The following is a 72,089-nucleotide window of genomic DNA, read 5'->3' on the forward strand; positions in this document are numbered from 1 at the left end:
TGTCAGATAGGATCAGAGAGTGTCACAGTATGTTTAACAAAGTGCCAGAGTATCGCAGTGTGTTCGAGAAAGTGCCAGAGATTTTCACAGTGTGTCTCAGCGTATGTCAGAGAGTGTCACAGAGAGTTTCAGAGAGTCAGAAAGTGTGACATTGTGTCTCAACCTGTGTCAGAGAGTGCCACAGAGAGTTTCTGAGAGGGTCAGAGAGTGTCACAGTGTGTCTCAGGGATTCAAGGAGAGCCAGAAAGTGTCACAATCTGTCAGTGAGTTTCACAGTGTGTCTGAGAGAGTGTCAGATAGGATCAGAGCGTGTCACAGTGCGTCTCAGAGAGTGTCTCAGTGTGTCTAAGAGAGTCTCAGATAGGATCAGAGCGTGTCACAGTGCGTCTCAAAGTATCAGAGAAAATCAGAGAGTGTCACAGTGTGTCTCAGTCTAACATGAGAGAGTCACAGTGTGTCACAGAGTGACAGAGAGTCAGAGAGTGTTTCAGTGTGTCACAGTGTGTCAGAGAGTGTCACAGTGTGGCTCAGAGAGAGTCATAGAGTGTCACAGTGTGTCTCAGTGAATGTCACAGTATGTTTCTGAGAGTCAGAGTGAGTCAGAAAGTCTCATAATCTGTCTCAGAGTGTGTCAGATAGGATCAGAGAGTTTCACAGTATGTTTGACAAAGTGCCAGAGTGTCCCAGTGTGTTCGAGAAAGTGCCAAAGATTTTCACAGTGTGTCTCAGCGTATGCCAGAGAGTGTCACAGAGAGTTTCAGAGAGTCAGAAAGTGTGACAGTGTGTCTCAACGTGTGTCAGAGAGTGCCACATCGAGTTTCAGAGAGGGTTAGAGAGTGTCAGATTGTGTCTCAGTGAGTGTCACAATATGTCTCAGAGAGGCAGAGAGAGAGTCAGAAAGTGTCACACTCTGTCTTTGAGAGTGTCTTAGTGTGGCACAGTCTGTCAGAGGGTGTCAGAGAGTGTCACATTGTGTCAAAGAGAGGATCACATTTTTCTCTCAGAGAGTCAGAAAGTGTCACAGATTGTCTCAGAAAGTGTAACATTGTGACTGTCTGTCAGAGAATGTTACATTGTATTTCAGAGAGTGTCAGAGAGAGTCAGAAAGTGTCACAGTGTGTCATGCTGTGTTTCAGAGAGTGTCAGACAGTGTCAGCAATTAGCTCAGAGAGGGTCACAGTCTGTGAGCGAGTGTCACACTGTGTCACAGAGAGTGTCAGAGCGAGGCAGAGAGTGTCACCGTATGTCACACTGTGCGTCAGAGAGCGTCAGAGAGAGTCAGACTGCATCACAGTGTGTCTCAGAGAGTGTCAGAGATTGTCACAGTGTGGAACCGAGAGAGTCAGAGAATGTCAGTGAGTGTCACAGTCTGTCTCAGAGTGTGTCAGGACGGGTTAGAGAGTGTCACAGTGTGTCTCAGGGAGTCAGAGAGAGACGGGAAGTGTCACAGTGTGTATCAGAGAGTGTCGCAGTGTCGCAGAAAATGTCACCGTGTGTCAGAGAGTGTCACAGTAGGTCAGAGAGTGCCATCATGTGTAACCAAAATTGTCACTGTCTGTCACAGTCTGTCAGAGAGTGTCACAGTGTTTCTCAGAGAGTGTCACAGAGCATCACAGTGTATCTCAGTGTGTCAGAGTGAGTCACATTGTATCTCAGAGAGATTCAGAGAGTGACAGTGTGTCTCAGAGAGTGTGAGAAAGAGACAAAAAATGTCACAGTGTGTCTCAGAGATTGACCGAGTGTCTCAGAGAGACGGCGAGCGACAGCGAGTGTCATATTGTGACTCAGAGAGTGTCACAGTGTTTCAGAAAACGTCACCGTCTATCAGAGTGTGTCACAGTGTGTCTCAAAGAGGGACAGAGAGGGACCGAGAGTGTCATAGTGTGTTCCAGTGTGGCGGATAGAGTCACAGAGTAACTTAGTGTGTCACAGTCTGTTTCAGAGAGTGTCAGAGAGTGTCACAGTGTGTCTAAGGAAGGATGACAGTGTGTCTCAGAGAGTCAGAGAGAGTCAGAAAGTGTCACAGATTGTCTCAGAGAGTGTTGCATGGTGACAGTCTGTCAGAGAATGTTACATTGTATTTCAGAGTGTGTCAGAGAGAGTCAGAAAGTGTCACAGTGTGTCATATTGTGTCTGAGAGAGAGTCAGAGAGTTTCAGCATTTGGCTCAGAGAGGGTCACAGTCTGTAAGAGAATGTTACGTTGTATTTCAGAGTGTGTCAGAGAGAGTCAGGAAGTGTCACAGTGTGTCATACTGTGCCTCGGTGAGCGTCAGAGAGTGTCAGATATTGGCTCAAAGAGGGTCTCAGTATGTGAGAGAGTCTCACGGTGTGTCTCAGAGAATGTCTTAGTGAGGCAGAGAGTGTCACAGTATGTCATACTGTGCCTCAGAGAGTGCCAGAGAGAGTCAGACTGTATCATAGTGTGTCTCAGAGAGTGTCAGAGATTGTCACAGTATGGAACAGAGAGAGTCAGAGAATGTCAGTGAGTGTCACAGTCTGTCTCGGAGAGTGTCAGAACAGGTCAGAGAGTATCACAGTGTGTCTCAGGGAGTCAGAGAGAGACAGAAAGTGTCACAGTGTGTCTCAGAAAGTGTCACATTTTGTCACAGTCTGTCAGAGAGTGTCACATTGTGTCTCTGTGAGTGTCACAGTGTGTCTCAGAGAGTCAGAAGGTGACACATTCTGTCTTTGAGGGTGTCACAGTGTGTCACAGTCTGTCAGAGAGTGTCACAGTATTTTTCTGGGATTGTCAGAGAGTGTCACAGTGTGTTTCACAGAGTGTCAGAGATTGTCACAGGGCGTCTCAAATAGTCAGAGTGAGTCAGAGGTGTCCCAGTGTGTCGCAGCGACTGTCAGAGTGTGTCAGAGTGTGTCACAGTCCCTCAGAGAGTGTCACAGTGTGTCTCAGATAGTGTTGCAGTGTGTTTGAGAGAGTGTCAGATAGTGTCACTGTGTGTCTCAGCATGTGTCAGAGTGTGTTACATTGTGTTTCAGAGAGTCTCAGAGAGAGTCAGAGAGTGTTTTAGTGTGTCACAGTGTGCATCAGAGAGAGTCAGAAAGTGTTACTGTCTGTCTCAGAGAGTGTCACAGTGCGTCTCAGAGATTCAGAGAGAGTCATAAAGTGTCACAATCTGTCAGCGAGTGTCATAGTGTGTTTCAGAGAGTGTCAGAGAGTCTGACAGTGTGTCTCAGAGAGTGTTAGGTAGGATTAGAGAGTGTCACAATGCATCTCAAATTGTCAGAGAGAGTCAGAGAGTGTCACAATGTGTCTGGGAGTTTCAGAGAGAGTCAGGGAGTGTCAGAGTTTGTCTCTGTGAGTGTCACAGTGTGTCTCAGAGAGTCAGAGAGAGTCAGAAAGTGTCACAATCTGTATTCGAGAGTGTCTCAGTGTGACACAGTCTGTCAGAGAGTGTCACAGTGTGCCTCAGAGAGTGTCAGAGAGAGTCAGATAGTGTCACAGTGTGTCAAAGAGAGGATCACAGTGTGTCTCAGAGAGTCAGAGAGAGTCAGAAAAGTGTCACAGATTGTCTCTGAGAGTGTCACATTGTGACGTCTGTCAGAGAATCTTACATTGGATTTCAGAGTGTGTAAGAGAGAGAGTCAGAGAATGTCAGTGAGTGTCACAGTCTGTCTCAGAGACTGTCAGTACGGGTCAGAGAGTGTCACAGTGTGTCCCAGGGAGTCAGAAAGAGACAGAAAGTGTCACAGTGTGTCTCAGAGAGTGTCATAGTTTGTCACAGTCTGTCAGAGAGTGTAACATTGTGTCTCTGTGAGTGTCACAGAGTGCCTCAGAGAGTCAGAAAGTGACACAGTCTGTCTTTGAGCATGTCACAGTGTGTCACAGTCTGTCATACCATGTCGCAGTGCTTTTCAGAGAGTGTCACAGAGTGGCTCAGTGTGTTTCAGAGAGTGTCAGAGAGTGTGACAATGCGTCTCAAATAGTCAGAGAGAAACAGAGAGTTTCCCAGTGTTTCTCAGCGACTGTCAGAGTATGTCACAGTGTGTTTCAGTCGCTCACAGAGTGTCACAGTATGTCTCAGAGAGTCAGAGAGTGTCACAATGTGTTTGAGAGAGTGTCAGAGAGTGTCACAGTGTGTCTCAGAGAGTGTCAGAGAGTGCCACAGTGTGTCACAATCTATCATGAGAGTGTCACGGTGTGTTTCAGAGAGTGTCAGAGTGTCACAGTTTGCCTTAGAGAGTCAGAGAGTGTCGTAGTGTGTCTCAGTGAGTGTCACAGTGCGTCTCAGAGAGTCAGAGAGAGCCAGAAAGTGTCACAGCCTGTCTCAGAGAGTGTCAGATAGGATAAGAGAGTGTCGCAGTGTGTTTGAGAAAGTGCCAGTGAGTGTTACAGTGTGTCTCAGCGTATGTCAAAGAGTGTCACAGAGAGTTTCAGAGAGAGTCAGAGAGTGTCACAGTGTGTCTAAGGAAGGATGACAGTGTGTCTCAGAGAGTCAGAGAGAGTCAGAAAGTGTCACAGATTGTCTCAGAGAGTGTCGCACGGTGACAGTCTGTCAGAGAATATTACATTGTATTTCAGAGTGTGTCAGAGAGAGTTAGAAAGTGTCACAGTGTGTCATACTGTGTCTCAGAGAGAGTCAGAGAGTGTCAGCATTTGGCTAAGAGACGGTCAAAGTTTGTCAGAGAATGTTACGTTGCATTTCAGAGTGTGTCAGAGAGCGTCAGAAATTGTCACAGTGTGTCATACTGTGTCTGAGAGAGTGTCATAGAAAGTCACACTGTATCACAGTGTGTCTCAGAGAGTGCCACAGTGTGTCTCAGAGAGTGTCAGAGTGAGTCAGAGAGTGTCAGAAAAAGTCAGTGAGTGTCACAGTGTGTCTCAGAGAGAGTCAGGGAGTGTCACAGTGTGTCATCCTATGGGTCTGAGTGTCATAGAGAGTCATACTGTATCACAATGTATCTCAGAGAGTGTCACAGTGTGTCTGAGAGAGTGTCAGAGAGAGTCAGAGAGTGTCAGAGAGTCAGTGAGTGTCACAATGTGTGTCAGATAGAGTCAGTGAGTGTCACAGTGTGTCTCAGAGAGTGTTAGATAGAGGCAGAGAGTGTCAGAGTTTGTCATAGTTTGTCAGAGAGTGTCACAGCGTGTCTCAGAGATAGTCAGAGAGTGTCACAGTGGAATTCAGATTGTGATAGAAAGAGTGAGAGAGTGTCACAGAGTGCCTCAGAGAGGGTTCGAGGCGGTCAGAGAGTGCCATAGTGTATCTCAGAGAGGGTCACAGTGTGTCTCTGAGAGAGTTAGTGAGTGTCACAGTGTGTCTCAGAGAGTGTTGGAGAGAGGCAGAGAGTGTAAGAGTTTGTCACAGTCTGCCAGAGAGTGTCACAGTGTGTCTCAGAGATAATCAGAGAGTGTCACAGCGTGTCGTACTGTGCCTCAGAGAGTGTCACAGAGAGTCAGAGAGTGTCACATTCTGTCTCAGAGAGGGTCAGAGTGTGTCACAGTGCAAATCAGATTGTGGTCGAAAGAGTGAAAGAGTCTAACAGAGTGCCTCAGACAGGGTCAGAGACGGTCAGAGAGTGCCACAGTGTGTCTCAGAGAGTGTCACAGTGTTTCTCAGAGAGTCAGAGAGTGTCAGAAAGTGTCACAGTGTGTCTCAAAGAGTGCCATTGTGTGTCACAGAGAGTCAACGTGTGTCTCAGAGAGTTAGAGAGTGTCAGAGAGTGTCACAGTTTCTCAGAGAATGTCATCGTGTGTCAGAGAGTGTCACAGTCGGTCAGAAAGTGTCACAGTGTGCCAGAGAGTATCATAGTGTGTCTTAGGGTGTCAGAGAGTGGCAGGGAGCTTCACAGTATGTCAGAGAGTGTCAGAAAGCGTCAGAGAGTGTCACGGTCTGTCTCAGAGAGGTTCAGAGTGTGTAACAGTCTGTCAGAGAGTGTCACAGTGTGCCATAGAGAGTGTCACTGTCTGTCAGAGAGTGTCACAGTGTGCCATAGAGAGTGTCACTGTCTGTAAGAGAGTGTCACAGTGTGTCTCAGAGACTTTCAGAGATGGTCAGAGTGTATCGCAGTGTGTCTCAGAGAGTGTTAGAGAGAGGCAGAGAGTGTCACAGTGCGTCTCAGAGAGTGTCACAGTGTGTCTCAGAGAGAGTCAGAAAGTGTCACAGTGTGTCTCAGAAAATGTCACAGTGTGTCACATTGTGTCAGAGAAGGTGACAGTGTATTTCAGAGTGAGACAGAGAGAGTCAGAAAATGTCACAGTCTGTCTTTGAGAGTGTCACCGTGTGTCACAGAGAGAGTCAAAGAGTCCCATAATGTGTCTCAGAGAGTGTCACAGTGTGTCTCAGAGAGTATCACAGTGTGTCTAAGAGAGTGTAAGAGAGAGTCAGAGAGCTCACAGCGTGTCACAGTCTGTCAGAGAGTGTCACATATGTCAGAGAGTGTCAGTGTGTCTAAGAGAGTATCAGAGTGTCACAGTGTTTCACAGACAGTCATAGAGTATCACAGTGCGTCCAAGAGAGTGTCAGAGAGAGTCAGAGAGTTCACAACGTGTCACAGTCTGTCAGAGAGTGTCACCTAAGTCAGAGAGTGTCAGTGTGTCTAAGAGAGCCTCAGAGTGTCACAGTGTTTCACAGTCAGTCAGGGAGTGTCACAGTGTGTCTCAGAGAGTCAGAGAGAGTCAGAAAGTTTCACAGTGTGTCTCAAAGTGAGTCATAAAGTGTCACAGTCTGTCTCAGAGAGAGTCAGAGAGTGTCACAGTGTTTATAAGTCTGTCAGAGAGTGTCACAGTGTGTCTCAGAGAATGTCACAGTGTATCACAGTCTGTCAGAGAAGGTTACAGTGTATTTCAGAGTGAGTCAGAGAGAGTCATAAAGTGTCACAGTCTGCCTTTGAGAGCGTCGCAGTGTGTCACAGTCTGTCTGAGAGGTCACTGTGTGCCTCAGTGAGAGTCAGAGAATATCACAGTGTATCACAGTCTGTCAGATGTTGCCACAGTGTGTCTCAGAGAGTGTCCGAGAGAGTCAGAATGTGTCAGAGTCTGTCTCAGAGAGTTTCACAGTGTGTCACAATCTGTCAGAGAGGGTTAAAGTGTATTTCTGAGTGAACCAGAGAGAATCAGAAAGCGTCACATTCTGTCTTTGAGAGTGTCTCAGTGTGTCACAGACTGTCAGAGAGTGTCACAGTATGTCTGAGAGAGAGTCAGAGAGTGTCACAATGTGTCATACTGTGTCTCAGAGAGTGTCAGAGAGGGTCAGCATTTGTCTCAGAGTGTCATAGTCTGTCAGTGAGTGTCACAGTGTGTGTCAGAGAGGGTCAGAGAGTGTCACAATGTGTCTCAGATAGTATGAGAGAGTCAAAAAATGTCAGTGTTTCACAGTGTGCTTCAGAGAGTGAACCAGTGTCTCAGAGAGAGACAGAGTGTCACAGTGTGTCTCAGAGAGTGTCACAGTGTGTCTCAGAGAGTGTCACAGTGTCTCAGAGAATACAACCGTGTTTTGAGAGTGTCACAGTCGGTTAGAGAGTGTCACAGTGTGATTACAGAGTGTCTCAGAGAGGGTGAAAGTGTGTCACACTGTGTCACCGTCTGTCAGAGAGTGTCACAGTTTGCCTCAGAGGGTGTCAGGGAAAGACAGAGAATGTTAGAGAGGATCACAGTGTGACTCAGAGATTGTCAAAAAGAGTCAGAGATTGTCACAGTGTGTCTCAAAGTGTCAAAGAGATTCACATAGTCTCACAGTATGTCTCAAAGTATCCGAGATAATCCGAGTGTCACAGTGTGTCTAAGAGTGTCTGAGAGGGTCAGAGAGTGCCACAGTGTGTCTCAGAGAGTCTTACACTATGTATCAGAGAGTGACACAGTGCACAGTCTGTCAGAGAAGGTTAAAGTGTATTTCAGAATGTATCAGAGAGAGTCAGAGAGTGTTACAGTGTGTCTCAGAGAGTGTACGAGAGAGTCACAGAGTGTCACAGTGTGTCCTAGAAGAGGTAGAGAGAGTCACAGAGAGTCACATTGTGTCTCAGAGACTCAGAGATTCACAGAGTGTCACACTGTGTTTTGGAGAGTGTCAGAGAGAGAGAGTCAGAGAGTGTCACTGTGTGTCTCAGAGAGTGTCAGAGAGTGTGTGAGAATGTCACAGTGTGTCTCAGAGTCTCAGAGAGAGGCAAAGAGTGTCTCAGCACGTCTCAGAATGTCAGAGAGAGACAGAGAGTATCACAGTGTGTCTTAGAGAGTGTCACAGTGTCACAGAGAATTTCACCATGTGTCAGAGTGTGTCACAGTCGGTCAGAGAGTGTTACAGTGTGTCAGGGAGTCTCACAGTCTTTCAGAGAGTGTCACATTGTGTTTCGGAGAGTGTCAGAGAGAGCCAGAGAGAGTCACAGTGTGTCTCAGAGTGTCAGAGGGAGACAGAGAGTGTCACAGTCTGTCGGAGAGTGCAACAGTGCATCTCAGAGAGTATCAGAGAGTGTCACAGTGTGTCCCAGAGAGTCAACAATGCCTCAGAGAATGTCATCGTGTGTCAGGGAGTGTCACACTCAATCAGTGTCACAGTGTGTCTCAGGGAATCAGAGAGAGACGGAACGTGTCACAGTGTGTCACAGAGTGTAGAGAGTAAGAGAGTGTCACCGTGTGTCTAAGAGAGTGTCAGAGAGTGTCACAGTGTATCACCGTCTGCCAGAGAGTGTCACAGTGTGTTTCAGAGAGAGTTAGAGAGTGTGATAGTGTGTCTAAGAGAATGTCCGAGATTGTCAGCGAGTGTCACCGTGTGTCTAAGAGAGTGACAGAGAGCGTCAGAGAGGGTCACAGTCTGTATCAGAGAGGGCCAGAGTGTGTCACAGTGTGTCACAGTCTGTCAGAGAGTGTCACGATTTGCCTCAGAGGGTGTCAGAAAAAGACAGAGAATGTTAAAGAGGATCATAGTGTGACTCAGAGATTGTCACAGTGTGTCTCAGAGTGTCAGAGAGAGTCAGAGATTATGACAGTGTGTCTCAAAGTGTCAGAGAGTTTTACATAGTGTCACAGTATGTCTCAAAGTGTCCGAGATAATCAGAGAGTGTCACAGTGTGTCTAAGAGAGTGTCATAGTGCATCACAGAGAGTGTCTGAGAGGGTCAGAGAGTGCCACAGTGTGTCACAGTCTATAAGAGAAGGTTACAGTGTATTTCATAGTGTGTGAGAGAGTGTCACAGTGAATCATACTGTGTCTCAGAGAATGTCCGTGTTTGTCTCAGAGAGGGTCACAGTCTGTCAGAGAGTGTTACAGTGTGTCACAGAGAGTGACAGAAAGAGTCAGAAAGTGTCACAGCTTTTCTCAGAGACTGTCAGAGAGTGTCACATTGTGTCACAGTGTGTCTCAGAGAGGTCGAGAGAGTCACAGAGTGACACAGTGTGTCTCAGAGAGTCAGAGAGTGTCACTGTGTGTCTCAGAGAATGTCAGAGAGTGTCGCTGTGTGTCTAAGAGAGTGTCAGAGAGCGTCAGAGAGTGTCACAGTCTGTCTCAGAGAGGGTCAGAGTGTGTCATTGTGTGTAACAGTCTGTCAGAGAGTGTCACAGTATGCCTCTAGAGAGTTTCAGAGAATGTCATAGTGTGCCAAAGACTGTTAGAGAGAATCATAGTGTGACTCAGAGATAGTCAGAGAGTATCACAGTGTGTCATAAAGAGTGTCACAGTGTTACAGAGAATTTCACCATGTGTCAGAGTGTGTCACAGTCAGTCAGAGAGTGTTATAGTGTGTCAGGGAGTGCCACAGTCTGTCAGCGAGTGTCACATTGTGTTTCGGGGAGTGTCAGAGAGAGTCAGAGAGTGTCACAGTGTGTCTCAGAGAGTGTCAGTGAGGGTCTGCGAATGTCACAGTGTGTCTCAGAGTCTCAGAGAGAGTCACAGAGTGTCACAGTGTGTCTCAGAGTGTCAGAGAGAGACAGAGAGTGTCACAGTGTGTCAGAGAGTGTCACAGTGTGTCATCGCCGGCCACACACCGGACCCTGCCTGACCCTCACTGCCGTCCACACACCACACACAGCCTGACACTCACCGACATCTATACACTGCCCACATCCTGACCCTCACCGCTGTCTACACACCGCCCCCGGCCTGATCCTCACAGCCATCCACAGATCATCCCAACCTGACTCTCACCGGTGTCCCACACCGGCCCAGCCTGACCCTCACTGTCATGCACACACCGCCCCAGCCTGACACTCACTGTCGTCCACACACCGCCACCAGCCTGTGCCTCACTGCCATCCGCACCGCCCCAGCCTGACCCATACCACTGCCCACCAACTCCCCCAGCCTGACTTTACCACTGTCCACCAACTGCCTCCAGCCTGACACCCAGCGCCATACAACACTGCCACAGCCTGACCCACACCGCCGCCCATACACCGCTCCTAGCCTGTCCCTCACCACTGTCCACACACCGCCACCAGCCAGACCCTCACCGCCACCCACACACAGTCTCCAGCATGACCCTCATTGCCTCCCGCACACCGCCCCCAGCCTGAACCCCACTGCCATCCACACACCACACCTAGCCTCACCCTCACCGCTGTCTATACACCACCCCCAGCCTAGCACTCTTCACCGTCCACACACCGCCCCCAGCCTGAAACCCACTGCTGTCCACACACTGCACCCAGCCTCACCCTCACCACTGTCTCCACACCACCCCCAGCCTGGAACTCTCCACCGTAAACACACCACCACCAGCCTGACCCTCATCACTGCCCACACACTGACCACAGCTGAACCCTCAACATCGCCCAAACACCATCCCCAGGCTGACCCACATTGACGCCGAACACACCGCCCCCAGCCTGACACTCACTGCCGTCCAAACGCCACCCACAGCCTGACCCTCACCACCTCCCACACACCGACCCCAAATTGACCCTCACCGCCATCCAACACTGCACCCAGCCTGAACCTCACCACCATCCACACAATGCACCCAGCCTGACCCTCACCGCTGTCGACACACCGCCCCTAGCCTAACCCTCACCGCAGTGCACATAACACCCACAGCCTGACGCTCACCGCTGTCTACAAACTGCCCCCAGCGTCACCCTCACCTCCGTCCACCAACCGCCCCCAGCTTGACCCTCACCACCGTTCTCACACCGCTCCCATCCTGAACTTCACCACCATCCACACTCCGCCCCCAGCCTGACCCGTACCATCGTACATACACCGCCCCCAGCCTGACCCGCACCACCATCCACTCACCGCCCGCAGCCTGACCCCAACTGTTGTTCACACGCCGACACCAGCCCGATTTTCCCTTTCGAACACACACCAACACCTGCCTGACACCCACCGTCACACAACACCACCCCTAGCCTGAACCTCCCAGCCACCCACACACCACCACCAGTCTGAACGTCAATTTCAGGCTACACAACGCCCCCAGCCTGACGTTCACCACCCTCAACATACCGCCCACAGCCTGACCCTCACTGCCATCTACACACCACCCCCAGCCTGACCATCACTGTAATGTACACGCCAACCCCAGCCTGACCCACACCACTGTCCACCAACCGCCCACAGCCTGACACGACAGCCGTCCAACACTGCCACAAGCCTGACCCTAATGGCCGCCCACACACTGCCCCTATTTTTATCCTCATGCTGTGGCCCCACTCACCACCCCAGCATGACCCTCACCGAGAACACACAACGCCCCGAGCCAGACCCTCACCACTGCTCACACGCTGCCCCCAGCCTGACGCTCACTGCCGTCCACACGCCGCTTGCAGCCTGTCCCTCACTGCCGTCCAAACACTGCCCCCAGCCTGACCCTCACCGCCAACTGCACACCGCCCCAGCCCGACCCACACTGCTGTCCACATACCTTCCCCAGGCTGACTCTCAACGCCTTCCAGCACAGCTCCACCCTGACCCTCACTGCCGTCAACACACCGCTACCAACACGGTCACTAGCCAGTCCCTCACCACCGTCCACACACCCCCCCACAGCTTGACCCTCACAGCAGTCCACACAACTCCAGCCTGACCCTCACCGCCACCCACACACCGTCACAGCCGGACACCCCACCATCATTCACACATCAACCACAGCCTGACCGTCCCCTCCAAACACACACCACCCCCTGCCTGACTCCCAACGCAATCCAACACTGCCCCCGGCCTGAAACTCACCGGCGGCCACACACTGTCACCAGCCTGACCCCCCACCATCATTCATGCATCGACCACAGCCTGACCTTCCCCTCCAAACACACACCCAATGCCACCCAACACCGCCCCCAGTCTGAAACTCACCACCGCCCACACACCACCTCCCTCCTGAACCCCACCGCCGTCCACGCAACACCCCCAGCCTGATTCTCACCGTCGTCTACCTACCACCCCCAGACTAACCCTCACGGTCGCCCACACACCGCCCCCAGAATGACCCTCACCACCGTCCAGACACCACCCCCAGCCTGACACTTGACGCTGTTCACACACCGCCCCCAGCCTGACCCTCAACGCCATCTACACACCACTCCCAGCCTGACCTTCACTTCAGTGTACATGCTGACTCCAGCCTGACCCACACCGTTGTCCACCAACCGCCCCCAGCCTGACACCACCACCGTACAACACCGCCACAAGCCTGACCCACACAACCGCCCACACACCACCCCGAGCTTTATCCTCACAGACGTCCACACACCACCCACAGAATGACCCTCACCAAGAATACACAATGCCCCGAGCCAGACCCTCACCACTGCCCCCAGGCTGACGCTCACCACCATCCAACACTGACCCAAGCCTGATCCGTACCACTGTCCACACATTGCCCCCAGCCTGACCCTGACTGCCGTCCAGCACCGCCCCCAGCCTGTCCCTTACCGTTATCCAACACCGTCAGCAGCCTGTCCCTCACCGCCGCCCACACACCGCCCCCAAACCGCCCCCAGCCTGAACCTCACCGCCATCCACACACCGCACCCAGACTTACCCTCAAATCTGTCTATGCACCACCTGCAGCCTGATACTCTCCACCGTCCACACACCATCCCAGCCTGACCCTCACCACCACCCACACACCGTCCCCAGAATGACCCTCAGTACTGTCCACACACTGCCACCTGCCTGACCCTCACCGCCATCCACACACCACCCCAAGGCTGACCCTCAGCGCTGCCCACACACCGTTCCCAGCCTGACACTCACGGCAACCCACACAACGTCTCCAGTCTGTCCCTCACTGTCACCTACATAGCATCTCCAGCCTGCCCCTCTCCACCTTCAACCAACCGCCCCAGCCTGACCCTCACTGCCGTCAGCCAACCACCCACGGCCTGATCCTCACTGCCATCTAATAATGCCCCAGCCTGACCCTCACTGCCGCCCACACACCGGCCCTAGCCTTATCCTCACAGCTGTTCCCACTCCACCCCAGCCTGACCCTCACATCCATCCACACACAGTCCCCAGCCTGTCATTAACTGCCATCCACACACCGACCAAGCCGAACCCTCACTGCCGTCCAACACCATCCCAAGCCTGTCCCACACTGCCCGTCACCCGCCGCCCCCTGCCTGACCCTCACTGCCATCCACACACCGTACCCAGCCTGACACTCACCGCCGTCCACACGCTGCCCCCAGCCTGACGCTCACTGCCGTCCACAAACCGTTCCCAACCTGACTCTCACTGCTGTCCCTCACCGCCACAGCCTGACACTCACTGCCGTCCACACGCCGCCCCCAGCCTGACCCTCACTGCCATCCACAAACAATCCACAACCTGACTCTCACCGCCGTCCACATACCGCCATCAGCCTGTTCCTCACTGCCAACTGCACACCGCCCCCAGCTTGACCCTCACTGCCATACACTAACCGCCCCCAACCTGACTCTCACCGCCGTCCCGAACACCCCCAGCCTGACCTCCACCGCTGTCCAACATTACCACAGCCTGACACCCACCCCCGCCCAAACACCACCCCTAGCCTGACCCTCAACACCGTCCACACACCGCCACCAGCCTGACCCGCACCGCCGTCCACAGATCACCCTAATTCTGACCCTCACCACTGCCCACACACTCCCCACAGCTTGACCCCCACCGCCACCCACACACCACCCCCAGCCTGACCCTCACTGCCGTCAACACACCGCCACCAGCCTGACCCTCACTGTCATCCTGCACCGCCTCAACCTGACCCACAGCACCATCTACCAACCATCCCCATCCTGACCCCACCACTGTACACCAACCACCCCCAGCCTGTCCCCCACCGCTGTCCAACACTGCCACAGCCTGACCCGGTCTGCTGCCCTCACAACGCAACTAACCTGACCCTCACCACCATCCACATACTGCCCCCAGCCTGACCCTCACTGCCACCGTCTCCAGGCTGACCCTCACTTCTGCCCGCACACCACCCCCAGCCTGAACCCCACCGCTGTCCACACACCACACCCAGCCTGACACACTCCACCTTCCACACACCACCCCAAGGCTGACCCTCACAAATGCACAAACACCGCCCCCAGCCTGACCCTCACCATCACCCACACACCGTCTCCAGCCTGACCCTCAATGCCATCCAACAATGACACCAGCTTGACCATCAGCACCGTCTACACACCATCCCCAGCGTGACCCTCACCGCCATTCACAGTCCGCCACCAACCTCACCCTTTCCGCCATCCAACACTGTCTCGAGCCTGTCCCTCACCACGGGAAACACACTACCCCCCACCTGATACTCACCGTCATCCACACGCCGCCCCCAGTCTGTACCTCACTGCTATCCACAAACCATCCTCAGCCTGACTCTCGCCACCATCCTTCACTGCCCAAGCCTGACCCTCACTGCCGTCCACACACCGCCCCCAGCCTGTTCCTCACTGATCTCCACACACCGCCACCAGCCTGACTTCCACTGCTATCTACACACCACCCACAGCCTGACCCTCACCGCTGTCTACACACCGCCCACAGCCTGACCCCCACCACCCTCCACCAACCGTCCCAGCCAGACCCCACCGCTGTCCACCAACCGCCCCTAGCCTTATCCTCACTGCCATCCATACACCATCCCCAGCATGACACTCACCGAGACCAGACAAAGCCCTGACCCTGACCCTTACCGACACCAATACACTATCTCCAACTGACCCTCACTGCCCTCCAAAAATGACCCCAGCCTGACCCTCGCCACTGACCACAAACTCCCCAGCCTGACCCTCATCGTGGTCCAACACACACCCCACAGCATGACCCTCACTGCCTTCAAACAACTGCCCCAGCCTGATCTCCACCGCACAGCCATCAACCGCCCCCAGCCAGACCCCCACCACTGTTCAACACTGCCATAAGCCTGACCCTCACCACCGTGCAATACCGCCCCAGCCTGACCATCACTACCGCCCACACACTGACCCTAGCCTTATCCTCACAGCCATTCATATGCCACCACCAGCCTGACCCTCTGCCATCCACACACTGCCCGCAAACTGTCCCTCACTGCCATACTCACAGTGCCCCAGCTTGACCCTCACTGCTGCCCACACACTGACCCTAGGCTTATATTAACAGCCGTTCACACACTACCCCAAGCGTGAACATCACCATGTCGACACACAACCACCAGCCTGTATCTCACTGCCATCCACACACCATCCCCAGCCTGACCTTCACTGTCGTGCCCACACCGCACCCAACCTGACCCTCACTGCATTCCAAATGCCGACCCCAGCCTGTCCCTCACTGCCATCCACACAGCACCCCCAGCCTGACACTCACTGCTGTCCACACACTGCTGCCAGCCGGACCTTCATCACTGACCCAGCCCGACCCGCAACAACAACCTGACACCATCCCCAGACTGACCCTCATTGACGTCGAACACAGCGCCCCCAGCCTGACCCTCACCGCCATCCACACCGCCCACAGCATGAACCTTATCACCGACCACACACTGCCCCAGCTTGACCAGCACGTTGTACACACACTGCCCCCCATGTTGATCCTCACCACCATCCACTCACTGCTTGCAGGCTGAACCCCACCACCATTCACATACCACCACCAGCCTGACACTAACCACCGTCCCACACCGCCCCTACCTGACCCACACCACCGTCACCAACCACCACCATCCAGATCCCACCGCTGTACACCAATGACCACCAGCCTGACCCCCACCACCGTCCAACACTGCCACAGCCTGACTCTCACTGCCGCCCACTCAGCGCCCCTAGCCTGACCCTCACCACCGTCCACACCGCCACCAGCCTGACCCTCACCACTGCCCACACACCGCCCCCAGCCTGACCCACACTGCCACCATATACCGTCTCCATCCTGACCCTCACTGTCACCTGTACACTGCCCCCAGACTGAACACCACCACTGACCACACACCACACCCAGCCTGATGCTCAATGCTATTTACACACCGCACCAGCCTGACACTCTCCACCATCCACACACCACCCCCAGCCTGACCCACACCACCGTCCACACACCGCCACCAGCCTGACCCTCGCTGCCATCCAACAATGACCCCAGCCTGACCCCCACCGCCATCCACCAACCGCCGGCAGAGTGACGCCCACCACCGTCCAACAGTGCCACAAGCCTGACCCTCACCACCATCCAATACTGCCCCAGCCTGACCCTCACTGCTGCCCACACACTGACCCTAGCCTTATCCTTACAGCCGTTCACACACAGCCCCCAGACTGACCCTCAGCGCCATCCACACACCATCCCCAGCCTGACACTCATCGCCATCCATCTACCCCCCAGCGTGACCCTCACCGCCTTCCACACTCCGCCACCAACCATACCCTTACCACCATCCAAAACCGTCCCGAGCCTGTCCCTCACTGCCGGCCACATACCGGCCCCCACCTGACCATCACCACTGTCCACATAACCCCCACCTGACCCTCACCGCCGCCCACACACCGCCCCCAGTATGATACTCACCACCGCCCAGACACTGCCCCCAGCCTGAAGCTCAGTGCCGTCCACACACCGCCCACAGCTTGAACTTCACTACCATCCACACACCCCCAAGCCTGACCCGCTCTATCATACACACTCCGCCCCCAGCCTTACCATCCACTCGCCCGCAGCCTGACCCTGACCGTCATACACACGCCGACACCAGCCTGATGCACCCCTCTGAACAGACACCAACCAATGCCTGACACCCACCGCCATCCAACACCGAACCAGCCTGACACCCACAACCACCAAACACCGCCCCCAGCCTGAACCTCACAGCCACCAACACACCACCCACAGCCTGACCCTCACCACAGTCCACACAACGCCCCCAGTGTAACGCTCACCGCGATCTACATACCGCCCCCAGCCTGGCCCTCACCACCTCCCACACACCTCCCCCAGAATGATCCTCACCACCGTCCAGACACCGCCCCCAGCTGGACACCATAGCCGTCCAAGACCGCCAAAAGCCTGACCCTCACAGCTGCCCTCACACCGCCCCTAGCTTTAACTTCACTGCCGTCCACACACCACCCACAGCATGACCCTCACCGAGTACACACAATGCCCCGAGCCTGAACCACACCGCCGCCCTCACACCGCCACCAGCCTGACACTCACCGCCATCCAACACTGACCCAAGCCTGACCCTCACCGCCATCGACACACCGCACCCAGCCTGACCCTCACCGCCATCCACATGCTGCCTCCAGTCTATCCCTCACTCCCGTCCACTCACCGCCCACACCCTGCCCCTTACTGCCGTCCACACAACGCACCCAGCCTGACCCTCACTGCCATACACACACTGCACCCAGCCTGATCCTCACTGCCGTTCACACACTGTCCCCAGGCTGACTCTCACCGCCATCCAGCACCACCCCAGCCTGACCCACACTGCTGTCCACTCACCGCCACCAGCATGTCCCTCACTGCTGTCCACAAACCACCCCAAAGCTGAAACTCACCAGTGCCCAGACACCGCCCCAGCCTGACCCTCATCACCACTCACACACCGTCTCCAGCCTTACCCTCACTGCCATCCAACAATGACCCAAGCCTAACCCTCTCCACTGTCCATACACCACCACCAACCTGACCTTCACCATCGTCAACCAACCGCCCCAGCCTGAACCCCACCGTCATCCACCAACCGCCCCCAACCTGACCCCCACCGACGTCCAACACTGCCACAAGCCTGAACCTCACCGCCGTCCAATACTGCCCCAGCCCGACCCTCACTGCCGACCACACACTGACCCTAGCCTTATCCACACAGCCGTTCACACACTACCCCCTGCCTGTCCCTCACTGCCATCCACACACCGACCCAGCCTGACACTCACTGCCATCCACACACCGACCCAGCCTGACCCTCACTGCCATCCACACATCATCCCCAGCCTGACTCTCACCGCCATCCAGCTACCCCCCAGAATGACCGTCACCGCCTTTCACACTCCGCCACCAACCTGAGCAATACCGCCGTCCAAAACCGTCCCGAGCCTGTCCCTCACTGCCGGCCACATACCGCCCCCACCTGACTATCACTACCGTCCACATGCCACACCCAGCCTGTCCCTCACTGCTGTCCACAAACCATCCTGAGCCTGACTCTCACCGCCATCCCACACCGCCCCAGCCTGATCCTACTCTCCAAACACACACCAACCCCTGCCTGACATGCATCGCCACCCAACACCGCCCCAGCCTGACACCTACCACCACCCAAAACCGCCCCCAGCCTGAACCTCACAGCTACCCACACACCAGCACCAGTCTGACCCTCACCGCAGTGCACACAGTGCCCCCATACTGACCCACACTGCCGCCCACACACCGTCCCCAGTAAGAACCTCACCACCGTCCAGACACCACCCCCAGCCTGACCCTCACTACCGTCCACACACCGCCCCCAGTATGATCCTCACCAATGTCCCGACACCGCCCCCAGCCTGACCACGCCATCATACACACTCCGCCCCCATCCTGACCCTCTCTGCCATCCACACACCGCCCACAGCCTGACCCTCCCCGCGGTCCACACAATGCCCTCAGCCTGACCCTCACTGCCATCCACAAACTGTCTCCAGCCTGACGCTCACCGCCATCTACACAGCACCCCCAGCCTGACCATCACCACCGTCCACCAACTGCCCCAGCCTGTCCCCACCGCTGTCCAACAACCGCCCCCAGCTTGACCCTCACCACCATCCAACTCTGCCACAAACCTGACCCTCACCGCCTCCCACGCACCGCCCCTAGCCTTATCCTCACTGCCGTCCACACACCATCACCAGCATGACCCTCACCGAGACCACACAAAGCCCGAGCCTGACCCTGACCACCGCACATACACCACCCCCAGCCTGACCCTCACCGCCACCCACACACCATCTTCAACCTGACCCTCACTGCCGTCCAACAATGACACCAGCCTGACCCTCACCACCAGCCACACACTGCCCAGCCTGACCCTCATCGATGTCGAACACACCACCCACAGCCTGACCCTCACCACCATCAAACAACCATCCCAGCCTGATCTCCACCGCCGTCCACCAACCGCCCCCAGCCTGACCCCACCACTGTCCAACACTGCCATCAGCCTGACCGTCATTGCCGTCCAATACTGCCCTAGCCAGACCCTCACTGTCACCCACACACCATCTCCAGTCTGTCTATCACTGCCATCCACACACCGACCCAGCCTGACCCTCACGGCCGTCGACACACTGCACCCAGCCTGACACTCACTGCCGTCCACACGCTGCCACCAGCCTGTCCCTCACTGCTATCTGCACACTGCCCCGAGCCTGCCCCTCACTGCCATCCACAAACTTTCCCCAACCTGACTCTCACCGCTGTCCCGCTCCGCCCCAGACTGACCCTCACTGCCGTCCACCAACCACCACCAGCCTGATCCTCACTGCCATCCCACACTGCCCCAGCCTGACCCACACCACTGTCCACCAACCACCTCCAGCCAAACCCCACTGCTGTACACCAACCGCCCCAAGCTTGACCCTCACCACCATCCACACACCGCCACCAGCCTGACCCTCACTGCTGTCCATACATCACCCCAAAGCTGACCCTCACCACTGCCCACACAACGGCCCCCAGCCTGGCTCTCACCGCCACCCACACACCATCTCCAGCCTGACCCTCACTGCCGCCTGTACACCGCCCCCAGCCTGATCTACACTGCTGTCCACACACTATCCTCAGCCTGACCATCAATACCGTCCACACATCACCCCAAGGCTGACCCTCACCACCATCCACTCCCCATCTCCAGCCTGACCCTTACTGCCATCCAACAATGACCCCAGCCTGACCATCACCACCGTCCACACACCATCCCCAGCATTACCCCCACTGGCATCCAACAACCGCCCCCAGTCTGACCCCCAACACAGTCCAACACTGCCACCAGAAAGATCCTCACCACTGTCCTGACACCGCCCCCAGCCTGACCCTCAACGCCATCTATACACTGCCCCCAACCTCACGCTCAACGCCATCTGCACACCACCCCCAGCCTAACCTTCACCGCTGTGTACACACCGCCCCCAGCCTGACCCACACAGCTGTCCACCGACCTCCCCCAGCCTGACACCACCACCGTCCAACACTGCCACAAGCCTGATCCTCATGGCCACCCACACACCGCCCCTAGCTTTATCCTCACTGCCGTCCCCACACCAGCCACAGCATGACCCTCACCGAGAACACACAACACCACGAGCCTGACGCTCACTGCCGTCCAACACTGACCCAAGCCTGACCCTCACCACTGTCCACACACAGCCCCAAGCCTGACCCTCACTGCCGTCCACACTACGCTCCCAGCCTGACCCTCACTGTCATCTGCACACCGCACCCAGCCTGAAAATCAGTGCCATCCACACACCGTCCCCAGGCTGACTCTCACCACCACCCATCTCCACACCAGCCTGACCCTCACTGCCGTCCACACACTGCCACCAGCCTGACCCTCACCGCCATTCACACACCACCCCAAGGCTGAACCTCAACACTGCCCATACACTGCCCCCAGCCTGACCCTCACCATCATCAACCAACCGCCCCCAGCCTGACCCCCTCCACCGTCCAACACTGCCACACACCTGACCCTCACTGCCGGCCAATACCACCACAGCCTGACCCTCACTGCCTCCCACACACTGACCCTAGCCTTATCCTCATAGCCATTCACACACCACCCCCAGCCTGACCCTCACTGCCGTCCACACACGCCCCCAGCCTGTTCCACACTGTCTTCCACACTGTCATCCACACACCGACCCAGCCTGACCCTCACTGCCATCCACACACCGTCCCCAGACTGACTCACATCACCACCCACACACCATCCCCAGGCTGAACCTTACTAATGTCGAACACACCGCCCACAGGCTGAACCTCACCACCGTCCACACACCGTCCCCAGCCTGACCCGCACTGTCGTACACACACTGCCCCCAGCCTGACCCTCACCACCATCCACTCACCGCCTGCAGACTGACCCCCACCGTCGTTCACACGCTGACATCAGCATGATCCTCCCCTCCGAACACACACCAACCCCTGCCTGCCACCGCAGAACCCCCCCAGCCTGACATCCATCGCCACCCAACACCGCCCCCAGCCTGAACCTCACAGCAGTACACACAACGCCCCCAGCCTGACCTTCACCGCCATCCACAAACCGTCCCCAACCTGGACCTCACCACCGACCTGCTCCACCCCAGCCTGACCATCACCGCCACCCTGCACCACTTCAGCATGACACACACCACTGTCCACGAACCACCCACAACCTGACCCTCACCCTCACCCACACACCGTCTTCAGTCTGTCCCTCACTGACATTCACACACCAACCGAGCCTGATCCTCACTGCCAGCCACACACCGCCCCCAGCCTGACCCTCACCGCCGTCCACACACCGCCACCAGGTCTGACGCTCACTGCCATCCCACACTGACCCCAGACTGACACCCATCACCACCCAACACCGCCCACAGCCTGAACCTCACAGCCACCCACACACCACCCCCAGATTGATCCTTACCACCATCCACACACCGGCCCCAGCCTGACCATCAACGCCATCTACACACCACCCCCAGCCTGAACTTCACCGCCGTGTACACACCGCCCCTAGCCTGACCCACACCACTGTCCACTGACCACCCCCAGCCAGACACCACCGCCATCCAACACTGCCACAAGCCTGACCCTCACGGCCACCCACACTCTGCCCCTAGCTTTATCCTCACTGCTGTCCACACACCACTCACAGCATGACTCTTACTGGGAACACACAACACCCCGATCCGGACCCTCACCACCACCCACACACCGCCCCCAGCCTGACGCTCTCCGCCGTCCAACACTGACCAAGCCTGCCCCTCACCGCCGCCCACACACCGTCCCCATTCTGACTCTCACCGCCGTCCAGCAGCACCCCAGCCTGACCCTCACTGCTGTTCACACACCACCACCAGCCTGTCCTTCACCGCCGTCCAACACCATCTCCAGCCTGTCCCTCACCGCCATTCACCCACCGCCCACAGCCTGACCCTCACATCCGTCCACACACCACCCCCAGCCTGACCCTCACCGCTGTCCACACACCGTCACCAGCCTGTCCCTGAATGCCAGCCACACATCGCCCCCAGCCTGACCGGCACCATTGTACACACTCTGCCCCAGCCTGACCCTCACCACTATCCACTCATCGCTCGCAGCCTGACCCACACCGTTGTTCACACACTGACACCAGCCTGATCCTCCCCTCCGAACAAACACCAACCCCTGCCTGACACCCATTGCCACCCAACACCGCCCCCAGCCTGACACCCACCACCTTCCAACACCGCCCCCCGCTTGAACCTCACAGCCACCCACACACCACCCCCAGCCTGACCCTCAATGCCATCTACACACCGCCCTCAGCCTGACCTTCACCTCTATCCACCGACCGTCCCCAGCCTGACACTGCCGCCATCCAACACTGCCACAAGCCTGACCCTCACGGTCGCCCACACACCGCCCCAAGCTTTATCCTCACTGCCGTCCACACACCAGCCACAGCATGACCCTCACCAAGAACACAAACACCCCGGGCCAGACCATCTCCACCGCCCACACACCGTCCCCTGCCTGACGCTCACTGCTGTCCAACACTGACCCAAGCCTGACCCTCACCACTGTCAACACAACGCACCCAGCCTGACCCTCACCGCTGTCCGCATGCCGCCTCCAGCCTATCTCTCACCTCATCCACACACAGCCCCCAGCCTGACCATCACTTCAGTTCGTGCACTGCGCCCAGTCTGACTCTCACTGCTGTCCACACGCTGCCCCAAGCCTGTCCCTCACCGCCATCCAACACCGTCACCAGCCTGCCCCTCACCGCCATCCACCCACTGCCCACAGCCTGACCCTCACAGCTGTCCACACACCATCACCAGTCTTTCTCTCACCACCATCTACACACCACCCCCCGCCTGACACCCACTTTCATTAATGCATTGACCTCAGCCTGACCGTCTGATCCGTACATATACCACCCCCTGCCTGACATCCAACGTCACCTAAAAACCGCCTCCAGCCTGACCCTCACCACCATCTACACACCGCCCTCAGCCTGACCCTCACCACCGTCCACCAACTGCCCCCAACCTGACCCCACCGCTATCTACCAACAGCCCCCAGCCTGACCCCACCACTGTCCAACACTGCCACAAGCCTGACCCTCACTGCTGCCCACACACCGTCCCTAGCCTCAGCCTCACTACCGTCCACACACCATCCCCAGCATGACTGTCACCGAGACCCCACAAAGCCCCCAGCCTGACCCTCACCGCCACCCACACACCGTCTACAGCTTGACCCTCACTGCCGTCCAAAAATGACCCCAGCGTGACCCTCACCACTGACCACACACTCCCCAGTCTGACCCTCATTGACATCGAACACACCACCCACAGACTGACCCTCACTGCCGTCAACCAACCGCCTCATCCTGATCTCCACTGCCGTCCAACATCCGCCCCCAGCCTGACCCCCACCAATGTCCAAGACTTCACAAGCCTGACCCTCACTGCCGTCCAATACCGCCCCAGCCTGACCCTCACTGCTGCCCACACACCGACCCTAGCCTGACCCTCACTGTTGTGCACACACCGCACCCAGCCTGACCCTCACAGCTGTCCACAAGCTGTCCCCAGCCTGTCCCTCACTGCCATCCACACAGCGCCCCCAACCTGACCCTCACTGCCGTCCATACACCGTCCCCAGACTGACTTACAATACTGTCCCAAGGCTGACCCTCATCACCGCCCACACAACCATTCCAGCCTGACCCTCAACATTGCCCAAGCACCATGCCCAGTCTGACCCTCATTGACGTCGTAGACACCACCCCCAGCCTGACCCTCAACGCCGTCCACACTCCGCCCCCAGCCAGTTGCTCACTGCCATCCTCACACCGACCACATCCTGACCCTCCCCTCCGAACACACAACGCCCCAGCCTGATCCAAACTGCCGTTCACATTCTGCGCCCAACCTGACCCCCAATGCCGAGCACATACCGCCCCTAGCCTGACCCTCACTGCTGCTCACACACCGCCCCTAGACTGACGCTCACCGCCGTCCAACACTGACACAAACCTGACCATCACCACCGTCCACACGCTGCTCCTAGCCTGACCCTCACTGCCATCCACACACCGCCCCCATCCTGACCCTTACTGCCAAGCACAGATCACCCCCAGCCTGACTCTCAATGCCGCTCACACACCGCCACCAGCCTGACGCTCATTGCCTTCCAACACTGACACAAGCATGACTCTCATTGCAGTCCACACACCGCCCTCAGCCTGATCCTCAGTGCCATCTACACACCACCTCCAGCTAGACCCTCACCACCATCCACACACTACCCCCGGCCTGACCCTCATCGACTTCAAACACACCGACCCCAGCCTGACAGTCACCGCCGTCCACCAACAGCCCCGAGCCTAACCCTCACCGCCATCCACCAACTGCACAGCCTGACCCTAACTGTCGTCCACCAACCTCCCCCAGCCTGACCCGCACCATCAGCCAACACCGCCCAAGCCCGACCCTCACCGCCGTCCATACCGCCATAGCCTGACCATCACCGCCTCGATCCTGACCCTCACCACCGCCCCCAGCCTGACCCTCACCATCTCCCACACACCATCCCCAACTTGACCCCCACTACTGTCCACACACCGCTCCCAGCCTGACACTCACCGCCAACCAAACACCGCCCCTAGCCTGACCTTCACCGTCGACCACACACTGCCCCCAGCTTGATGCTCACCGCCGTCCAACACTGACCCAAGCCTGACCCTCATTGCCTTCCACACTCCGCCCCAACCCTGACCCTCACTGCCATCCACACACCGTACCCAACCTGACCCTCACTGCCGACCACACTCTGCCCCAACCTTGACCGTCACTGTTGTCCACACTCCGCACCCAGCCTGACACTCACTGCTGATAGCACACCGCCCCCAGCCTGACCCTCACTGCCATCCACACACGGTGCACAGTCTGACCCTCACCACTGCCCACACACCGCCCCCAGCCTGACCCTCACCACCGCCAACACACCATCCCCAGACTGACCCTCATTGACGTCGAACACACCGCACCCAGCCTGACCCTGACTGACGTCGAAATGGAGCCCCCAGCCTGACCCTCACCACCTACCACACACCGCCGCAAGCCTGACTCTCACTGCTGCTCACACACCAACAACAAATTGACCATCACTGCCATCCAACAGCGCCCCATGCCTGACCATCACCGCTGTTGACACACCGCCCCCAGACTGACTGACCCTCACCACAATCCACACACCGCCCCCAGCCTGACCCCCACCATTGTTCTCACACCAACTACAACCTGCCCCTCCGCTCCAAACACACTTCGCCCCCAGCCTGACCCACACCGCCGTCCAACATCACCCCCAGCCTGAACATCACCACCACCACACCCCGCCCCAGGCCTAACCCTCCCCTCCACCCACACACTGCCCCCAGCCTGACCCTCACCACCTACCACACAACGCCCCCAGCCTGACCCTCACCACCTACCACACAACGCCCCCAGCCTGACGCTCACTGCCGCCCATGCACTGCCCCCAGAATGACCCTCACTGCCGTTCACACACTGCCCCCAGCCTGATCCTCACAGCCATCAACACATCACCTCCAGCCTGACCCTCACCACCACCAACACACCACTGCCAGCCTGTTCCTCATCGACTTCAAACATACTGCCCCCAGCCTGACCCTCACCACTGTCCACCAACCACCCCCATTTTGACCCCCACCGCTGTCCACCAACCTCACCCAGCCTGACCCGCACCTCCGTCCAACACTGCAACGAGCCTAAGCCTCACCGCCATCTATTCCACCCCATTCTGTCCTTCACTGCCGCCCACACACCGCCCCCATCCTGACCCTCACCACCGCCTCGTCCCCAGACTGACCCTCACTACCGTCCACACACCACTACCAGCCTGACGCTTACCACCGTCCACACACTACCCCAAGCCTGACTCTCAACTTCGCTCAGACCCCGCCCCGACCTAACGCTCACCGCTGTCCAACACTGACCCAAGCCTGACTATCATTGCCGTCCAGACACCGCCCCCAACCTGACCCTCAGTGCCATCTACACACCACCTCCAGCCAGACCCTCACCACCATCCACACACCATCCCCAGTCCTACCGTCATTAAATTCGAACACACCGCCCTCAGCCTGACAATCACCGCCGCCCACCAACCGCCCCCAGCCTGACCCTCACCGTCGTCCACCCACTGCCTGCAGCTTGACCCCCACTGTCATTCACCAACCTCCCCCAGCCTGACCCGTACCACTGTCCAACACTGCCACAAACCTGAACCTCACCACCGTCTCTACCGCCACAGCCTGACACTCACCGCCCCCATCCTGACCCTCACCACCACCCCCAGCCTGCTCCTCACCATCCCCCACACACCGTCCCCAGACTGACCCTCACCGCAATCCACACATCGTCCCTAGCCTGACCCCCACTACCGTCCCCGCACCACCCCCTTCCTGACCCTCACCATCGACCACACACCTTCCCCATCCTGACCCCCACTGCTGTCCAAACACCGCTCCCAGCCTGACTCTCACCGTTGACCACACACTGCCCCTAGCCTGACCCTCACTGCCGACCACACACCGCCCTCAGCCTGACACTCACCGCCGTCCAACACTGACACAAGCTTGACCCTCATTGCGTTTGACACCCCGCCCCAACCCTGACTCTCACTGCCATCCACACACCGTACAAAGCCTGACCCTCACTGCCGACCACACTCCGCCCCAACCCTGACCCTCACCACCGTCGACACACCACACCCAGCCTGACCCTCACAACTGACAGCACACCGCCCCCAGCCTGACCCTCACTGCCATCCACACACCGCCCCCAGCCTGACCCTCACTGCCATCCACACACTGTACACAGCCTGACCCTCACTGCCATCCACACACTGTACCCAGCCTGACCCTCACTGCCATTCACTCACCATCGCCAGCCTGACCCTGACGGTCATCCACACACCGTCCCTACCCTGAACCTCACGGTCGTCCACACAATGCCCTCAACATTAACCTACACCGACGTACACACACTGACCCCAGCCTGACCCTCACCACCATTCACACACAGCCCCCAGCCTGACCCCAACTGTTGTTCACACACTGAACAAAGCCTGACCCTCCCTTCCAAACACACTTTGCCCCCAGCCTGAACCCCACTGCTGTCTAACACAGCTCTCAGCCTGAAGCTCACTGCCACCCACACACCGCCCCCAGCATGACCCTCCCCTCCCCCCACACACTGCCATCAGCCTAACCCTCCCCTCCGCCCCACACCGCACCTAGCCTGATGCTCTCGGACGTCCAACACTGACTCAAGCCTGACCCTCTTCACCATCCACACACCACCCCCAAGCCTGTCCCTCACTGTCGTCCAGACATTGCACCAAGCATGATGCTCACCACCATCCACACACCACTCCATGCCTGACCCTCATCGACGCCATACACACCACCCCCAGCCTGACCCTCACTGCCCTCCATTACTTCCCCAGCCTGACCTTCTCCACCGCCCACACACCACCCCTAGCCCTATCCTAGCCGCGACCCTCACACAATCCCCAGCCTGACCTTCACCGCCGCCCACACTCCGGCCACAGCCTGATGCTCACTGCTGTCCCAAACTGACCCATGCCTGGCCCTCAACGTCGTCCACACACCACCCCAGCCTGACCCTCACTGCCGACCACACACCGCACCAAGCCTGACCCTCACCGTTGTCCACATGCCGCCCCCCAGGTTGATCCACACTGTCATCCACACTCCGCCTCCAGCCTGACCCACACCACTGTCCAACATTACCCCCAGCCTGAATCTCAACGCCACCCACACACCGCCCCAGGCCTCACCCTCCCCTCCGCCCACACACCGCCCCCAGCCTGTTGCTCTTCGCCACCCACACACCACGTGCAGCCTGACCCTCACCACCGCCCATGCACTGCCCCCAGAATGACCCTCACTGCCATCCACTCACCACCTCCAGCCTGACCCTCACCACTGTCAACACACCGCCCACAGCCTGACCTTCACCACCATCAACATACCACCTCCAGCCTGACCCTCACCACCATCAACACACCATCGCCAGCATTTCCCTCATCACCTTTGAACACACTGCGCCCAGCCTGACCTGCACCGCTGTCCACCAACTGCCCCCAGCTTGACCCCCACCGCTGTCCACCAAACTCTCCCAGCCTGACCCGCACCACCGTCCAACACTGCAACAAGCCTGACCCTCACCGCCATCCATTCCACCCCATCCTGACCCTCACCGCCGCCCACACACCGCCCCATCCTGACCCTCACCACCGCCCACACACCGCCCCATCCTGACCCTCACCACCGCCTCCAGCCTGACAGTCACCCTCACTCACACACCTTCCCCAGACGGTCCTTCACCACCTTCCACACACCACTCCCAGCCTGACGCTCACCACCATCCACACACCGCCCGCAGCCTGACCCTCACTGCCGACCACACACTGCCTCTAGCCTGAATCTCAATGCCGCTCACACAACACCCACATCCTGAACATCACCGCCGTCCACACACCAGCCCCAGCCTGATCTTTATTGATGTCAAACACACTGCCCCCAGACTGACCCTCACCGCCATCAACCAAAAACCCTAACCTGACCCTCACTACTGTCCACCAACCATCCCCAGCCTGATTCCCACCACTGTCCAAAACCACAACAAGCCTGACCGTCACCACCTACCACATACCACCCCCAGCCTGACCCTCACTGCCATCCACACACCGCCCCCAGCCTGACAATCATCACCATCCACACACCGCACCCAGACTGACCCTCACTGCCATACGCACACCGCACCCAGACTGACCCTTACTGCCATCCACACACCGCACCCAGATTGACCCTTACTGCCATCCATACACCGCACCAAGACTGACCCTCATTACCATCCATGCACCGTAGCGGGCCTGACCCTCACCGCCGCCTACACATCGCCCCCAGCCTGACCCTCCTCTCCGCCCATACACTATACCCAGCCAGACACTCACCACCTTCCACACGCCGCCCACAGCCTGACGCTCACCACCATCCACACACCACCCCCAGCCTGATCCTCAATTCCGTCAAACACAGCACCCCACCTGACCCTCACTGCCGTCCGCACACCGCCCCCATCCTGACCCCTCCGCCGTCCTCGCACGACCCACAGCCTGACCATCGCCGCTGTTCACACCCCCCCAGGCTGAACCTCATTGACGTCAAACACACTGCCCCCAGCCTGACCCTCACTGCCGACCACCAATATCCCAACCTGACCCTCACCACCGTCCACCAACCGTCCCCAGCCTGAACCCCACCACCGACCAAAACTGCAACAAGCCTGACCCTCACTGCCGACCTCACACCACCCCCAGCCTGACCCTCACTGCCATCCACACACCGTCCCCAGCCTGACCGTCACCGCCGCCCTCACACCGCCCCAGCCTGTCCCTCACTGCCGTCCACACACCACCCCCAGCCTGACCATCATTGAAGTCATACACACCACCCACAGTTTGACCCTAAATACTGTCCACCAACCGCCCCCAGCCTGATGCCCACTACCGTCCACCAACCGCCCTGGCCTGCACCCACCGCCGTTCAACACTGCCGCAAGCCGGACCCTCACTGTCATCCAATACTGCCAAAACCTGACCCTCATCGCTGCACACACCGCCCCTAGACAGACCCTCACTGCCGACAACACTCCTCCCCTAGCCTGGCCATCACTGCCACCTAGACACCGCCCCTGGCTTGATGCTGTCTGCCATCCAACACTGACCTATGCCTGACCCTCATCGCCATTCACACGCCCTCCCGAGCCTGAATCTCACCACTGTCCACACATGCACCTAGCCTGACCTTCACCGCCATCCACACACCGCCGTCGGCCTGACCCTCACCATTGCCCACACACCACCCCAGACTGACCCTCATTAATGTCGAACGCACAGCCCCCAGCCTGACCCTCAATGCCGTCCACCAATGAACCCAGCCTGACCCTCTCCACTGTCCACACACCACCACCACCAGCCTGACCGTCATCGACGTCAAACACACCGTCACCAGCTTGACACTCACCACCATCCAAACACCATCCCCAGCTTGTCCCACATCAATGCCCACACACTGCCCCGAGCCTGACCCTCAACATCGCCCACGCACCATCCCCAGACTGACCCTCATTGACGTCAAACACATTTCCCTGAGTCTGACCCTCACCGCCGTTCACCAATGACGCCACCCTGACCATCTCCACCGTACACACACACCACCTCAGCCTGAACATCATCGACATCAAACACACTGCCCACAGCCTGACGCTCACCGCTGTCCACCAACCACCCCCAGCCTGACCCCCACCGCCGTCCACCAATCGCCCCCAACCTGATGCCCACTGCTGTCCACCAATCGTGCCCTGCCTGGCCCCAACCGCCGTCCACAGACTGCCCCCAGCCTGACCCCCACCGTCATTCACACACCAACTCCAGCCTGACCGTCCCCTCTGAACACACAGCGCCCACAGCCTTATCCCCACCACAGTCCAACAGCGTCCCCAGCCTGAAGCTCACCGCTGTCCACACACCGCCCCCAGTCTGACCCTCACCGCCGACCACAGACCATCGAAAGCCTGACCCTCACCACCCCCCACACACCGCCCCCGTCTGACCGTCCCGAGCCTGACCGTCCCCTCTGAACACAACCACCCCCTGCCTGACTGTCATTGACATCAAACACACTGCCCACAGCCTGACCCTTTCTGGCATCCATCTACAGCCCCCAGCCTCACCCCCACAACCTTCGACCAACCACTCCGGCTTGAACCCCACGGCCGTCCAAAACTGCCACAAAGCAAACCCTCACCACCGCCCAATACTGCCCCAGCCTGACCCTCACTGCCACCCACACTCTGCCCCCAGCCTGATGCTCACCGCTGTCCACAGGCCGCCCCCAGCCTGAACCTCACTGCCATTTGCAAACCACCCCATCCTGACTGTCCGTGCCATCCACATGCCGCCCCAAGACTGACTCACACTGCCGTCCAGCAATGCCCCAGCCTGATCCTCACTGCCGTCTACACGCCGCCCCCAGCCTTACCGTCCCCTCCAAACACACACTGCCCACAGTCATACCCCCACTGCAGTCCAACACCGCCCCCAGCCCGACCCTCCCCTCCGCGAAAATACCACCCAGCCTAAGCCTCACCACACTCCAACACCATCCCCAGCCTTTCCCTCACCGCCGTTAACACACTATCCCCAGCCTGCCCCTCAACACAGCTCCCCCAGCCTGACCATCACCACGGCCCACACACTGTTCCCAAACTAACCGTCATCGACTTCAAACACACCGCCCACAGCCTGACCCTCCCCTCCATTCACACACCGTCCCCAGACTGACCCTCACTGCCATTCACACACCGACCCTGGCCTGACCCTAACCACCATCCACCAATGACCCCAGCCTCACCCTCATCACCGTGCACACATACCACCTGCTGCTTGACACTCACCACAGCCCAATACCGCCCCATCCTGACCCTCACCTCTGTCCACCAACCGTGCCCTGCCTGACACCCGCTGCCGTCCAACTTGTCCCTCACCGCCAACCACACCCCATCCCTAGCTGATCCTCACCACCGCCCACACACTGCACCCAGCCTGACCCTCATTGCCATCCACACACCACCCACAGCCTGACCCTCATTGCCATCCATACACTGCCCCCAGCCTGACCCTCACCATCGTCCACCAATGACCCCAGCCTGACACTCACCACTGTACTCACACCTACCCCAGCCCGACCGTCATCAGCATCAAACACACTGCCCACTGCCTGACCCTAACCACTGCCAACGACCGCCCCCAGCCTCACTCCTACCCCCGTCCTCCAACTGCTTCGGCCTGAACCCCACCACCGTCCAACACTGCCACAAGGATAACCCTCACTGCTGCCCCATACCACCCCAGCCTGACCCTCACCTCCATCCACACACCTCCCCCAGCCTGACACTCACTGCCATCCACACTCCGCCCCCAGCCTTACCCTCACTGCCAGCCACACACTGCACCCAGGCTAATCCTCACTGACATCCACGCTCCGCCCCCAGTCTGACCCATCAGCGCCATGCACCAACCGCCCCCAGCCTGACCCCCACTGCCGTTCAACACTGCCACAAAACTGACTTTCACCGCCGCCCAACACCACCCCCTGCCTCCCCCTCACTGCCGTCCACAGACCGCCCCCAGCCTGACCCTCACAATGGTGCACCAATGACCCCAGCCTGACACTCACCACCGTCCATTCACCAACCCAGCCTGACCGTCATCTTCATCAAATGCACTGCCCACAGCCTGACCCTCACCACCGTCCACCAATGACCCAGCTTGACAATCACCACCGTCCACACACCAACGCCAGCCTGACCGTCATCAACATCTAACACACCACCCCCAGCCTGACCCTCACTGCCATCTATACGTCACCCACAGCCTGATCCTCACTGCCATCTGCACACCGCCCCCATCCTGACCCTCAGTGCCATCCACACAGCGTCCATAGACTGACTCTCACCCCCGTCCAGCACCACCCCAGCCTGTCCCTCACCGCCATCCATGCACCGCCACCAGCCTGTCCCACACCACCGTCCAACACCTTCCCAGCCTGACCCTCACCGCTATCCAAACACCATCCCCAGCTTGCCCCTCACCGCCAACCACACACCGTCCCTAGCTAATCCTCACCACCGCCCACACACTGTACTCAGCCTCACCCTCACCCCAGTCCACCAATGACCCCAGAGTGACACTTACCACTGTACACACACCAACCCCAGCCTGACCGTCATCGACATCAAACACACCGCCCACTGCCTGACCCTCAATGCCATCCAGACGCTCTCCGCAGACTGACTCTCACCGCTGTCCACATGCCACTCCCATCCTGACCCTTACCACTACCCACACACCATCCCCAGATGACCTTCACCATCGTCCACACATCATCCCCAGAATGACCCTCATTGACATCGAACACACCGCCCCCAGCCTGACCTTCGCCACCGTCCACCAATGACCCCAGCCTGACCCTCTACACCGTCCTCACACCAACCCCAGCCTGACCGTCATCAACATCAAACACACTGCCCACTGCCTGACCCTAACCGCCATGTAACAACGGCCCCCAGCCTCACCCCCACCGCCATCCACCAACTGCCCCGGCCTGAACCCCACCACCGTCCAACACTGCCACAAGGCTAACCCTCTCCGCCGCCAAAACTGCCCCGGCCTGACTCACACTGCTGCCCACACACTGCTCCCAGCCTGACCCCCACCGAGGTCCATACGCCACCCACAGCCTGATCCTCACTGCCCTCCGCACGCCATCCCCATCACGACCCTCAGTGCCATCCACACACTGTCCCCAGACTGACTGTCTCCACCATCCAGCATCGCCCCATCCTGTACCTCACTGCCGTCCAACACCTTCCCAGCCTGACCCTCACCGCCGCCCACACACCACCCCCAGCCTGCCCCTCATTGCCATCCACTCACCGCTCCTAGCCTGACCCTCACATCTGCCCACACACCGCCAACAGCCTGAAACTCACCACAATCCACACACCATCCCCAGCCTGACACTCACCATCGCCCACACACCATCGCCAATCTGACCTCATTGATGTCAAACACACCACCTCCAGCCTGACCATCACCGACGTCCAGCAATGACCCCAGCCTGACCCTCTCCACCATCACCACACCACCCCCAGACTGAACGTCATCAACATCAAACACACCGCCCCCAGCCTGACACTCACCATCACCCACACACCGTCCCCAAACTGACCCTCACCGCCATCCACCAACCACCCTCAGCCTGACCCCCACCACCGACCACAAACCGCCCTGGCCTGAACCCCACCACCGTCCAACACTGCCACAAGAATGACCCTCACTGCTGCCCAATACCGCCCCAGCCTGACCCTCACCGCCGTGCACACACCGCCCCTAGCCAGACCCTCACCACCATCGACACACCACCCCCCAGCCTGAACCTCACCGCCAACCATGCACCGCCCCCAGCCTAATGCTCACCGCCGTCCACAAGCCGCCCACAGCCTGATCCTCACTGCCATTTGCACACCGCCCCCAGCCTGACCCTCACTGCCACACGCCATCCACAGACTGACTCTCACCGCCGTCCAGCACTGCCACCAGCTTGTCCCTCACCACCGTTCAACACCTTCCCATCCTGACCCTCACCGCTGCTGACAAACCCCCTAGCCTTATCATCACCGTCATCCACCAACTACCCCCAGCCTGCCCCTCACCGCCAACCACACACTGCCCCTAGCCTTATCATCACCACCAACCACACACCGTCCCCAGCTTGACCTTCACCACCGCCCATGCACTGCACCCAGCCTGACCCTCACCGCCGTCCACACACTGCCCCCAGCCTGACCCTCACTGCCATCCACACACCGCCCCCAACCTGACCCTCACTGTCCCCAGCTGGACCCTCACTGCCATCCACACACTGACCCCCGTCTGACCCTCTCCGCCGTCCACCAATGACCTGAGCCGGACCCTCATCACCGTCCACACACCACCCCAAGCCTGACCCCTACCGTCTTTCACACACCAAACACAGCCAGACCTTCTCCTCCAAACACACTCCGCCCCCAGCCTGAACCCCACGGCTGTCCAACACAGCCCTCAGTCTGAACCTCACCACGAACCACACACCGCCCCCAGCCTGACCCTCCCCTCTGCCCACACACCGCACCTAGCCTGATGCTCTCGGACGTCTAACACTGACCCAAGCCTGACCCTCATCGCCATCCACACCTCGCCCCTAGCCTGATCCTCACTGCCGTTCAAACTGACCCCAGCCTGACCCTCGCCACCATCCACACACCATCCCAGAATAACCCACAACAACGTCGTACCACACCGCCCACAGCCTGACCCTCACCAATGCCAACGAATCGCCCACAGATTGACCCTCACCGCCGTCCACCAATGACCCCAGCCTGACCCTCGCCACCACTCACACACCATCTCCAGTCTGACCCTAACCATCACCCACACACCACCTATAGCCTGACCCTCATCACTGCCCACACACTGCCCCCAGCCTGAGGCTCACTGCCATCCGCACACCGCCCCCAGCCTGACCCCCACCGCCATCAACCAACCGCACCGGCCTGAACCCCACCGGCGTCCAAGCCTGACCCTCATCGCCACCCAATACTGCCCCAGCCTGACCCGCACCACGTGTCCACACCCCGTCACCAGCCTGTCCCTCACCGCCGTTCAACACCTTCCCAGCCTGACCGTCACCGCCGCACACACACCGCCCCTAGCCTTAAGATCACTGCAATCCACAAACCACCCCCAGCCTGCCCCTCACCGCCTAACCCTCACTGCCATCCACACACTTACCCTAGCCTGACCCTCACCACCATCCACACACCACCCCAGACTAACCCTCATCAACATCGTACACACCGTCAACAGCCTGATCCTCAGCACCGTCCACCAACCGCCCCCAGCATGACCCTCCCACCGTCCATCAATGACCCCAGCCTGACCCTCTCCACCATCCACACACCATCCCCAGCCTGAGCCCCACCGTCGTTCACACACTGACCCCAGCCTGACCGACTCCTCTGAACACACACCGACACAGCCTTACCCCCACCACAGTCCGACACCACCCCCAGCCTGAAGCTCACCACTGTCCACACACCGCCACCAGCCTGACCCTCACTGCCATCCAACACTGTCCCAAGCCTTTCCCTCACTGCCGTCCACATACTGCCACCAGCCTGACCCTCACTGCCGTCCACACACCACCCCCAGCCTGGAGTTCACCACTGCCCACACACTGCCCCCAGCCTGGAGTTCACCACTGCCCACACACTGCCCCCAGCTTGACCCTCACCTCCATCGACATACCGCCCCAGGCCTGACCCTCACCATTGCTGACACACCGTCCCCAAACTGACCCTCATCGACGTCAAACACACCACCCACATTCTGACTCTCACCGCTGTCGACCAACAGCCCCCAGCCTGACCTCCACTGCCTTCCTCCAACCGCCCTGGCCTGAACCCCACCGCTGTCCAGCACTGCTACATGCTTGACCCTCACCGCTGCCCAATACTGCCTCAGCCTGTCCCTCACCACCGCCCACATACCGCCCCTAGCCTTATCCTCACCACCATCCACACACTACCCCCAGCCTGCCCCTCACCACTGACCACACCCCGTTCCTAGCTGACTGTCACCACCGTCCACACACCAATCCCTGCCTGAACTCCACTGCCATACACACACCGCCCCCAGCCGGACCCTCAACGCCATTCAACACTGACCCAGCCTGACTCTCACCATCGTTCCCACACCGCACCCACCCTGATCCTCACTGCTGTCCACACAATGCACCCTGCCTGACTCTCACTGCTGTCTACATACAGCCCCTAGCCTGACCCTGACCGCTGCCCAAACGCTGCCCCCTGCCTGACCCTCATTGACGTCAAACACACCGCCCACAGTGTGACCCTCACCGCCATCCACCACCGCCCCCAGCCTGACACTCACCTCCCTCCACAAACCACCCCCAGCCTGCCCCTCACCGCTGCCCATACACTGCCCCCAGCTTGTCCGCAAGTGCTGACCACACACCACCCCCAGCCTGACATGCACCACCGTCCACTACTGACCCAAGCCTGACCCTCGCCACCATCCACACACCGCTCCCAGCCTGATGCTCACTGCCGCCCAAACACCGGACCCAGCCTGACCCTCACCGCTGTCCACACGCGAGCTACAGCCTGACCCTCACTGCCATCCAAACACCACCCCCAACCTGCCCCCAATGCCATCCACACACCGTCTCCAGACTGACACTCACTGCCGTCCAGCACCGCCACATAATTACCCTCACCACCGTCGACACACCGCCACAAGCCTGACACTCACCACCGTCTACACAACATCCCCAGCCTGATCCTCACCACTGCCCAAACATCGCCCCCAGTTTGATCCTCACCTCCGCCGACACATCATCCACAGCCTGACGCTCACCGCCGTCCACATGCCACCCACAGCTTGACGCTCAATGCAATTCAACACTGACCTATGCCTAACCCTCATCGTTGTCCACACACCGCACTCAGCCTAACCGTTTCCGCCATTCAATACCACCCCAGCCTGACCCACAACTCCACCCGCACACCGCCCCCAGCCTGACCCTCATGCCATCTGTGCACCGCTCCCAGACTGACCCTAACCACCATCCACATGCTGCCCCCAGCTGGACCCTCACTGCCATCTACACATTTCACCCAGACTGATCCTCACCACCATCCTCACGGCGCCCCTAGCTGGACCCTCACTGCCATCCACATACCGCACCCAGACTGACCCTCACTGCTATCCACACATTTCACCCAGACTGACCCTCACTGCTGTCCTCACGCCGCCCCTAACTGGACCCTCACTGCCGTCCACACACCACCCCCGGACTGAACTTCATTGCCGTCCACACACACCACAGCAAGCCTGACAGTCACCACCGCCCACACACAGCCCCCAGCCTGACCCTCACCGCCAGCCACATACCACCCCCAGCCTGACCCTCACCCCGGCCACACACCGTCCACATACCGCACCCAGCCTGACCCCCACCACCGTCCACACTCTGCCCCCAGCCTGACTCCCACTCCCGTCCGCACTCCGCACCCAGCCTGACCCTCACCGTCCTCCACACACCACCTCCAGCCTGACACTCACCGCCATCTACACACCGCCCCCAGCCTGACCCTCACCACCGCCCACACAAGCCCGCCAGCCAAACTCTCACCGCCGCCCACTCACCACCCCCAAAATGTCCCTCACTGCTGTGCACACACCACCCCCAGCCTGACACTGACCGTTACCCACACACTGCCCCAAACCTGACGCTCACCACTGTCCAACACTGACTCAAGCCTGACACTCACGGCCGTCCACACACTGCCACCAGCCCGACCCTCACCACCTCCAACACACCGCCCCAGCCTGACCCACACCATCGTCCACACACCGCACCCAGCCTGACCCTCACCATCGTCCACACACCATCCCCAGACTGACCCTCTCCACCATCCACACACCACCCCCAGCCTGACCCTCTCCACCATCCACACACCACCCCCAGCCTGACCCTCACTGCCATCCATACGCCATCCCCAGACTGACTCTCATTGCCGTGTAGCACCGCCCCAGCCTGACCCTCACCATCGCTCACACACTGCCCCCAGCCTGTCCGTCACCATTGCCCACACACCACCCCTTGCCTTATCCTCACGGACATCCACACACCACCCCCAACCTACCCCTCACCGCCGACCACACACCGTTCCTAGCTGACTCTCACCACCGCCCATACACCACACCCAGCCTGACCCTCACTGCCATCCACACACCACCCCCAGCCTGTCCCTCACTGCCATCCACACACCACCTGCAGCCTGACCCTCATCGCCATTAACACAATGCCCTCAGCCTGACCTTCACCACCTTCTACACACCACCCCCAGCCTGACCCTCACCATCAACCATACACCATCCCCAGACCGACCCATACCATCGCCCACTCACCATCCCCAGCCTCACCCTCATAGACGTCGAACACACCACTCACAGCCTGACCCTCACCGCCGTCCACCAACTGACCCCAGCCTGACGCCCACTTCCGTCCAACACTGCCACAAACCTGACCCTCATCGCCGTCCAATACCGCACCAGCCTCACCCTCACCACCGCCCACACACCACCTCTAGCCTAACCCTCACCACCAACTACACACTACCCCAAGCCTGACCCTCACAGCTGTCCACACGCCATCCCCAGCCTGTCCCTCACTGCCATCCACACCCTGTCACCAGCCTGACTCTCACGGCCGTCCAGCACCACCCCAGTCTGACCCTCTCTGCCGTCCACACACTGCTAGCAGCTTGTCCCACACCGCCGTCCAACACTATCCCCAGCCTGACCTTCACTGCCACCAGCTTGACCTTCACCGCCGCCCACACACTGACCCCAAATTGACCATCACCACCATCCAACACCGTCCCCAACCTACCCCTCACAGCCGTACACACACCACCCCCAGTCTGACACTCACCACCGTCCACTCAAAGCCCCCAGCCTGACCCTCACCGTCATTCACACAGCGACCCCAGCCTGATCGTCACCACCATGCACACACCACCCCCAGCCCGACCCCCACTGTCTTTATCACACAGGCCCCAGCCTGACCGTACCCTCCGCCCACACACCACCCCCAACCTGAGCTGCACCGTTGCCCACACACCACACCCAGCCTGTCCCTCAATGCAGTTCACACGCCATCCCCAGACTGACTCTCACTGCCGTCCAGCACCGCCCCAGCCTGACCCTCACCGCCAGCCACACAGCCTCCCCAGCCTGACCCCCACCATTGCCAACACACAATCCCCAGACTGACCCTCATCGACGTCGAACACACCACTCTCAGCCTGACCCTCACCGCTGTACACCAACTTCCCCCAACCTGAGGCTCACTGCCCTCCAACACTGCCACAATCCTGACCCTCAATGCCGTCCAAAACCGCACAAGCCTGTCCCTCACCGCCGCCCACACACCGCCTCTTGCCTGACCCTCACCACCGACCACACGGCATCCCAAGCCTGACCGTCACCAACTTCTACACACTGCCCACAGCCTGACACTCACTGCCGTCCACATGCCGCCCCCAGCCAGTCCCTCACTGCCATGCACACACCACCCCAAACCTGACCGTCACCACCGTCCACACGCCACACCCAGCCTGACTGTCACAGCTGTCCACACGCCGTCCCCAGCCTGACTCTCACGGCCGTCCAGCAGCACCCCAGTCTGACTATCTCTGCCGTCCACACACCGCTACCAGCCTGTCCCACACCGCTGTCCAACACCGCCCCCAGCCTGACCCTCACCACCGCCAGCTTGACCTTCACTGCCGCCTACACACGGATCCAAAATTGACCCTCACCACCATCCAACACCGCCCCCAGACTGCCCCTCACAGCTGTCTACACACCACCCCCAGCCTGACACTCACAACTGTCCACACAAAACCCCCAGCCTGACCCTCAGCGTCATTCACACACCGACTCCAGCCTGATTGTCACCAACATCCACACACCGCCTCCAGCCTGACCCCCACTATCGTTCACATACATGCCCCAGCCTGACCCTCACCACTGCCCAACACCACTCCCAGCCTGAACCTCACCGCAACCCACACACCAACACCAGCCTGACACCCATTGCTGTCAACACACCGCCCCCAAACAGACCCTCATTGACGTTGAACACAGCGCCTCCAGCCTGACCCTCACTGCAGTCCACCGAATGCAGCCAGCCTGACCTTCATCACCGTCCACACACCACCCGCAGCCTGACCCTCAACACCATCCAACACTGACCCAGCCTGACTCTCACCACCATTCCCACACCTCACCCACCCTGACCCTCAATGCCGTCCACACACTGCACCCTGCCTGACCCTCACAGCTGTCCACACGTCGCCCCCAACCTGACCCTCACTGCCATCCACACACTGCCCCCAGCCTGACTCTCACTGCCATCCACACATCGCCCCCTGCCTGACCCCCGCTGTCATTCACACACAGGCCCCAGCCTGACTGTACGCTCTGAACACACACCACCCCCAGCCTGACCCCCACCGCTGCCCAACACCACCCTCAGCCTGGACCTCACCGCCACCCACACACCGCCACCCACACACCACCACCAGCCTGACACCCATTGCCGTCAACACACCGCCCCCAGACATACCCTCATTGATGTCGAACACAGCGCCTCCAGCCTGACCCTCACTGCAGTTCACCGACCGCTGCCAGCCTGACCTTCACCACCATCCACATGCCGCCACCAGCCTGACCCTCACCACTGCCCACCAACCGCCCCCACCCTGACCCTCACCGCCATCCATTACCGCCCCCGCCGGACCCTCAACGCCAGCCACACACTGTCCTTAGCCTGACCCTCACCGCTATCCCCACACCACCTCCAGCCAGACCTGCACCACTGCACACACACTGCCCACAGCCTGATCTTCACTGACGTCCAGGCATCATCCCCAGCATGACCCTCATCGACGTCGAACACACCACTCACAGCCTGACTCTCACCGCCGTCCACTAACTGCCCCCAGGCTGACCCCCACAACCGTCCACCCATTGCCCCCAGCCTGAAACCCTCCGCCATCCACACACCGCCCCCAGCCTGACCCTCAACGCCATCCAACACTGACGCAGCCTGACCCTCACCACCGTCCACACACCATCCCCAGCCTGACCCTCACTGCCATCCACACACCGCCCCCAGCCTGACCCCCACTGCCATCCACACACCACCTGCAGCCTGACCCTCATCGACATTGAACACACTGCCCCCAGCCTGACATCACCGCCATCTAGATACCACCCCCAGCGTGACCTTCACCACAGTCTACACACTATCCCCAGCCTGACCCTCACCACCGCCCACACTGTCCCTCCAGACTGATCCCCACCATTACCCATGCACCATCCCCAGACTGACCCTCATCAACGTCGAACACACCACTCACAGCCTGACCCTCATTGTTGTCCACTAACTGCCCCCAGCCTGATGTCCACTGCTGTCTAACACTACCACAACCTAACCCTCACTGCCGTCCACAAACCGTCCCCATCCTGACTCTCATTGCCATTCAGCACCACCCCAGCCTGACCGTCACAGCCGTCGACACACCACCCCGAGTCTGACACTCATTAACGTCGAACACACTGCCCCCATTCTGACCCTCACCTCCATCCACCAACTGCCCCCAGCCTGACACCCATCTCCGTTCACCAACCTCTCCCAGCCTGACACCCAAATCCGACCACACGCTGTCCCAGCCTGACGCTCACCACCGCCTACACACCACCCCCAGCCTGACCCTCATCGACGTCCACACACCACCCCCAGCCTGACTCTCATCGACGTCGAACACACCGCTCACAGCCTGACCCTTACCACCATACACTCACCGCCCACAGCCTGACCCCCACCGCCGACCAACTCTGCAACAAACCTTACCCTCACCGCTGTCCAATACCACCCCAGCCTGACCCTCACCGCTGTCCAAATGCTGCCCCCAGCCTGACCCTTACCGCTGTCCAACACCGCCCCTAGCCTGTCCCTCACTTCCATTCACACACCGTACCAACCCTGACCCCTACCGCCGTCCACACGCCCCCCAGCCTGACCCTCACTGCCCTCCACACACCGTCCCCAGCCTGACACTCACGGCCGTCCAGCACCATCTCTGTCTGACCCTCACCACCGTCCACACACCACCACCAGACTGTCTCACACTGCCGTCCAACACCATCCCCAGCCTGACCCTCACCACCGTCCACACACTGCTCCCATCCTGACCCTCATCACCGTCCACACACCACCCCCAGCCTGACCCTCACCTCCACCCACACACCACCCACAATGTGACCCTCACCACCTTCCTCACACCGTCTCCTGCCTGACTCTCATCATCACCCACGCACCGTCCACAGACTGGCCCTCGCTGACGTCCACACAACACTCCCAGCCTGACCCCCTCCGCCGTCCACACACCAACTCCAGCCTGACCCTCATTGACATCGAACACACCGCCCCCAGCCTGACCCTCACCTCCGTCCATCAACTGCCCCCAGCCTGACACTCGATTCCGATTCCACGCTGTCCCAGCCAGACCCTCACTACCGTCCACCCACCACCTCCAGCTTGATCCTCATCTACGTCGTACACATTGCCCACAGCCTGACCCCCACCGCCATCCAACACTGCAACAAGACTGAACCTCACCCCTGTCCAATACCGTCCCAGTCTGACCCATACTGCCACCACACCCCATCCCTACCCTGTCCCTCACCGCCAACAACATACCACCACAAGCCTGACCCTCACCACCATCCATACGCCACCCCCAGTCTGACCCCTACCACCTTCCACCAATTGCCCCCAGCCTGACCCCCACCACCACCCATCACTGCCACAAGCCTGACCCTCACTGCCATCCAATACCGCCCCAGCCTTACCTTCACCGCTGTGCACACACTAGCCCCAGCCTGCCCCTCACCGCTGCCCACAAAGCACCCGCAGCCTGATGCTCACCGCCCTCCAATGCTGATCTAAGCCTGAACCTCATCTTTGTATACACACCGCCCCCAGCCTGACCCTCACTACCGTCCACACACCGCACCCAGCCTTAATCTCACCGCCATCCAAATGCCGCCCACAGCCTGAACCTCACCACCACCCACACACCGCCACTAGCCTGACCCTAACTGCCGACCACACACCACCCTCAGCCTGAACCTCAACACCGCCCACACACCTCGACCATCCTGATGTTCACCATCATCCACACACTGCCCCCAGACTGACCCTCAATGCCATCCAACACTAACCCAAGCCTGACCGTCACCACCCTTACTGCCATCCACAACACTGCACCCTGCCTGACCCTCACTGCCGACCACACGCTGTCCCAGCATGACCCTCACCGCCAGTCACACACCACCTCCAGCCTGACCCTCATCGACATCGAACACACAGCCCACAGCCTGACCGTCACCGCCGACCACCAACTGCACACAGCCTGACTCCCACCACCGTCCACCAACCAACCCCATCCTAACCCCTATCGCTGTCCAACACTGCCACGAGTCTGCCCCTCACCGCCACCTACACACCACCCCCAGCTTGACCTTCACTGCCAAGCACAGACCACCCCTAGCCTGACCTTACCGCTGCCTACTCACTGCCCCCAGCTTGACACTCACCGCCCTCCAATACTGACCAAAATCTGAACATATTCACTGTCTACACACGACACCTTTCTGACCCTCCCCGTCGCCCACACACCACCCCAGGTTGACCCTCACTGCCAACCACACACCACTCCGAGCCTGACTCTCACCGCTGCCCACACACCACCCCCAGCCTGACCCTCACCGCTGCACGCACACCACGCTCAGCCTGACACTCACTGCCCAACACTGAACCAAACCTGAACCTCATCGCTGTCTACATACCGCCCCCAGCCTGACCCTCACCGCCATCAAACACTACCCGCAGCCTGACCCTCACTGCCAACCATACACCACTCATAGCTTGACCTTACCGCCGTCCACACACCGCCCCTAGCCTGACCCTCACCGCCGACCACACACCACCCTATATCCTGAAACTCATTGCTGCCCACACACTAAGCCCAGCCTGACCCTCACTTCCATCCACACACCACTCTCAGCCTGACTCGCACCACCGTCCACACACCACTCCCAGCCTGAACGCCACCGCCGTCTACACACCGCCCCCAGCCTCACCCTTAATGCCATCCACACACTGCACCTTGCCTGACCTGCACCACTGTCTGTCACTGCCCCGAGCCTGACCCTCACCGCTGACCACACACTGCCCCCAGCCTGACCCTTGACCCTCATCGACGTCAAACACACCGTATACAGCGTGACCCTCACCACCGTCCACACACCACCCCCAGCCTGACACTCACGCACATCCATGCACCATCCCCAGCATGACCCTCATTGATGTCGAACACACCGCTCACAGCCTGACCCTCACTGCCGTCCACCAACTGCCCCCTGGCTGACCTCCATCACCATCCACCCATCTCCCCCAGACTGACCGCCACTGCCGTCAAACACTACCACAAACCTGACTCTCACTGCCGTCTGCACACTGCCTCCAACCTGACACCGACCGCCATCCCACACCACCCTCAGCCTGTCCCCCTCTGCCGTCCACACACCGCACCAAGCCTGACCCTCACTGCTATCCTCACACGCCCCCAGCCTGACCCTCACAGCCGTCCACACCCCGTCCGCAGCCTAACTCTCACAGTCCACACACGACCCCCAGCCTGACCCTCACCACTGCTCACACACTGCCCCCAGCCTGACCCTCGCCACTGCCCACACACTGTCCACAGCCTGACCCTCACTGCCGACCGCCCACCACCCCCAGCCTGATCCTCACCATCATCCACACACCGTCCCCAACTGACCATCAATGCTGTCCACACACCGCTCCCAGCCTGATGCTCACCACCGCCCACACACCAGTCCCAGCCTGAACTCCACTGCCATCCACACACCGTTCCCAGCCTGAACTCCACTGCCATCCACACACCGTCCCCAGCCTGACCCTCAACGCCATCCAATACTGACCCAGCATTACCCTCACCGCCATCCGCACACCGCACCCAACCTGACCCTCACTGCCATCCACACACTGCACCCTGCCTGACCCTCACTGCTGTCTACACACCGCCCCTAGCCTGACCATCACCGCTGTCCACACGCTGCACCCAGCCTGACCCTCATCGACATCAAACACACCGTCCACAGCTTGGCCCGCACCGCCGTCCACCACCGCCCCCAGCCTGACACTCACTGATGTCCACGCACCATCCCCAGCGTGATCCTCATCGACATCAAACACACTGCTCACACCCTGACCCTCATCGCCGTCCACCCACCTGTCCCAGGCTGATCTCCACAACCGTCCACCCATCGCCCCCAGCCTGACCCCCAAAGCCATCAAACACGACCACAAACCTGACCCTCACCACCGTCCACACATCGCCCCCAGCCTGACCCCTACTGCCGTCCAACACCACCCCCAGCCTGTCCCTCACTGCCGTCCACACACCGCACCAAGCCTGACCCGAACCGCCGTTCACACACCGTCGCCAGCCTAACTCTCACCGCCATCCAGCACTGCCCCTAGCCTGACCCTCACTGCCATCTACACACCACCCCCAGCCTGTCTCTCACCGCTGTCAACACACCGCCCCCAGCCTGACCCTCACCACCATCCCACACACGACCGCAGCCTGACCCTGACCACTGCCCACACACTGCCCACAGTGTGACCATCACCACTGCCCAAACACTGTCCACAGACTGACCCTCCCCGCCGTCCACACACCAACCCCAGCCTGACACCCACTGCCGTCCACAGACCACCCATAAGCTGACCCTCACCGCCATACACGCACAACGCCCAGCTTGACCCTCACCTCCGCCCACACACAACCCATATCCTGAAACTCCTCGCTGCCCACACACTGCGCCCAACCTGTCCCTCACTGCCGTCCACACACCACCTCCCGCCTGATCCTCACCATCATCCACACACCATCCCCAGACTGAGCATCAATGCCATCCACACACTGCTTCCAGCCTGAACTCCACCGCCGTCCACACACCGCCCTCAGCCTGATCTTCAACGCCATCCAACACTGACCCAGCCTGACCCTCAGCGCCGTCCACACATTGCACCCTGCCTGACCCTCACAGCTGTCTATACACCGCCCCTAGCCTGACCCTCACCGCTCTCCACACGCTGCCCCAAGCTTGACCCCCTCCATCCTCCACATACCGCCAGCAACTGCCTCCAGCCTGACCCTCACTGCCGACCACACACCACTCATAGCCAGAACCTCTTTGCTGCCCACACACTGCGCCCAACCTGACCCTTACTGCCGTACACACACCACCCCCCGCCTGACCCTCACTATCATCCACACACCGCTCCCAACCTGACGCGCACCCCTGTCCACACACCACTCCCATCCTGAACTCCACTGCCATCCACACACCATCCCCAGGCTGACCCTCACCACCGCCCACAGCGTGGCCCTCACCACCGCCCACTCACCGTCCCCTGCCTGACCTTCACCACCGTCCCTAGACTGACCCTCACTACTGTCCACACACCACCCCCAGCCTGACCCTCATTGATGTTGAACCCAGCGCCTCCAGCCTGACCCTCACTGCAGTCCACCAACTGCAACCAGCCTGACCCTCAACACCATCCGTACACCACCTCTAGCCTGACCCTCATCGACGTCAAACACACCACACTCAGACTGACTCTCATCACCGTCCACCAGCTGCACACAGCCGGACCTCCACCACCGTCCACCAACCGCCCCCAGTCTGAACCCCATTGCCGTCCAACACTGCCACAAGCCTGACCCTCATAGCCATCCAATACCGTCCCAGCCTGACCCTCACTGCCACCCATACACTGCCACTAGTCTGACCCTCACCACTGTCCACACACCATCCCCAGTCTGACGTTCACCACTGCCCAGACACCACGCCCAGCCTGACCCTCAGCACGGCCCACCCACCGCCCACAGCTTGACCCTCACCATCATCCACACGCCGTCCCCAGACTGACCCTCACCACCGTCCACACACCACCCCTAGCCTGGACCTCATTGACGATTAACATAGTGCCTCCAGCCTGACCCTCATTGCAGTCCAATGACTGCAGCCAACCTGAACCTCACCACAGTCCACGTACCACCCCCAGTCTGACGCTCATCACTGCCCAGACACCACGCCCAGCCTGACCCTAACCATCATCCACAAACAGTCCCCAGACTGACCCTCAACACCATCCACACACTGCCCCCAGCCTGACCCCCACCGCCCCAAGCCTGTCTCTCACCGCACCCAACCGAACCCTCACCGCCCCCAACCTGACCCTCTCCCACTTAGCCTGACCCTCACCATGTACAACACTGCCCCAGCCTGACTCTCACCACCGCCCCTATCCTGACCCTCACCGCCATGCACACACCATCCTCAGCCTGACCCTCACTGATGCCCACTCACCACCCCAGCATGACCCCCACCACTGCCCAACACCGATCCCAGCCAGACCCTCAACACCATCCAATTCCGCCCCCCAGTCTAACCCTCACCACTACCACACGCCAACTCCAACTTAGCCCTCACTGCCATCCACACACTGACCCCAGACCACTCTTCACTGCCTTCCACAGACAGCCCCCAGCCTGGACCTCACAACTGTCCACAAACCGCCCGCAACCTCACCATCACTACCATACAACACCGCCTCCAGCCTGCCCCCCACCACCTCCAATACTGCACACCCAGCCTGACCATCACCACCATTCAATACCGCCCCTAGCCTGGCCCTCACCCCTGTTCACATACACCCCCAGCCTGACCATCACCACCTCCACACACCATTCCCAGCCTGACCCTCACCACCGTCCACACACAGCCCCAACCTGACCATCACCGCCGTCTAACACCACCCCCAGCCCGACCCACACCGCCATCCACACACCGCCCCGACACTGAACCTTACTACTACCCACACACCGACCTCAAATTGACCCTCAGTGCCATTCAACACCGCCCACAGCCAGACCTTCACATCTATCCACACAACACCCCCAGCCTGACCCCCACCGTCATTCTCACACCGACCCCAGCCTGACCCTCCCCTCCGAACACACACTACCCCAGCCTGAACCCCACCACCATCCAACACCTCTCCAGCCTGAACCTCACCACCACCCACACACCGCCCCCAGTGTGACCCTCTCCTCTGACAACACACCACGCCCAGCCTGACACCCACTGCCGTCCACAATCTGCACCCATCCTGACCCTAAACGCCGTCCACACGCGACCCCCAGCCTGACCCTCACCGCCGACGACACACCATCTCCAGCTTGACCCTCATCTTCGCCCACACAATGTCCCCAGACTGACACTCACCGCCATCCACACACCGCCCTCAGGCTGACACCCACCGCCAAACACTCGCCAACCCCAGCCTGAACCCCACCGCCATCCACACACCAACCCCAGCACGACCCACACCGCCATCCAAACACCGCCCCGAGACTGAACCCCACCGCCATCCAATACCTCCCCCAGCCTGAACCTCACCTCTGTCCAACACACTGCCCCCAGCCTGATGCTCACCGTCGTCCACACACCATTCCAAGCCTGACTCTCACCACCGTCCAGCCCCGCCCCAGCCTGTCGCTGACTGCCAACCACACACCACCCACAGCCTGACCCTCACTGCCGTCCACACTTTACCCCCAGCCTGACCCTCACCGCTGACCACACTCCACCCCCCGCTTGACCCTCACTGCGATCCACACACCACCCACAGCCTGACCCTCACCGCTGACCCAAATCCACCCCCGCTTGACCCTCACTGCGATCCACACACCACCCACAGCCTGACCCTCACCGCTGACCACACTCCACCCCCCGCTTGACCCTCACTGTGATCCACACACCACCCACAGCCTGACCTTCACTGCCATCCAACACTGCCCCTGCCTGACGCTCACCTCTATCCACACAACACCCCCAGCCTGACCCCACCGTCATTCTCACACCGACCCCAGCCTGACCCGCCCCTCCGAACACACACTGCCCCAGCCTGAACCCCACCACCATTCAACACCGCTCCAGCCTGAAACTCACCACCACCCACACACCGCCCCCAGCGTGACCCTCTCCTCTGACAACACACGACGCCCATACCGACACCCACTGTCATCCACAATCTGCACCCATCCTGAACCTAAACGCCGTCCACACACCGCACCAAGCCTGACCCTCACGGCCGACGACACACCACCACCAGTCTGACCCACTCCACTGCCCACACACTGTCCCCAGCCTGAACCTCACCCCTGCCCAGACACTGTCCCCACAATGACTCTCACGAAGGTCCACACACCACCCCCAGCAGGACCCTCGTCTTCGCCCACACAACGTCCCCAGACTGACACTCGCCGCCATTCACACAGCGCCCCAGCCTGAACCTCACCACAATCCACACACCGACCCCAGCATAACGTTCATTACCGCCAACACACTGCCCCAGCCTAACTCTGACCAACACCCCCAGCATGACCCTCACTACCAACCACACTCCACCCCCCGCTTGACCGTCATGTACACTCCACCCCCCGCTTGACCCTCACTGCCGTCCACACACGGCCCACAGCCTGACACTCACCGCCATCCACACACCGCCCCAGCCTAAGCCTCACTGCCGTCCACACACCGCCCCCAGCCTGGCCCTCACTGCTCCCGACACTCTGCCCCCAGCCTGACCCACACCGCCGTCCACACACCGCTCCCAGCCTGACTCTCACTAATCCCCACTCACCGCCTCCATCCTGACCCCCACCACCGCACAACACCACCCCCAACATGACCCTCACCTCCGCGCACACAACGCCGCCACCCTGACCTTCAACACCACCCAAGACCGTCCACAGCATGAACCTCACTGCCCCTCCACAAACTGCCCTCAGCCTGACCCCCACCTCAGTCCAAACCTGCACCCAGCCTGACCCTCAACAGCATTCAACACCGCCACTTGCCTGACCCTCAACTGCATTCACTACCGCTCCCAGCCTGACCCTCACTGCCACCCACATTTCACCCCATCCTGTCCCTTACTGCCATCTACTCACTACCGCCAGACTGACCCAACCACTGCACAACACCACACACAGCCTGACCCTCAATGCCGCCCAAACACCATCCCCAGCCTGACACTCACAAACACCCACACACCGTCCCCAGCCTGACCGTCACCACTGCCCATGCACCGAACCCAGCCTGATCCTCACCGACATCCATTCAACACCCCCAGCCTGGCCCTCACCGCCATCCACTCACTGCACCCTGCCTGACCCTCACAGCCCCAAGCATGTCTCTCAGCGCACACATCCTAACCATCACAGCTCCCAACCTGACCATCTCCCAATTAGCCTGACACTCACCATGTCCAACACTGCCCCAGCCTGACTCTCACCACCGCCCCCATCCTGACCGTCAACGCCATGCACACACCATCCCCAGCCAGACACTCACTGCTGTCCACACACCGTCCCCAGCCTGACCCTCACTGATGCCCACTCACCACCCCAGCCTGACCCCCACCACTGCCCAACACCGATCCAAGCCAGACCCTCAACACCGTCCAATTCCGTCCCCAGTCTAACCCTCACCATTACCACACGCCAACCCCAACTTTGCCCTCACTGCAATCCACACACCGACCCCAGACTTCTCTTCACTGCCTTTCACAGACTTCCCCCAGCCTGGCCCTCACAAGTGTCCACACACCGCCCGCAACCTGACCCTCAATGCCATCCAGCACCGCCCCCAGCCTGTACCCCACCACCGTCCAATACTGCACCCCCAGCCTGACCATCACCACCATTCAATACCGCCCCCAGCATGGCCCACAAGCCTGTCCACACACTGCCCCAGCATGACCCTCACCATGGTCCACACACACGCCCAGCCTGACCATCACCTCCTCCACACACCATTCCCAGTCTGACCCTCACCACTGTCCCCACACAGCCCCCAGCCATCTAACACCGCCCCCAGCCCGACCCTCACCGCCATCCACACTCCGCCCGAGTCTGAACCCCACCGCGATCCAACACAACACTCAGCCTGACCCTCACCTCTGTCCACACAACACCCCCAGCCTGACACCCACCGTCTTTCTCACACCGACCCCAGCCTGACCCGCCCCTCCGAACACACACTGCCCCAGCCTGAACCCCACCATCATCCAACACCGCTCCAGCCTGAAACTCACCACCACCCACACACCGCCCCCAGTGTGACGCTCTCCTCTGACAACACACCACGCCCATACCGACACCCACTATCATCCACAATCTGCACCCATCCTGAACCTAAACACCGTCCACACACCGCACCAAGCCTGACCCTCACGGCCGACGACACACCACCACCAGTCTGACCCACTCCACTGCCCACACACCGCCCCAAGCATGAACCTCTCCGCTGCCCAGACACTGTCCCCAGAATGACCTCACGGAGGTCCACACACCACCCCCAGCAGGACGCTCATCTTCGCCCACACAATGTCCTCAGACTGACACTCACCGCCGTTCACACAACGCCCCAGCCTGAACCTCACCACCATCCACACACCGACCCCAGCATAACGTTCATTACCGCCAACACACTGCCCCAGCCTAACTCTGACCAACGCCCCAGCATGACCCTCACTACCAACCACACTCCACCCCCCGCTTGACCGTCATGCACACTCCAGCCCCCGCTTGACCCTCACTGCCGTCCACACACGGCCCACAGCCTGACACTCACCGCCATCCACACACCGCCCCAGCCTAAGCCTCACTGCCGTCCACACACCGCCCCCAGCCTGGCCCTCACTGCTGTCGACACTCTGCCCCCAGCCTGACCCACACCGCCGTCCACACACCGCTCCCAGCCTGCCTCTCACTAATCCCCACTCACCGCCTCCATCCTGACCCCCACCACCGCACAACACCACCCCCAACATGACCCTCACCACCGCGCACACAACGCCGCCACCCTGACCTTCAACACCATCCAAGACCGTCCACAGCATGAACCTCACTGCCCCTCCACAAACTGCCCCCAGCCTGATCCCCACCTCAGTCCAAACCTGCACCCAGCCTGACCCTCAACAGCATTCAACACCGCCACTTGCCTGACCCTCAACTGCATTCACTACCGCTCCCAGCCTGACCCTCACCGTTGCCCAATCGCCGCCCCCAGCCTGACCCTCACTGTCTTTCTCACACCGACCCCAGCCTGACCCTCCCCTCCGAACACACACTGCCCCAGCCTGAACCCCACCATCATCCAACACCGCTCCAGCCTGAACCTCACCACCACCTACACACCGCCCCCAGCGTGTCCCTCTCCTCTGACAACACACCACACCCAGCCTGACACCCATTGTCGTCCACAATCTGCACCCATCCTGACCCTAAACGCCGTCCACACACCGCACCAAGCCTGACCCTCACCGCCGACGATACACCGCCCCAGTCTGACCCTCTCCACTGCCCCCACACTGTCCCCAGCCTGAACCTCACCCCTGCCCAGACACTGCCCTCAGAATGACCCTCACGGAGGTCCACACACCACCCCCAGCCGGGCCCTCACCGCCGTCACCACACTTCCCCCAGCCTGACCCTCATCTTTGCCCACACAACATCCCCAGACTGACACTCACCGCCGTTCACACAATGCCCCAGCCTGAACCTCACCACCATCCACTCACCGCCCCCAGCCTATCCTTCATTACCGCCCACACACTGACCTCAAATTGTCCCCCACTGCCATCCACACACCTCCCTCAAGCTGACCCCCACCATCGTTCACACACCGACCTCAGCCTGACCTCTGCTGCCGCCCACACACCACCCACATCCTGAACCCCACCGCCATTGACACTCCGCCCTCAGGCTGACACCCACCGCCAACCACACACCGACGGCAGCCTGAACCTCACCGCCATCCACAAACTAACCTCAGACTGACCCTCACCGCCATCACCACACCGCCCCCAATCTGACCCTCACCAGCGCCCATGCACCATCTCCAGCCTGAACCTCATCTTCGCCCACACAACGTCTCCAGACTGACACTCACCACCGTTCACACAACGCCCCCAGCCTGACCTTCATTACCACCCACACACTGACCTCAAAGTGACCCCCACTGCCACCCACACTCCTCCCTCAAGCTGACTCCCACCATCGTTCACAAACCACCGACAGCCTGAACCCCACCACCATCCACACACCACACCCAGCCGGACCCTCAACGCCGTCCACACACCGCCCACAGCCTGACACTCACCGCCATCTGCGCACTCACCCAGGCCTGACCCAAAACAACCGTCCAACACCGCCAGCAGCCTGACCTTCACCTCCGTTCAACACCACCACCAGCCTGACACACACCGCTATCCACCCACTGCCCCCAGCCGGAACCTCACTGCCATCCACACACCGCCCTCAACCTGGCCCGAACCGCTATCCAGGAATTCACCCTGCCTGATCCATACTGCCGTCCACACAATGCCCCCAAACTGACCCACCCCTCCGCCCGACACCACCCCCTGCTTGACCCTCAACACCCCCAGCCTGACCCCAAACACAGTTCACAAACCGCCCTCAGCCTGATCCTCACCGCCGTCCACAAAGGGCCCCCACCCTGAACGCCACCCCGTCCACACGCTGCACCCAGCCTGACATTCACCGCCTCCATCCTGTCTCTCACTGCACTCAACCTGAACGTCTCCCACATAGCCTGACACTCACCGTGTCCAGCACTGCCCAGCCTGACTCTGACCACCGCCCCAACCTGACCCTCACTGCCGCCCACACACCATCCCCAGCCTGACACTCACTGCTGACCACACACCGTCAACAGCCTGACCCTCACTGTCATGCACACTCCACCCACAGCCTTACCTTCGCCGCCATCTACACATCAACCCCAACCTGACCCTCACCAATGCCCACTCACCGCATCAGTTGATCACCACCACCGCACATCACCGCCCCCTGCCTGACCCTCACCACTGCCAACACCGCCCTCAGTCTGACCCTGACAGCTGCCGCACAGCGCACCCAACTTTGCCCTCACCGCCATCAACACACCTCCCCCTGCCTTGCCCTCACCGCCTTCCACACACCTCGCCCAGCCTGGCCCTCACGCAGTCCATGCACCACCCCCAAACTGACCCTCACTGCCCTACAACACCGCCCCCACCATGAAACTCACAGGACCTCCACACACCGCCCCAGCCACCCCCACCACCATCCACCACCATTGAAAACCGCCCCTAATGTGGCCCTCACTGCTGTCCACACACTGCCCCCAGCCTGACCCTTTCCTCTGCCATCCACACAGACTGCCCCCAAGCTGACCAAACCCTCCGCCCAACACCACCCCCAGCCTGAGCCTCACCACCATCCTTCACCACCCCCTGCCTGACCTTCACCGTCCCCAGCATGACCCAAACTGCCGCTCACACACCGCCCCCCAGCCTGACCCTCACCACCGCCCACACACCACCCCTAGCCTGACCCCACCCACCCTCCACACACCGCCCTCAGCCTGACCCACACCGTCATTCACACACCGCTTCCACCCTGAAGCCCATCACCATCCACACACCGCCCCCAGCCTGACCTTCACCGCCATCCACACACTGCACCCAGCCTGACACTTACCGCCCCAAGCCTGTCTCTCACCGTACCCAACCTGATCTTCACCACCCACAACCTGACCCTCTGCCACTTACCATGTCCAACACTGCCCCAGCCTGTCTCTCACCACCGCCCCCAGCCTGACCCTCTCCGCCATGCACACACCGTCCCCAGCCAAACACTCACCGCTGTCCACACACCGTCCCCAGCCTGACCCTCCCTGTCATCCACTTACCACCCCAGCCTGACCCCCACCACTGCCCAACACCGATCACTGCCTGACCCTCAACACCGTTCAATTCCGCCCCCAGTCTAACCCTCACCACTACCACACGCCACCCAACTTTGCCCTTACTGCCATCCACACACCGACCCCAGACTTGTCTTCACTGCCTTCCTCAGAACTCTCCCAGCGTGGCCCTCACAACCGTCCACACACCAGCTGCAACATGATCCTCACTACCATCCAGCACGGCCCCCAGCCTTCCCCCCACCACCGTCCAACACTGCACGCCCAGCCTGACCATCACCACCATTCAATACTGCCCTTAGACTGACCCTCACTCCTGTCCACACACTGCCCCAGCATGATCCTCACCACCGTACACACACAGCCCCCAGCCAGACCTTCACCGCACTCCACACACTGCACCCAGCCTGACCCTCACCGCCGTCTAACATCGCCCGCAGCCAGACCCTAACCGCCATCCACACTAATCCCCCAGCCTGACCCTCACCTCTGCCCACACACCGCCCCCAGCCTGACACTCACCGCCATCCACACACCGCTCCCAACACGACCCTCACTGCCATCCACTCACTGCCCCTGCCTCACCCTCACTACCGACCCCAAATTGACTCGCAGTGCCATCCAACACCACCCACAGCCTGACCCTCACGTCTGTCCACACAACACCCCCAGCCTGACCCCCACCGTCATTCTCACACCGACCCCAGCCTGACCCTCCCCTCTAAACACACACTGCCCCAGCCTGAACCCCACCACCATCCAACACCTCTCCAGCCTGAACCTCACCATCGCCCACACACCGCCCCCAGCGTGACCCTCTCCTCTGACAACACACCATGCCCAGCCTGACACCCACTGTCGTCCACAATCTGTTCCCATCCTGACCCTAAACGCCGTCCACACACAACCCCCAGCCTGACCCTCACCGCCGACGATACACCTCCCCCAGTCTGACCCTCTCCACTGCCCACACACCGCCCCCAGCCTGAACCTCACCACTGCCCAGACACTGCCCCCAGAATGACTCTCACGGAGGTCCACACATCACCCCAGCCGGACCCTCACCGCCGTCACCACACTGCCCCCAGCCTGAATTTCATTTTGGCCCACACAACGTCCCCAGACTGACACTCACTGCCGTTCACACAACGCCCCCAGCATAATCTTCATTACCGCCCACACACTGACCTCAAATTGACCCCCACTGCCATTCACACAACTCCCTCAAGGTGACCGCCACCATCATTCACACACCGACCTCAGCCTGACCCTCACTGTCATGCACACTCCACCCACAGCCTTACCCTCACCGCCATCTACACACCAACCCCAACCTGACCCTCACCGATGCCCACTCACCGCATCAGCCTGACCCCCACCACCGCACAACACCGCCCCCAGCCTGACCCACACCACTGCCAACACCGCCCTCAGCCTGACCCTGACAGCTGCCGCACACCGCCCCCAACTTTGCCCTCACCGCCTTCCACACACCTCGCCCAGCCTGACCCTCACCGCTGTCCACGTACCGCCCCCAAACTGACCCTCACTGCCCTCCAAAACCATCCCCATAGTGAACCTTACAGGCCCTGCACACACCGTCCCCAGCCTGCCCCCCACCACCGTCCACCACTGCACCCCCAGCCTGACTATCACCACCACTGATAACCGCCCCTAGCGTGGCCCTCAACGCTGTCTACACACTGCCCCCAGCCTGACCCTTCTCTCTATCATCCACACACACTGCTCCCAAGCTGACCCACCCCTCTACCCAACACCACCCCCAGCCTGACCCTCACTGCCATCCTTCACCACTCCCAGCCTGACCCTCACCGTCCCCAGCCTGGCACTCACCACAGCCCACACACTGCCCACACACCGCCCCTAGCCCGACCCCAACCACAGTCCACACACCACCCTCAGCCAGACCCACACCGCCATTTACACACCGCTCCCAACCTGAACCCGATCACGATCCACACACCGCCTCCAGCCTGACCCTCACCGCCATCCACACGCTGCACCCAGCCTGACAATCACCGCCACAAGCCTGTCTCTCACCGCTCCCAACTTGACCCTCACCGCCCCATCCTGACCCTCTCCCACTTAGCCTGACCCTCACCATGTCCAACACAGCCCCAGCCTGACTCTTACCACCGCCCCCAGCCTGACCCTCACCGCCATGCACACACCGTCCCCAGCCAATCACTGCTTTCCTCACACCGTCCCCAGCCTGACCCTCACTGATGCCCACTCACCGCCCCAGCCTGACCCCCACCACTGCTCAACACCGATCCCAGCCTGACCCTCAACAGCGTCCAATTCCGCCCCCAGTCTAACCCTCACCACCCCCAGCTTTGCCCTCACTGCCATCCACACACCGACCCCAGTATTGTCTTCAATGCCTTCCTCTGAACTCCCCCAGCCTGGCCCTCACAACCGTCCACACACCTCCCGCAACCTGACCCTCACTCCATGCAGCACCGCCCCCAGCCTTTTCCGCAAAAACCGTCCAACGCTGCACGCCCAGCCTGACCATCAACACCACTCAATACCGCCCCGAGCCTGTCCCTCACCCTTGTCCACACACTGCCCTAGCATGATCCTCACCACCGTACACACACAGCCCCCTGCCTGACCCTCAGCGCTGCCCAGACACTGCACCCAGAATGACCCTCACGGACGCCCACACACCACTCCCAGCCGGACCCTCAACATCCCTAGCATGACCCACACGGCCGCTCACACAACGCCCCCCCCAGCCTGACCCTTACCACTGCCCACACACCGCCCCTAGACTGACCCCAGCCACAGTCCACACAACGCCCTCAGCCTGACCCTCACCGCCATCCACACGCTGCACACAGCCTGACACTCACCGTCCCAAGCCTGTCTCTCACTGCACACAACCTGACCCTCACTACCCCCAACCTGACCCTCTGCCACTTAGCCTGACCCTCACCATGTCCAACACTGCCCCAGCCTGACTCTCACAACCGCCCCCAGCCTGACCCTCACCGCCATGCACACATCGTCCCCAGCCTCACCCTCACTGATGTCCACTCACCGCCCCAGCCTGACCCCCACCACTGCCCAACACCGATCCCAGCCTGACCCTCAACACTGTCCAATTCCGCCCCCAGTCTAACCCTCACCACTACCACAGGCCACCCCCAACTTTGCCCTCACTGCCATCCACACACCGACCCCAGACTTGTCTTCACTGCCTTCCTCAGAACTCCGCCAGTCTGGACCTCACAAACGTCCACACATCGCCCGCAACCTGACCCTCACCACCGACTAACACTGCCCCCAGAACGACCCTCACCGCCATGCACACACCACCCCCAGCCTGACCCTCACCTCTGCCCACACACCGCCCCCAGCCTGACCCTCACTGATATCCACATACCGCTCCCAACCCGACCCTCACAGCCATCCTCACACCGCCCCTGCCTCACCCTCACTACTGTCGACACACTGACCCCAAATTGACCCTCAGTGCCATCCAACACCCCCAGCCTGACCCCCACCGTCGTCCTCACACTGACCCCAGCCTGACACTCCCCTCCGAACACACAGTGCCCCAGCCTGAATCCCACCACCATCCAACACCGCTCCAGCCTGAACCTCACCACCGCCCACACACCGCTCCCAGTGGGACCCTCTCCTCTGACAGCACACCATGCCCAGCCTGACACCCACTGTCGTTCACAATCTGCACCCATCCTGACCCTAAACGCCATCCACACACCGCCCCCAGCCTGACCCTCACCGCCGACTACACACCGCTCCCAGCCTGACCCTCACTGCCGACAACACACCGCCCCCAGCCTGACCCTCATCTTTGCCCACACAACATACCCAGACTGACACTCACCGCCGTTCACGCAATGCCCCAGCCTGAACCTCACCACCATCCACACAGCGCCCCCAGCCTAACCTTCATTACCGCCCACACACTGACCTCAAATTGACCCCCACTGCCATCCACACACCTCCCTCAAGCTGACCCCCACCATCGTTCACACACCGACCTCAGCCTGACCGTCCCCTCTGAACACACACCGTCCTCAGCCTGACCTCCGCCGCCGCCCACACACCATCCACAGCCTGAACCCCACCGCCATCCACCCACCACCCTCAGGCTGACACCCACCGCCAACCACACACCGACCCCAACCTGAACCTCACCGCTGTCACCACACCGGCCCCAGACTGACCCTCACCACCGCCCACTCACCATCTCCAGCCTGACCCTCATCTTCGCCCACACAACGTCCCCAGCCTGACCTCCAACGCCGCCCACACACCACCCAAAGTCTGGACCCCACCACCATCCAGACACCACACCCAGCCTGACCCTCAACGCCATCCATGCACCGCCCACAGCCTGACACTCACCGCCATCTACCCACACATCCCAGCCTGACCCTCCCCACTGTCCAACACCGCCAGCAGCCTGACCTTCACCTCCGTTCAACACCACCACCAGCCTGACCCCCCACCGCTATCCACACACTGCCCCCAGCCGGACCCTCACTGCCATCCACACATCGTCCCCAGCCTGGCCCAAACCTCTGTCCAGGAATTCGCCCCACCTGATTCACACTGCCGTCCACACAATGCCCCCAACCTGACCCACCCCTCCGCCCGACACCACACCCAGCTTGACCCTCACCACCAGCCACAAACTGCCCCCAGCCTGACTCCATTCACAGTTCACACACCGCCCTCAGCCTGACCCTCATCGCTGTCCACACAGGGCCCCCACCCTGAACACCATCGCCATCCACACGCTGCACCCAGCCTGACTTTCATTGCCCCATCCTGTCTCTCACTGCACTCAACCTGACCCTCTCCCACATAGCCTGACCCTCACCATGTCCAGCACTGCCCCAGCCTGACTCTCAACACCGTCCCCAGCCTGACCCTCACCAACACCCACTCACCGCCCCCAGACTGATCCACACCACCGCACAACACCACCCCCACCCTGACCCTCACCGCCATCCACACACCTCCCACACCCTGACACTAATCGCTGTCCAACACCACCCCCAGAATGAACCTCAATGCACCACCACACACCGCCCGCAGCCTGACCCTCACCACCCGTTCAACACTGTCGCCATCCTGCCCCTCACCACCGCCCACACACTGTCCCCAGCCTGACCCTCACCGCCGCACAATTCCGGCCCCAGCATGAACCACACCGCCGTCCACACACTGACCCCACACTGACCCTCACTACCTTCCAACAACGCCCCCAGCCTGACCCCCACTACCGCAAAACACCGCCCTCAGCCTGACGCTCAACACCGTTCAACACCATCCCCAGCCTGAACCTCACAGCTGTCCACACACCACCCCAGCCAGACCTTCACCGCCGTACAACGCCACTCACAGCCTGACCCTCACCACTGCACAAAACCGCCCCCAGCCTGACCATCACCACTCTCCAACACCGCCCACAGTCTGACCCCCACCGCTGTCCACACACTGCCCCCAGCCTTGCCCTCATCATCATACACACACTGCCCCCAGCCTTGCCCTCACTGCTGTCCACACACCACCCCAGCCTGACCCTCACCACCACCTGCACACGGACGCCAGCCTGATACTCAACGCCATCCACACAACGCCCCCAGCCTGACCCACACCACCGTCCAACATTTTGCCCCACCCTGAAACTGACTGCCATCCGAATCTGCGTCCAGCCTGACACTCACCGCCACAAAACACTGCCCCCCGCCTGTCACTCACTGCCGTCCACACACCGCCCCCAACCTGACCCTTACTGCCGTCCACACACCGTCTGCAGTCTGACCCTCACCGACGCCCACACACTGCCCCCAGCCTGACCCTCACTGCCGCCCAAACTTCTCCACCATCCTGACCCTTACGGCCATCCACTCACTACCTCCAGACTGACCCCACCACTGCACAACACCACCCACAGCCTGACCCTCACCACCGTTCAACACCATCCCCAGCCTGACCCTCACAACCGCCCACACACCGTCCCCAGCCTGACCCTCACCACTGCCCATACACCACATCCTGATAATTACCGCCATCCACACAATGCCCCCAGCCTGACGCTCACCGTCGTCCAAATCTGCCTCCAGCCTGACCCTCACCACCACAAAACACCGCCCCCAGCCTGTCACTCACTGCCGTCCACACACCGCCCCCAGCATGAACCTCACTGCCGCCCACATATCACCCCCAACCTGACCTTTACTGCCGTCCACTCACCTCCCCTAGACTGATCTCAACACTGCACAACACCGCCCACAGACTGACCCTCACCACCGCCCACACACCGCACCCAGCATTACACTCACCACCGTCCATCCATCACACCAGCTTTACCCTCACCGCTCCAAACCTGACCTTCACCACTGTTCGATACCATTCCCAGCCTGACCCTCACCACCACACACACACCATCCCCAGCCTGACCCTCACCACCACACACACACCATCCCCAGCCTGACCCTCACCACCGCCCACACACCGCACCCAGCCTTACACTCACCGCCGTCCATACACCACTCCAGATTGACCCTCACCGCCCCAAACCTGACCTTCACCACTGTTCAACACCATCCCCAGCCTGACCCTCACTACCACCCACACACCGACCCCAGCCTGAACGTCACCGCTGGCCACACAATGCCACAGCCTGACCCAAACTCCATTCAACACTGCCCCAGCCTGACCCACACTGCCATCCAACACCGCCCCTCACTTAACCCTCACCGCCATACAAAATTGCCCCCAGCATGAACCTCACCACACAGAACCTCACGCTCACCGCCTCCAACCTGACCCTCACCACTGTTCAATACCACCCCCAGCCTGACCCTCACCACTGCTCACATACCGCCCCAGCCTGACCTGCACTGCCGTCCACACACTGCCCCAATTCTGACCCTCACTGCCTTCCAACACCGCCCTCAGCCTGACCCCCACCACCACAAACACCCCAGCCAGACCCTAACTGCCATCCACACACCACCCCAGCATGAAACTCATCGCTGTCCACACTCCGCTCCCAGCCTGACCCTCACTGCCTTCCAAAAACGCCCGCAGCCTGACCCCCACCACCACAAAACACCGCCCCCAGCCTGACCCTCACTGCTGTCCACACACTGCCTCTAGCATGAAACTCTTTGCCGTCCACACACCGCCCCCAGCCTGACCCTTACTGCCGTCCACACACCGCCCCCAGCCTGACCCTTACTGCCTTCCACACGCTGCTCCAAGCCTGACCCTCACCAACGCACACTCACTGCCCCCAGACTGACCCCAACACCGCACAACACCGCCTACAGCCTGTCCCTCACCACCGTTCAACACCGCCCCCAGCCTGAACCCAAGCACAGTTCACTCACCGCCCTCAGCCTGACCCTCACCATGGTCCACACTGGGCCACCACCCTGAACGCCACCACAGTCCACACGCTGCAAAAAGCCTGACCTTCACCGCCCCATCCTGTCGCTCACTGCACTCAACTTGACCCGCTCCCACATAGCCTGACCCTCACCATGTCCAACACTGCCCCAGCCTGACTCTGACCAACGCCCCCAGCCTGACCCTAACTGCTGACCACACGCCACCCCGCGCTTGACCCTCATTGGCATCCACACACCGCCCCAGCCTGACCCTCACCACCGTCCACATACCGCCCCCAGCCTGACCCTCACTGCTGCCCACACTACGCCCCCAGCCTGACCCTCACCGCCATTCACACACCGCTCCCAGCCTGACTCTCACTAATCTCCACTCACCGCCTCCATCCTGACCCCCACCACCGCGCACACAACGCCCCCTCCCCACCCCAACCGCTTCGCACACCTCCCCCTCCCCGAAACCCATCCAACTCCTCCCCCTCCCCAACACCATCCTCTCCCCAATCCCGTCCAACACCGCCACCTCCCCTACCCCGTTCAACACTGCCCCCTCCCCCAAACCGTCCAACACCGCCCCCTACCACAACCCCGTCCAACACCACCCCCTCCTCCAAACCCATCCAACACCACCCTCTCCCACACCCTGTCCAACACCGGCCCCGCCCCCAACCCCGTCCAACACCGCCCACTCCCACAACCCCATCCAACACTGCCCCATCCCCCAACCCCGACCAACACCACTCTCTCCCCCAACACATCTAAAACCGCCCCCTTCCACCAACCCCGTCCAACACCGCCCACTCCCCAATCCCGCCCAAAACCGCCCCCTTCCCCAACCCCGTCCAACACCACATCCTCCCCCAACCCAATCTACCACCGCCCCCTTCCTCCCATCCCGCCCAACACCGCCACCTCCCCAACCCCATCCAACACCGCCCCCTGCCTCAACCCTCTCTCTCACACTCCCTCTCCCCACTCTCCGCCCCGGCTCTTCCACTATCGCTCTCCCCTCTCTCTCTCTTCCCCTCTCTCTCTCCCTCACTCTATCGGCCCTCTCTCTCTCACCCACCTCTCTCGCCCCCCTCTCTTGCCCTCTCTCTCTCACCCCCCTCGCTCGCCTCTCTCTCAACCCCTTCTCTCTCTCTCCACCCCCTCGCTCCCTCTCTCTCAAATCCCTCTCTCTCTCGCCCTCACCCTCTCTCTCAGTCGCCCCCCACTTTCGCCCCACTTTTGCTCCCCACTTTCATCCCCCTCCTTTGCCCCTCCTTTCGCGCCCCCACTTTTGCCACACCCTCTTTCGCCCCTCCTTTCATCCTCCCTCTCTTTCACTCCCCCTCTCTTTCGCCTTCCTCTTTCACGCCCCTCTCTTTCCGCATCCACTCTTTTGCCCCCTCTCTTTCTCCCTGTCTCTTTCGCCATTCCTTGCCCCGCTCTCTCTCTTGCCCCCTCTCTCTCGCCCCCCTCTCCCCCTCTCCCCCCTGTCTCTCGCCCACCTCTCTCTCTGCCCCATCTCTCTCTTGCACCCCTCTCTCTCCCGCCCACCCTATCTCTCCCTGTTCATTCACTCTCCCTGCACATTCTCTCTCTCTCTCGCCCAATCTCTCGCTCTGTCGCTCTCTACACACAATCTCACCCCCCGATCTGTCTCTCTCTAACCTCTTTCTCTCTGTGTCACTCTCTCTCTCTTTCTCTCTCACTTTCTCTCTATCTCTCTGGACCCATCTCCCCCCTTCCTCTCTGTCTCTCTCTCAAGTCACTATTGCCTCATCTCTCTCTCTCCCCCCCTTCTCTCTCTCGTTATCGCACCCTGTCTCGCTCTCTCTTGCCACCATCCACTGCCTCTCTCTCTGTATTGCTCAGCTCCTCTCTTTCTCTCGCTCAGCCTCTCTCTCTCAATCTCTCTCTCTCATCCTCTCTCTCACCCTCTCTCTCTCTCTACTGCTCGCCCTCTGTCTGTCCTTCTCTCTCAAATCCTCGTATGTCTCTCTCTTGCAATCTCCCTCTCTCACCTTCTCGCTCTTGCCCCACCCTTTCGCTCCCTTGCCCTCATCCTCTCTCTTCCGTTGCCCCCCTCGTCCATTCTCTCTCACTCTCGACAACCCTCTCGCTGCCTTCTCTCCTTCTCACTCATCCTCTCTCTTTCCTCTCTCTCACCCTCGCTCCATCACTCTCTCACTCGCCCAGTCTCTTTATCTCTCTCCTTTCTCTCTCTCTCTCTACCTTGTTCTCGCTGTCTCTCTTCGTTCCCCTTATTCACTCTCTCCCGTTTCTTTTCTCCCTCTCTCTGACTCTATCTCTCTCTCCCTGTCTCTCTTTCTGTCTCGCCCTGTCTTGCCCCTCCGCTCTCGCTGTCGCCCTTTCTCTCTCCCACTCCCTCTCTGTCGAACCCCCTCTCACAGAACCTTCTCTCCTTCTTGACCTTCCTCTCTCTCTCTCTCTCTCTCGCCCTCACTCTCTTTCTTGCCCTCGTGCTCTCTCCCTCGCACCCTCTAGCTCTCTTTTGCCTCCATCTCTGTCGAACCCCGTTTCTCTCTCTCTTGCTCCTTCTGTCACCGTTGCTCCCTCTCCCTCTCTCACCCCTCAATCGCTCTTATCCGTCTCTCTTGCTGTCTTGACGCCTGCCTCTCTCGATTCTTCTTTCTCTCACCCCCTCGCTTCTTGCCCCTCCTTCTCTCTGTCTTGCCCTGCCGTCTCTCACTCCCTCTCTCTCAACTCTATGTTTCTCTCATCCCGTTTTACTCTCTCTCACTCACCTCATCACTCTCTCACCCACTCGAACTCTCTCTTGCCCAATCTCTCTCGCCCTCACAAACTCTCTCTCACTCGCCCTCTCACTCACTCTCCCACCTGTTTCTTTGCCCCTCTCTCTCTCGATCCCCCCACTCTCTCTCGACCCCCTCTCTCTCGACCCTCTTTCTCTCGCCGCCTCTATTTCTCTCAACTTCCCGCTTTTTTGCCCCTCCCTCTATCTCTCACCCCTGCCTATCTCTCATTCTCTCAGCCCTCACTTTCTCTCTCTCTTCCCTCTCCCCTCTTCTCTCTCTCTCTCGCCTCCCCATCTCTCTCTTCCACTTTCTCTCTCCTTTTCCCTCTCTCTCTAAGACTTGCCCCCTTTCTCTCTCGCTCCCTCCCTCGCACCTCTCTTTCTCTCTCGCGCTCTCTCTCTCGCCACTTGTCTCATTATCTTCTCCCCGTCTGTCTCTCTCTCTCCCTACTTCACCCTATCTCTCTCTTCCCCCCTCCTCTCTCTCTCTGCTCCTTCACTCTCTCTCCCCGTTCTCTCACTCTCGATCCCCCACCTTCGTCTCTCTCTCCCCACTTCCCTCCGTTTCACTCTGATTGAATCTCTCTTCGTTCTGTCCCTCCCTCTCTCTCTGACACACTCTGTCTCCCTGGTCCTTCCCTCTCCCTCTGACCCAGAGACTGGGGGTTGGTAGTGAGTCTGCGTGTGGTGGTTGGGGTGAGATGAGAGAGAGATGTGGGAAGTGGAATGTGGGGAAAATGGGGTGGAGACGGAATTGCGGGAGGGAGACAGAGACGGCAGGAGAGAGAGAGTAAGGGTGAGGGGGAGAGGGAAGAGTGGAGGCAGGTGGAGAATCTCGCGTTGGGGGTGTGAGAGGGAGAGTGGGAAGGTGAGGGAGAAACAATAGTGGAGGCAGGTGGAGAAATTGGGGTTGAGGGGTGTCTGAGAGGGGACGAGAGAGTGAAAGATAGAGGAGGTGAGAAAGAGACAGCGTGCAGAAAGAGAGAGAGAGGGAGAGAAATGATGAGAAAGAGTAGGGGAGAGGAAATGGGGATTCTGGATTAGTGGTGCTGGAAGTGCACAGCAGGTCAGGCAGCATCCAACGAGCAGCTGTGCTCTTCCAGCACCACTAATCCAGAATTTGGTTTCCAGCATCTGCAGTTATTGTTTTTACCTCAAGAGGAAATGTGGAGTCCTCGTTGGAGTGGCGAGTCAGAGGGACATAAACCCAGCTCCTGAGCTCTGGGCGCGGTGCCCTCCCCTTCCCTGAGGACCAGGACTTGGGGCTGAGTCTGTCTCTCTCCAGCTGAGCTTCTCCAATGCAAAGACACACAACAACATCGGTCACTCTGCTGCTCGGCACGCTTTAATCAACATTTTTATTGTTTACAAATGGAAGTGATGGATACAGTCAGTGGGATGGTGCCTTTTCTCATTGGCCCCTGAGTTGTGAGAAATATTGAAATGTTTTCCTGTAACCCCCCCTGGGGGATAAGGATGGACAAACCAGCGCTACCCTCAGTCTGTTACCATAGCGACAGGCTGCTCCATCGCTGAAACACTGAACTGAAATGAGAAAATCCCGGATGGATTGATTAATGAGGGAATTTGATGGATGGATGGATTCGGGTGAAGGGATATTTCAGCACATTCTTCAGCTGCTGCCTGAACTTAGTCTGGGTCACTGCATAAATCGCCGTGTTTGTGCAGCAACTAAGGAGCTGCAGCATGAATCCCAATTCCTGCACAAAGTAATGGAGACTCACAGACCCATACCCAATATCATCCATCCGGGTCCATATAGAATACAGCATTAACGTTGACCATAACAGGATGAAGTTGGCCGAGATCACAAACAGTAAAGTGATGGATTTTTTTCGGTTTCTCATTTCAGTGTCAGACTGAGCGTCCCCATTGGTGTGAGCGCGGAGTCTCCTGCGGGCTCTGCTGGTCACTAAAATGTGTCTGACGGTGAGAACATTGAGCAGCAGAATCAGGAGAAATGGGACACCCGGGGTTAGAATGTGGTGGAGGAACTCGATTATGACCCAGACACTGGAGGAAAGAACACCGTCTGTTACATCACAAAACCAGGGGTTGTTCACCAGCCAATACCGAGCCGTGAACATAAAATACCAGAAAATGTTCTTTAAACAGCTCAGCACAGTCACTGCTCCCAGAACCACAGCCGCCGTTTTCTCACTGCAATATTTACTTCTCAGCATCTGGCAACAAATGGCCACAAACCGATCAAAGGTGAAAGTGACGGTGAACCAGACAGAGCAGTCAGTGGCTGCATAAAGCAGGACGGCATGGATATTACACACGGGAACCGAGTTCCTCAGGAAATAAAACTGTTCCCAATAAACAATGGGAATGTGTCTCAGTATCAGGTCGAGGATAATGACCAGGAGATCCGCCGCTGCCATGGCCCCCAGGTAACGTCTGACACATGGAGACAATCCACAATCTTTATAAAGCAGGACGTAGATGGTCACTACGTTAACTGTGAGGAAGGAAAACAAACCCATTATCCATCAGCCTGGAGGGAAAGGGACCCGTTTGATCGGGGACCCAGTCAGATTTTCAAATGTGTCTCTGTATTCATGGATTTATTAAAATAATTGGAGCTGGAATAACAAATGGGAAGGTCGGAATTACTGACAAAAATGTGACATAAACCACAAGAAACCCTCCCTCCCCAAACACACAGAGACACATCCATAAGGACAGATGGTTTCTAGAACATTCCCTCACACTCGATCACTCGAGAGCAGACACAGGTCACTCCTTCCCAGTTCCTAATACGGAGGGTGGGAACGTTGCTGCCCTGAAGGATTCTCTCCCAGTTTCCTGAAGACAAACCGAGTTTGGGAATTCCTGTATTTTGGTCGAAATTGTGGTCGATCCTGTGTCGTGGAGAAATGTAAATGCAGGGAAAACGTATTCACCCCTTTAACTGCCTGAGGGGCCTTCGGAACAGTGCCTCCTTCTCCCTGGAACGGGATCTCTTCCCTCGGGATCTTATCGTTTGTTCAATTCACTGACGTCCGGCCGTTCACTAACAATGTCGGGGACAGAACGTTCCGGGGAATGTCAGTTATAGAATGTCAGGGACACAATGTTCCAGGGAATGTCAGGTATAGAATGTCAGGGAAAGAACGTTCCGGGGAATGTCAGGTATAGAATGTCAGGGACAGAACGTTCCGGAGAATATCAGTTAAAGAATGTCGGGGACAGAATGTTCCGGGGAATGGCAGTTGTGGAATGTTGGGGACAGAACGTTCCGGGGAATGGCAGTTATATAACGTTGGGGACAGAACGTTCTGAGGAATTCCTTGACCGGTCCATCTCCTTTCCCCCCTGTCCACCCGCTATCCAACATGATGTACTGTGCAAAGTCTACATATTCATCCAGCACGGGGAGCTGCACTGACCACATAATTGCATTCTCTATAAACCACAGATAGTCTGACCAGCACAGCAGCATGTGCAGTGATCACCCGTGAATTAATCTGTAAACCAGGAGAAGTTACCCTCCCAGCATGTAGGACTGTGTACCCCACCCCAGTGCATTAATCTGTAACCGAGGAGCAGTTACCCTCCCTGCATGTAGGACTGTGTACACCACGCCAGTGCGTTGATCTGTAACCCAGGAGCAGTTACCCTCCCAGCATGTAGGACGGTGTAGCCCACCCCCAGTGCATTGTTCAGTAACATTGTGTTAGAACGCTGCCCAGTGTGGGGAAACTTGCAGCCCACGCTGGATAAGCAGGATGTACTGCTCCCACCCATTTCCAGCTCCATATCCACATTCTGCCATTATAAGGGGGTGCTGTGGGTGTGAACATCACTGCCAGAGAGAGATGGGAGGGATTTGGGAAATAGACAGACCGGGTGTGACTGAGAGACATTGTTTTGGATGGATGTGTTCCCAGGTTTCAGGGTGCTGAAATTTAGATATTTTGATAGCATCCTGTCACATGAACCAGTCTTCCTGGGAATGTTGGGAAAAATGGATATTGGTGTGAGGTCAGATGAGCGTTTGTTCTGCATTTTTGTAACTGGAATTAGTTTCAACAGAATCTATGACTCATTGGGCAAATTCTAGCAATAATGTATCTTTGTTTGAATTTCCTTCAGTGTAACAGAGGGATCGTCCGCATGAGGCTGACCTATTCTCTGGTGCTATCAAATCGAAGTCACCTCATTAACTACCTACCCCATCCCATGGTGTCCCTCTCATTCAATACCAGCATGATTCTCACACCCATTATGGCTGGAGGTACTCACCATCGCCCGGATGCCCCTGGATATTACATGATCACTGACACTGGTGCCGTCTTTAAAAGGCCAATGGGCTCACGGTTGAGATTTCTGAGGTTGGAGCTGCCCTGAATAGTTTACCACGAGCATGGCAAATAAGAGTCAATTATGCCACGGTTTGTCGACAGGGGCCCGGAGGTCCTGGTTGATGGGCTAGTACAGAGGAAGGCCATTCTATTCCCAGAGTGGGCCACACCACCAGAGCCACCGAGCATGGTTTGAGCTCACCACACAGCTCAGTGCAGTGTCTGTGGTCTGAAGAAATGCCCAGCAATACAGGACAAGCAACCCGACTCTGTCAGGATAAGGCTCACCTTATTGTCTCTGCTCCCTCACACTCACTGTATATCTGTTATAGCACCTACCCACGAACAAGGCTCATGCTCCAACAATGTCACTGCTGCATGCAGCACCTCCTGTCTCTCTCTCTCTCTCTTCACCACCCCCTCTCTCCCTCCACTTTACCTCCCCCCCGCCCCCCCACCACCACCACACTAATAACACTGCATGAATACAACACTGTGGACTGACCCCCTCTGGACACCTCACCATAACCGACCCCCCCACCCCCTCCTGCAACAGCGCTAACAGCAGGACCATCCACTCCCCCCCTTCCCTCTCTCTCTCCCTTTCTCCCTTTCCAGGAGAAACAGCCTGGAATAGGACAGAAAGGGCCAAGCCGGGTGGTGGAGTGCCCGATATCCGTTCCCTCACCCCCCTCCCCCCGTCATGTGGGGAGGACCCTGGTACGAGCCGGAGAGGACGGGGACGCCTCGTGTGGAGATTCTGAAACATCTACGTCCAACCGACCGAGTAAGGAGCAATGTTCAGTGAAGGGCAATTCTCACTTTAAACCCACTGGCAGCTCCGTTTCCCCCCGGTACAACTTAGAAATCGTGGCCCTGATGCCATCTCCCTTTTGTATCGAGCTGGTAGAAATGGAATCCCCACGGTCTCGGTGGGCAGGAGGGTGGGCTCACAACACATTGTCACCATCACCTCCCAAGAAGGGAGCATGCCGACTTCCCTCCTACACCTCTTCCTATAAACAGCTCAGATACTGAAATTAATCTGTGAGATTTACTTCTCTACTCACTTGTCCTGACATCTTCAATAACCTGTGCTCATTTACACCCAGGGCCCTCTGCTCCTGCACCACCATTATAACGGTACGGGTTGTTTTATATTGTTTTTCAATGTCCTTCCTACTAAAGTGCATCACCTCACACTGCTCTGCATTGATCCCCATCTGCCCGAAAACGACACCATTTTGTGATTTTCATGTTTGAGTTGCACACTGTCCTCCATAAACTTCTCAATTCGTCCAAGATTGGTGCCATCTACAAACATTGAGATTGTCGTAGTGTCACAGTCCCCATGAAAGAACTGAAATCCTGCCACACTCATGAGTATGAGCAAGTGAAATACCGCTATATTCCCACGGACAGTGTTGAATAATGATATGCTGTCAATGGAGCACAAAAATCCTGACACACACGACACGGAGTGAATGAAATATTGACAAATCACGTAGAAATCCGGATAGGCTCCACCTATCTTCATTGACAACAGGATACTAATGTAATGAAGTTGAAAGTGTGCACTGCACCTTTAAGAGAGAGGGAAGGCTGTTCTGAACTGAAAGCTGCCAAGCGCCTGTGGTATGAAAGGATGGCAGACCTGAGTGTCAAAGAC

The sequence above is a fragment of the Chiloscyllium punctatum genome, chromosome 16 (genome assembly GCF_047496795.1).
Source record: "Chiloscyllium punctatum isolate Juve2018m chromosome 16, sChiPun1.3, whole genome shotgun sequence".
Lineage (NCBI taxonomy): Eukaryota > Metazoa > Chordata > Chondrichthyes > Orectolobiformes > Hemiscylliidae > Chiloscyllium > Chiloscyllium punctatum.